A 72,089-nucleotide genomic window follows, 5' to 3' on the forward strand; every position below is an offset into this window, starting at 1 on the left:
GCTTCTACTTCTTTACACAAACGGGTCAAGAAAAGTAGAAGCTGGAAGCAGCTTCTGCTTCCACCATCCAAACAGGCCCTATATATTTCAAATTTGATTTCTTAATATTCATATAGTATTATCAGATGTAATTAATTTTTTCTAATGGACAGTTATTTGATAATGAATTGAAATTTGATTAAATTATATGAACAGTTTGATTATAAATTTATTTATAAAATATTTTGTATATTATAAATTGGTAATATAGATAATAGATTTTTTTGCCATCTATCTATAATTTTTTTCCTTTAAAAATTAGATCATTAAAAAAATTGATATTTTATTTTTGATTTTCAAATTAGATGAGCTCTTAAAAGAACAAATTGTGACGTTTTGAGAGAGAGAAAATTAAAGTTCAAAATTACTCCGGGCTTTGATCAAACACAATGCCAAACAGCCTTTCAATCAGGAATATCAGCAAGCAATTTGAAATTAACTAATTCATTGCAACCACATGAAGCGTTTATATATTTCCTACAACCTACTATGCACATTTCACTCCTTACTCATCCCCTTCACAAATACATCATCATCGCAGGTTCTACAATCTTTCCATTTCTTTGCATTTCCCTTTTTCATCCACCACTTCCACGCTGATTCATATTTTTTCCATTTCATTCTGCCGACCAGATGGCGAGTTGAGTATAATATTATGCTGCTGCACTATCACAAATATATAATTACCCTTGTATCACAATTCGCATGTAGGCCATTATCTTCGCTTCTGTTTTCCCAAGCACGACTTCCGCTGCTCTGCAGAAATATCAAATGTGAGGTACATTGAACTTTAGGTGAGTAGACCAAACAAATAATGGAAATGAATCATATGCTATTGTATGTTGTGACCAACCTTTGTTTGTGGACTTGGTTAGTATGGGGTAATCAAGATGTAAAGCAGGCATGCCACTCCTTCACGGGTTACCTAATATTAATGTAAGCACATATTTAGAGGGGAAAAATAGTGTCCTCAATCTATGCAGGCTAATATTAGATTCAAAATGCTAAGAGTAAATTCATAAAAAGAAACTCAGATATTAATTTTCAAGTGTAGACTGAAGGATTATATGTAGTAAAGGGTCACTAGATGAGAGTTTATATCACGTACCTTCTTCCTTTTGTAGGGACTGTACCATCAGCATTTATTACTGATAGGTAAGATTGCAGGATACAGTGATCACGGCTGCAGCTCCTTCAATTTGTCAAGAACCTGTTTCATCGTTGGCCTCACAGGGAGTGATTCTACTGTGCAGGCTGCGGCTAGTCTTAGCATTCCCAAAAGATTTTCATGAGGACCAGAAGCCCACAATTCCAGAGAGAACATTTCAACTGGGCGTCCTTCCTTGATCAGCAACCTGGCCCATCCAACTATGTTGAATCCATTCCCATAATTAGAAAATGATGGATCAAGGGACTTCTTCCCTGATATTAATTCTAACAACACAACACCAAAACTATACACATCTGCCTTATCAGAAACTCGACATGTGGTTGCATATTCTGGGGCCACATATCCAAAAGTGCCTGCAACATTAGTAGTAGCGTGGGTCTCAGAGACCTCGAGAAGACGAGCCAACCCAAAGTCGGAGATGTAAGCATTAAGCTCCTCGTCAAGTAAAATGTTGCTAGGCTTAATATCCCGATGAACTATTCTTGGCACACACGAATTATGAAGGAAAGCAAGAGCATCTGCAATGTGAATAGCTATCTTGTAAATCACTGGCCACTGCGCAAGACTGCCAGATTTCTCATGTATGAAGGTTTCAAGATTTCCACCAGAAAGATAGTTGTAGACAAGAAACATCTCTTCTTCGCCAACATAGTACCCAATAAGCGTTACAAGGTTTTTATGTTGAAGTCTTCCTAATGTTCGTATTTCGGCATCAAATTGCTGGATTCCTTGAAATCTACCAATTGATAGCCTCTTCACAGCTACAATAAAGCCTGGGGCCAATTCTGCTCTGTAAGTTGAGCCAAAGCCTCCAGCTCCAATCAGGTTGGAAATGCTGAAATTTCCAGTTGCTTCGACAACATTGTCATAATTCAGTTCCACTGGGGTATCAGAAAAGGTCACCAGACCTTTTATCCTTAAGCTAGTGATTCTACTAAGCTTTCTCCTGCCGTGAAGGAAGACCAGAAATACCACAGCTAGAACAAGAAGTACAAAAGATGCAGAAGAGACCATCACTATGACAAATGTCCTTAGCTTGCTTTTGTTGCTAGACTTGTGGACTGCAAGTTGGACCGGATCTGAAGCCGGTGGCATTGAGTATTGGTCCGGGCATGAATTCAATAACTTATTTCCTATAAAACTACTGCAATCAGTGAAATTTTGAAAATGAGGTATATGACCAGAAAGATTATTGAAAGAAAGATCTAGCTGAGTTAGACGGGAAAGGTTTGAAAAAAACAAAGGTATCTCTCCAGAAAATGTATTATGATCAAGCAATAATATTTCGAGATTTGATGCATTCTCTAAAGTCAAAGGAATTGATCCGGTCATGCTATTTTGAGACAGGTTTAAAATCATAAGAGAAGCCAGATGACCGAGTTGGCGGGGAATTATGCCTGAAAAATTATTCTCTCCAAGAAGAATACCTGTCAAATCCTCTAACTCGCCTAATTGATCAGGTAGAGACCCTGACAGCCTGTTTTTGCTCAAGTCTAGACGACGAAGCATCTTTAAACTGCCAACCTCGGCAGGAAGCGAACCTTCAACCAGATTGTCTGCTGCTACAAGCTCTGTTATCTTCAGACAATTAAGAAGCATCTCAGGATATATTATTCCAGATATACGGTTGGCACTCAAATTTATGAAAAAAGTACGAATGTGATTACAGCCAGGAAACAGATTACCAGGAAGAGAGCCAGTAAAGTTATTGTTATTCAAGAACAATTTATATGAAATCACACCCTTCGCCAAAAACTCATTTACAATTGAGAATGATGTCAGCGGGCCAACAAAACTATTCCAGCTGAAGTCATGCGCAATTACGTAATTATCCACTATTATCTGTTCAATCCAGATAGGCTTGCCTGAGTATGACTCCTGAATAACGTTCTCCTCATCAAGTAATTCATTATAAGAATTCAAGCTACTACGACAACTGGTATTGCTGAATCTTGGAAGCAATCCAGATAAAGAATTTCCACTGACATTGAAGTATAACATACAAGGAACAGGAAGTTGCAAAGGCAACACTCCTTGCAAGGCATTGTCACTCAAATCTAGAAATGTAATATTCTCACACCTTACCACTATGCTCTCATGCAACAGACCAGTAAATTTGTTCTGCCCCAAATTGAGCACTCTAAGTGAACATGACTGGTTCCAATAACTAGGCAATTGTCCCCCAAAATTTCCTCTTGGAGCCCACAACACATGAAGATTCGGAAGTGAAAACACCTCATACGGAATACCTCCTTCAAAAGCATTAAATTCTCCTCTAAAAATACCCATAGAACTATCACCATCTTCACTAAAATCAACTAAGTTTGTCAGCACAAGAACCGAAAGCTTCAAACAATTCCCCAACTCTTTCGGGATTTTATCAGTCAAACTATTTCTCGAAACATCAAGAACTCTAAGTTCTAACAACCCCCCAATCTCCTCCGGAATCTGACCTTGAAAAATATTACCATCTAACAAAAGTGTCCTCAAATTCAAACATTTCCCAATCTCCCCCGGAATTTGATCGACAAAGAAATTATTAGACAACTTCAAATGAATCAGAAACAAACAGTTTCCACCAATCAACAATCCCCTCGTTAACCCATTATTAGACAAATCAATCTCACTCAAACTACCAAACCCTATCAAACCATCAGGAATCTGACCCGACAACGAATTATTCGACAAATTCACAATCACAAGTGAAGACATGTACCTTATCGAATTCGGAATAACCCCAGAAAAATTATTCCGTTGAAGCTCAAGAACCCGAAGCAATCGGAGATTTCCCACTTGCACAGGAATCTCACCACTAAACACATTATCAGGAATCGACAAAACCCGGAGCTCACTCAAGTCCCCAACTGAGCCGGCGAGATAACCGGAGATATTTCCGGTGATATTGACGGCAATGACTCTCCCGGTGAGTGAATCACAGGTGATTCCATACCATTGACAATGATCAGTGTTTGATTTCCAATTTGTCAAGAGGCTAAAAGGGTCATCATAAATGTTCTTCTTCAAGCTTAAAAGGCTAGTTTTGTCTTGTGAGACTGAAGCAAGTAGAGTGGTAGAGTAGATGAAGAAAAAGAGTGTGAAGAGAAGGTGTTGAGAAAGTGCCATCGGGAAGTGAAATGAAGTTAATGTGAATTGGGGATCTTTGCGAGTATAGTAGATGGTATAGATACAGAGTTTACATCAAAGAACAAGGGGGTAAAAGACAAAGATATCGTAATTTAAGTGAATTTAATATCAGACACTTCACACAGTTCAGAACAGGGGTCAAGGTGTCACTACTTAGAAACAGGGGTCAAGGACGACACAGACAGCGGCTATGCATTTAAATATACTGCTCTTTGGATTATTTTTTATACTAGCCTTTAACCCGTGCGAAGCACGGGCGGGTTTCGCACGGGCGGGTATATAATTCGTAATTTATTATTTATAATTTAAATTTTAACATCATTTTATTAGTATTTTAGTATTAACGGATTGAATTTTAATTAAATTATATTATTCAGCTGACTATATTTTCACCCGATTATTTAAAAATGGACAAACCCTAATATATATATATATATATATATATATATATATATATATATATATATTAGGGCTGTTATACAGCCACCGTTGGATAGCAAACCACCAGATCCTGTCCGTTGGATGAGAAGGACTACCCGCAATGAAACATTGCAACCCCGCAATGTTTCATTGCGGCCGCAATGACACATTGCTGGGTTGTCAATACCCGCAATGTTTCATTGCTGGGTGTTGGCTACCCGCAATGTATCATTGCGGGGAGCTTAGTGAAAAACTCTTTCCCTCAATACCCTTCTGCCACATGCATTTATATTTTATTTAAATAATATTAACTACTTATTTATTTATTATATTGTTTATATTAATATGTGTATTTTCTTTTAAATTTTAAATAATATAAATTACTTATTTATTATATTATTTATATTAAAATAAATAGTTTCATTTAAACTTTTAATATTATAAACTATATATATAAAATAAATATTTTTAACATCTCACAATACTTTGTAACTGAAGTGAATTTATTTATTATAATATTTGTATTAAAAATATTTTTGTTTAAATTTTAAATAATTAAACTATTTATTTATTATATTATTTAAATTAAGATAAATAATTTCATTTAAACTTTAATAATATAAACTGGTTGAATGAACTAAAAGTTTTTAAAACAGCCCGCAATGAGATATTGCGGGGAGTTGTAACCGGTCTTTTTGTTTAAACCCGTTTTCTTTTTCTCTTTCAATTGTGCCGTTTCCCTCATTAAGTTTTAACTCGGTTCTCGACTCTCCTTCTCTCTCAGGCAACACAATTGCAAGCGGCGATTAGCTCGGTTCTTGGCTCTTCCTCTCTCAGGCAGCTTTCTCAACTTCCCCACGGTAATGTCTCTCTCTCTCTCCATCTCTCCCTCCCTCCCTCTCGCACTTTCGCCTTCTAACCAGTCATGTAGCTGAGACTATAATACATCTAAAGTTTGTCTCGTAAAGGGGTTTAAATTTTACGAGATTACTACGAGAGATTTCTTACAACCAATTCATTACATCAGAGATTCGCCGTAGTAGAGAATTCACTACAACAGAATAGTTTTATCTTTATCGAGCAAATTAACAAGTTTCGCCGTAGTAGAGAATTCACTACAACATCCATTGTCAAATTGGTTTCTTTACTTGTCTTGAAAACGCAAGGTACAAGGTCCGAATCTTTATTTGGTTGTTTTGGAGTAAAAAAAATAAACCCCGCAATGAATCATTGCGGGTATCTTTTAAAAAAAAAAACACCCCGCAATGAATCAATGCGGGGTCTATTTTAGAAAAAAACATACCCACAATGACTCATGGCGGGTGTCTTTTTCAACAAAAACTATCCACCTCAACCCACCACCTTGTTAATCAAATTTAACACCCCGCAATGAATCATTGCGGGGATGAAAATTATGTAAACTATCCCCACAATGAAACATTGCGGGGATGAAAATATTACTTGTTTTGTTTAAAATATTTTAAAAAGTTTAATAAATTGTAAGAATTTATACTACTTTAGCTAAAAAAATATTAATATATGTGTTCTTACTAATATTTCACTAATTTAAGTAACATTTATTAATAATTTAGATATTTTTCTTTGATTTGTTTTTGTTTGAGTATTATTGATTTGCATTTGTTCGAATATATATTCAGAACACTACTTTTACATACGAGAACTGGAAAAAGTTAATAATTTGTCAAAAAAACTCTTCTTATATGTTCTTAATAATATTCGACCAATTTAAGTGATGTTAATTCATAATTTCGATATTCATCTTTGATTTTAGTATTTTCGAGTATATTTGAAAACACTACCAGTACAAAAGAGAATTGGAAAAAATGAATAATTTGTAATAAAATAATTCAACTTTAGCTGCAAAAAGTAAATCAACCTTAAAAGAGCATGTGAACTATGTAGTTCAAACATATGTTCGATATATTTAAGAAACAAGCAGTAGTGTTCAAATAAGTAAAATTATTCGTATAGCAAAAAGACATAAAATATTTAATAAGATAAAAATATATAGAAATTAGATAGAAAATTATTCATATATTGTACTAAGAAAAATTAAAATTTTCTCATTACTTCTAATATTAACAATATTTTTAATATAATTTAAAATGTTAAATAAACTCTACAAGGCATATGATATGTGAAAGGAGGGGTAAAAGGGTCCAAGGAAAAAAAGGAGACTCCCAGCAATGAAACATTGCGGGGACTTGTATCCCAGCAATGATTCATTGCGGGGACAAGTATACCCGCAATGTTTCATTGCGGGGTTGCAATGTTTCATTGCGGGGAGTCTCTTTTTCAACCGTAGGATCACAGCAACGAGTGGTTATGATTTGGTGGCTGGAAACCGGTCTTTATCCACCGGTGGCTGTGGACCCCGCAATGAATCATTGTGGGATATCTTTTAAAAAAAACATTTCCGCAATGACTCATGGCGGGTGTCTTTTGCAACAAAAACTATCCACCTGCTTGAACCACCTATTAAATGAAGATTTAACACCCCGCAATGAATCATTGCGGGGATGAAAATTGTATAAACTATCCCTACTTTGCTTCATTGAGGGGAGGATAATATTACTTATTTTATTCAAAATATTTAAAAAAGTTCAATAAATTTTAAGAATTTATTCGACTTTAGCTAGAAAATATTAATATATGTGTTCTTACTAATATTTAACTAATTTAAGTAACATTTATTAATAATTTAGATATTTTTCTTTGATTTGAATTTGTTTGAGTATATTTGAAAACACTACTTGTACATACGAGAATTGGAAAAAGTTAATAATTTTTCAAAAATTATTAAATTTTAACAAAAAATACTAATTATATGTGATCTTACATATTCAACTAATCCAAATGATGTTTATTCATAATTTCGATATTTATCTTTGATTTGAATATGTTCGAGTATATTTGAAAATAATACTAATACATAAGAGAATTAGAAAAAGTCAATAATTTGTAATAAAATAATTCAACTTTAGCTACAAAATATTAATTAACCTTAAAAGAACATGTGAACAACATAGTTCAAACATGTGTTTGATATATTTAAGAAACAAGGAATAATATTTAAATAAGTAAAATAATCAGTATAACTAAAAGACATAAAAAAGTTAATAAGATAAAAACATAAAGAAATTAGATAGAAAATTATTTCTACATTATACTAGGAAAAATCAAAATTTTCTCAGTATTTCTAACCTTGACAATATTTTAAATTTCATTTAATAATGTTAAATGATAACAATTTAATGTAATAAATTGTATAAACCATATGATATGTGAAGGGAGGGGTAAAAGTGTCCAAAGAATCAAAAGGGACTCCCTGCAATGTTTCATTGCAGGGACTTGTATACCCGCAATGATTCATTGCGGGGTCTTTCATACCCGCAATGTTTCATTGCGGGGTTGCAATGTTTCATTGCGGGGAGACTTGTTTTTAACCGTAGGATCACAGAATGGAGGGACGTGATTTGGTGGCTGGAAACCGGTCCCTATCCATCGGTGGCTGTGGACTGGTTTCCATATATATTATATACTTATATATAATAAGCGTAAGGGAGATAATTTGGTCGCATGGTCAAATGGTCCAAAAGCTTATCATCCGTTGGATCGTATATTGGACAAATAAGCACCGTTAGATTAGAACAAAATTAACTTCTATTTCTATAAGGCAACTGATATCTACTTGCATGTTTATAATTCTTTTCTGAATCCAAAACAGATTCTGTCTTTCATGTGTTTATGATTTTTTTAATTTAAAATAAATATTTCCTATCAGTTTTATTTGTAGAATCATATAAATCGCACCATCTTTTTCAAAAAAAAAAGATATAAATTACACTGTCACAATTTTTATATAATACATTTTATAATTAATAAGCCGGATTTATGTGAGGAACGAATACAAAAACTTTTTCCTAATCCAAAACATATTCTACCTTCTTATTGCATGTTTATGATTCCTTTTCTTAATTCAAAACAAATTATGTTTGTCAATTTTAATCTAGAGCCATAATTTAGAAAAATATTTAAATCACATTATAATAATTTTAAAATAAAATACATTTATAAATATATTCTAATAGAAGTTGGCCTCACATATTCAACTCAAAATTTTATTAAAAATTGATAGAAAGAATTTAATATTTTGGCATGATACATACGAGAAAAGGAATGGCTTGATTACAATGGTTTATTTGAAGCCATTAATGATTGTGCTGGTGTATTTACAACAGTTCTAACTTACAAACAAATCATAATTTCAAGTTTTATTTTATTGAAAATTTTGATTTATTATTTATAAATTAAATTTTTTCGCACCATTTAAAATATATTTGAAAAATTTATAAGTAATTAAAAAGCTCCCGTGCCTTGCGCGGGCTATAAGCTAGTATATATGGTCTCCATAGAACTTTACTCTCTCTCTCTCTCTCTCTCTCTCTCTCTCTATATATATATATATATATATATATATATATATATATATATATATATATATATAGGCTCATGATCAAATAGAAACCACTCTTAAAATAAAAACTAGAAACCAGTTTCCCTACCACTATTTATAACTACGGGTATCACTAATTTATACTGCACTAATCACTGTTTTTATACATTATGTAAAAAGCGATTTTTATTATCAAAATTGAGAAAATCTACTTATCTAAATTATTGATAATCGATTATAAATGATTAATTTCATCTGTAGGAAGGTTCTTGGTGGTAGGAAGCCGCAAGAGAAGTAGGATGATGATAGTAAGTAGTCGTTAGTTTTGTAAGTTATGATGGAAAGTGTATGTGACTATTGGTGATGATAGACAATGGTGGCAAGTCATGGAAACGTTTGGTAATGGTGCTAAGAGGTCCATTATTACGATTTGGGTGAAGATGATGGTCATATACGTTGCATATATGTATGTATATATATTTATATTCGTGAGATATGCTATATATAAATTAGTGATATGTTATGTACAAATTAGTGATTTCTGTAGTTAAAAATAGTGATAAAAAACTGTCCGGAAACTGGTTTTTAGTTTTTAGGCTAATTTGGTTTCTATTGGAGTAGGACTCTCTCTCTCTCTCTCTATATATATATATATATATATATATATATATATATATATATATATAGTTAAGTTCTATGGAGACCACTTTTTTTGGAGACCATGGAGACCGTTTATGTTCTGCAAGTAAAATATGCATAAAAACATTGCAAAACTCATAATTTTGCAAATCATGTTGTACAAATATCATTATATCATATAAAATCTTGAATATCATGTATGTTTTGCATGCAGAATATTATAAAATATTTTATCCTGCGAAATATGTTTAGTTTGCAGAACATTTGTTCAATTTGCTGAACATAGATGTTCTTCAATAATTTTAATAAATTGGTGATATTTATAAAGCTTACTTCACAAAATAATGTATTTGATTTGCAAAATTATGTGTTTTGCAATATTTTTATGCAATATTTTACTTGCAGAACATAAGTGGTCTCCACGGTCTCCAAAAAAAGTGGTCTCCATAGAACTTTACTATATATTATATATATATATATATATATATATATATATATATATATATATATATATAAAGACACACACAAGATTTTAATACATTTAATCCGAATTTAGTAACGTAGATTTAAAAATAAAAAAAATCAGAAAATTCTAATATTTTCCAAACATAGCCGATCGTGTAATACTTTTGAAAGATTTAGTAAATCAATCGAATTTCAATATAATTTTGTAATTTTGGTTTTTTGACAACAATAACTTTTAAGATTAGAGTTGGAAAAAGTTATATAATGGTTCGTGTTTATATTGAGATAGAACACGTTAAAATTAAAAAGAGTTATATGAAGGTTCTTATTAAAAGAAGATGTTCAAAATTGTATATTTATAATTTTATTCATAACATCATTATAATTTTATTTATAACATCATTATAATTTTTTTAATGAAATATTATATAATAATGGATTGTTATGAGTGTTTTTAGGATTTGAAACTGTTTAACAATATAATACTAATAGACTCCACATTTGTAGACTTGTAGTACCAAAAGGAGAGTACCAAACCAAAAAATATAACTAAAATCTTGGACTACAAATTATACCCATGTTAGCTTATTATAGTATAGTATAGATACTCGTAGGGCTGTAAAATGATTCGGGTGATCCCGGGTACCCCTATGCTCAGGTACTGGATCATATTATTTTTAACTTGTCCAGATTTGGGTCTGGGATCGTTTTATTCGGATATAAACCGATCCCGGGTATTTGAAATTCGGATCTGAACCGGATATGATCCAGTATCGTATTTTCTATTTTTTAACCGGGTAGTTTATGATCCATCAAATATGAGCCGAATATGACCCACTAACATCAAATATCATTATTATTTCAGTTGTTCAAATAATTATCATTTAGTCCAAGTAAACATAATATCATAAAGTATAATGATTTTAAATTAAAACTTATAGTTATATGTTGGTATATATCATTTATTAAATATATATGAAGATAATAAGCATGATCACATTAAATAAATCATATTTTATGAAGATATAAACTTAAATAAGATATTACAATTTTATAAAATGATGACTATTTACTTGCAAATATGATGGTGTTAAAATATAATATGTATTAGAGTTTGACTCGAATATGAACCGTGGATCATATTCGGTTATTCGGGTAGGATCGTATTATGAAAAATTATATGAGACCGAATCTGAGCGGGTATAGGTGTGCTTGTATCCGGGATCATACATTATACGGGCTTAATTTTGTTGCCAGATTTGGATCGTTTTCAAAACAGATATGAGACATGTATCATATTTTCGAGCCGGATATGAGCCGAGACACCGGATAGTCTGTATCGATTTACAGCCCTATATACTCCTATGTATGGGTAACCAAAACTTCGGTTCGGTTTAGTTTTTGGGTATCAAAACTGAAACCGAAAGTCTTCGGTTTTAGAAATTGAAAACCATAACCGCAACTGAACCGATGCTTTCGGTTTTAAAACTTCAGTTCGATTTTAATCTGTGTGGTTCGGTTTTAAAACCGCAAAAAAATAAATTAGCATACTTCCAATTTAATAAATAAATTAGCTAACTAGATTAATGATTGAGGAGAAAATTTGAAATTTAAACCATCTCTTGAACAAATAACTATTTATGATTGGGTGCTGATTTATGCACACCCTAAATGTATTATGCACACCCTATCTCCTTTTAAGACCATTTTGTCCTTATTATGTGCATTTTAGAAATATTGTTTTTTTAATTCTGCTCACTGCTATGTCAATTGCAGAAAACATTTGAGTTAAAAGTAGAACCAGAAGTGAAACTCAAAGGGTCAGAGGGTAGAGCAATACTATGAAGTAAGAAATTTCAAGTGCTGAATATGAGATTTCCAGAAGATATTACAAGCTCCATCAATGCTTTGTGTGACTTTCAAGCTTCATTATTTAGTTTAGATTTTAATTATAATTTTTGAAGATCAAGAGAATAAAATGTTAAATGAAGTGATAGTTTTTTTTTTTTTTGAAAGCAAATGAAGTGATAGTTATTCCACTTTTTTACATTTTATGACTTTGATTTAGCCTCTGCATGTTTATGAAAAAATATCTGTGTATTTGAAACTCCCTTGTGCTGCTGGAGAAGATATATTTTCTTCAAATTTTTATTTTATTGTAGCATTTGATCTATAGTGTTTAATGCAGCAGAATGAAAACAAACATATGGCAGGATAATTGTTTAAGTATTACTTAATAGGGATATTCTGGTCCCAAAAAGAGATAGGGTGTGCATAAGTACATTTGGGGTGTGCATAAATCAGCACGCATGTTCAATTGTATACGGTGAATGATAATATAAACAAAGGCCAATCATATAAATTAACTTAATGATACCATACTTATAATAACTAAAATATTTATTTGTGCTTTATTCACTCTGACAATTATACTTATATGTTTAAACTTATAAGATTTATACCCACTGCTCCACTATTACTGTACTACTATACTATATACAATTAATATATTAGTTGATAACTCATAGTATACTATGAGATATTAATTTAGTGTATATATTTTTGTAATAAAATTGTATAAATGAATATTATTTATTATTTTATTAATATTCGGTTCGGTTTTCAGCAATTCGGTTTTCACTTAAAACCGGAACCGCATCCAATAGAATGGGTTCGGTTTTAAAAATTTTGGTTTCGGTTCGGATCGGTTTTATGCGGTTCGATTCTTTATCGGTTTTACCGGTTTCGGTTTAAATTCGGTTTTTTGCTCACCCCTACAGTCATTTGAATTATTTTTTGTACGTGTTTTGAAGTTTTAACCGTATGTTTAAAATTATTATTATTTAGAAATATTTTTAAATAAAAATATTAGTGTAGCATGCAAAACTTTTGAAAGTTTCTAAAAATCAAATGACTAATATATCCAAATAGAAAGAGCAGCTTATATAGTTCAAAATCTAGTATTTGTAATTTAAATTTTATAATATTTATATACTGTATATTGGTAGTTTAAATAATTAATATATTATTATCAATCCATAAAAGTTTTTCTAATATTAATACGTGATAATGTGTTTATCGATTAATTTTAAATTAATATTTTTCATATTTCATATATCTTTACTTGTAAGAAAAAAAATATGATTAATCGATCCATATTTGTCTTCAAATCATGATGAAATGTGCACTCTTATAAAACATATTTCACTGATATTTTTACAAGGATTTAGTAATATGACTAATTCTAATATGAGTAGTAAAACTAATGTTATTACGATAGCACGGAATGAGAAAATAACAACTGAACTCTCTTTTGAAAAACTTATTCTGAATGTAAAGCGAATGCATCCAGATAAGGCATCTTGTCCGGACAGCCATAACACAACATTTTTTCAACATTTTTAGCAGCTTTGCTGAACTCTCTTTTAAAGAATTTATTCTTAATGTGAAACAAATGCATCCAAATAAGGCATCTAGTCCGGACAGCTTTAACGCAACATTTTTGGCAACTTTTTGATTATGATGTATTTTTGTGTCTTGCAAGAGTTGGCGTGACGAATGCATGTTCCTAAGACACTAATGTAGTTCATAGCTCGAAAAAGGATATGTGGAGTCTCCAAGAGACTCCAGGCCTAGTGCACTTTGTAATATTTTGTACAAGATTCTAAGTAAAGTACTGGTCAATCGGTAGGAGAAAATTCTTTTTCATGATCATATTTGAAGAACAATTTGTGTTTGTACCAAGAAGAAATATACAAGATAATATTCTTGTTGCTTTTGAGCTAATTCATTACATGAATCGAAAGAAATAAGGTTAGGATGGAGATATTGCTTTAAAGCTCGGCATAAATAAGGCTTATGATTGTGCAAAATGGGAATATTTACAAGATCGAATGCATATGATGGGTTTCTTGGAAGTGTGGATCAAGTGGATTATACTATGTGTTACTGTTATGGCCAAATATCAACTCGGAAGATGATTGCATAAATCCCACCTTAATTCACGAAAAAGACCGATCTCCGGGATCGTCCTCGCCCATTACGTGGACCTCACCATCTATGTGGCCCAGGAAGTGAGGACCAGCAACAGATGGACCCGGGTCAGCAGAAGGGTCCTCGCCCAGTATGGACCCTCGTCCTAGGCATGTGTCGGCCTCGCGGCCCAATAACTGACGACCCATCTTCAAGGAGTCCTCGCCCTCTATGATGAGGCCTCGCCCAATGCTTACCTTCCTCGCCATCAGCATGGTCCAGGGCACAAGGCCCGGCGTTAGATAAGACCCGGTCTTCAGCCAAGTCCTCGCCCGATATGGAATCTCGCCCTTAACGTGGGTCAAGTCACGCGGCCCAGGTCTTCGATGGGGTCCTCGTCCTCAGCTATTGAGTCCTCGCCCAATACGCTTCTTCCTCGCCCAGTGCGGAATGGACCAGATACGCCTGCTTCTCAGGCCTGATTATTATTGTTTTATCTTGGGCCCAGGCCCACCATCAGCCTCGCCCTAAGAGAGGACGGAGGGCTAGCCCATACAGCTGAGTCTGAGGAGGTCCACCTGGGCTAGTGCTGGTCAGCCCACCTAGTTCCATGCTCCTCGGAGGAGGCTGGGCTCCAGAAGCCCACGTCCGTCTGATCTAAGGCGGTGGCCCATCGCTGGAACCAAGGAATGAGAAACCTATTCTGATTAGGTTACTTGTTTCCCAAGAACTACGTCTGGCTTGATCCCTATAAATAGGGTACGTAGGCACATTGTTTGGGGAGAGGTCGCAACCCTTGCAAGAGCGAATACTCCTTCGATCTTGTGAGAAAACCCTAATCCCCCAAACGATCTCAGCCAAAACCAAAATCACCACCCATACTCCGTCGTCCGCCGTCATCGTTCACCACAAGTTCCAGCAACCCTCCCCGAATCTTGTTATCACCAGATTCCTCCGTTAACAGTTACTATGGTTTCATATTCTATCTCCTTTAATGATACAACTATAGGCCTTATACGGTTGATTATTGATTAGGGGACTCTGCCAAGATGATCCCATTTCACCTTATTAGTTTTTATTATGTGTTGGATGGTTTTCAAATTCATTGAGGAAAGTAGCCAATAATGATACCATTTATGGGGGCAAAATCAATAATATAGCTCATTCGATCAACCGAAAAGTATTGGAACAGATATAAATTTATAAGACATATAAGTCTGCATTGTAAAAAAATAAAAAAACTTAGCGCTTGTTGCAAAACACATGTTGGAATTTCATAAGCAACCCAAGTTTGTTGGTTGCAAGAGTCTGCAAAAGCAAGGTACTTTCCAGACTGTTGTATAATGAAAGCAAGTAAAAATAAATGCTCGAGTTACATATGAGAAGGTATTAGGGAAGCAAAGGAGAATTTGATGAAGGATTATAAGTGAGTTTCAGGTGATATTTAGTCGATTGATATTTGCAACGACTTATAATTGAGGTAAAGATGATTATCATGTCGAAAATAAGCCTTATATAAATGTCATCTACGAGTAAATACATAATACATATATTTGATAATAACGTGTTATGTGTATCTACATAATAAATAATTGATTTATTAATACATCTTAAAAATATATAAAATAATAAAACCCACTTAACAAAGATTAACAATAAAAATAATAAAATGACTTAAATTATATTAAATTGCTTGTGTATATTTTGAAGAAGAAAATCCGGAATATGCTTATATTGAAAAATGTAGGAACTGAGTTAGGGCTCATTTGTTTTGAACTTAATGAAGCTGAATGGGTGCCAGCTTACCGATTAATGTAGGTTAAGTTTGTTTGGCTATCATTTTTAACATCCTGAATCATTCATATATTGCTGACTCGCTCATTCTAAAATTCGTGAAAGAATCATTCAGCGGCATGCATATCGCACTCTATGTTAATTTTCAACTGTGAATCTTATAAACTTTGTATATTTTATTTGTTTGCTACATTTGATATATATATGTTAAAATATTCCAATTTTTATTTGTAATCAACTGAAAATAATATAATCTTTCACAAAAAATTAAAAATAATATAATAATAATCAATAAAATTTTCAACTTTATAATTATTTTTGAATAATAATATGTGTAATATTTTTTTTATACATGTTTAAATAAGTTTCCATCTTATTAAAAATCAAGTGATATATATTTCATTCAAATTTGGATAAAAAAAATTTTATTGACAAATTATCATATTTATAATATATTATTCAGATTTTTCAAAATTTATTCACCAAACAATATTATTCATTCAGAATTCAGACGATTGATTCATTAAGATCATTCAGATATATTAATCATTCAGTTCAGATTTGCCAAATGACCCCTTAGCTTAGACATGGATTATAAATTACAATAACAAATCATCAAAGTTTGGTAAAATTGTGCGAAGAGAATAATATAGAGGTAGAGGTCGAAAGCGAGGGAATTGATTAAGAAATGTTGAAGGAATCAGAACAGAATTGGAGAAAACAAGTGAATTGCAATGTTGAGCGTCTCCATTCTCTGTTGTTTGCGTCGGAATTAGCTCTCCAGAAGCGAGATTTCAGTTGCGCTCAAACCCTGTGTCTCCGTCTCATCGGTTTTCTCGATTCCCGCGTCGCAAACGACGTGGATGAGTCGTTCGTCCTCCCTATTCGCCGCCAAGCCATGTCGAATCTCCTCGCTGCCACTACTTCCCTCGTTCCCATCTCCGATAGGTACACTCCGGTGCTCTTTCCGTCTCTTCCATTTCTTAACACTTTTTTACGATACGTAAATATTGTTATATAATTTTCATTTTTTGAATAAAAATAAAATAATTTATGAAAGTATACATGTAGGAGTATTAAAATAAGTGTCGACCTGAGATGTTAACTATGTGAAGGTACTGAGGGAGTAATTAATTATTAATCGTTTTTGTTTCCTTTGCCTTCAGCCAAGCATTTGAACAAGCTGCCACAAGTCCAGGCATTATTTTTCGCAAGCAACAACATTTCGACATTAATAAGATTATGCAGTTAAACTACTCTCAACTTGTGTCAAACCAACTGGTATCCATTTAGTTTCAAATAACATAGTTGCTTATTATGATAGTTTTTCAACGACCAAAACTTATAACCATTGCATTCTGGTTCTGGATCAGGAAAACGAAAACCAAATTGGTACTAGGGACAATAATTTAAGTGGCAACACTTCAAAACTTCTTATACAGAAGAACTTGGATGACTTTTTTGGGAACTTGTCAAGTGCCAATGCGACCTCCGCTAAAGCTTCTGTTACCCGCAATAATAACACTTCCGATGATTGCATTGTTGTGGAGAAGCCTCCTTCTCGTCATATTAACTCTAGGGATCTTGGTGCCTCTACTTCGATTAAAGCAGAGGAAGAAGAAAGGGCTCATGGTACAATTTTGGGATCCAAGAGAGCTTACGTTGAAACCAGAAGCACAAGAAATGAAACAGCTATGTCTCCATCATGCGATGGACAAGGGGATACTGATGTTTCTGGAAATGGATTTGTGACTGCTAGAGCAAAACTGGTATTGGCTTAAACAGCACTAGTTGATATCCAATAATTATGTGATACTTGCATTGTGACTTGGAATTTATTATCTGTCATTGATTTTACTATCTTGCAATTACCACACCACTCTGTAAATAATCAGCTCTGTCTTGAACCTGGCCTGAACTTTGTCGTACTCATTCCTTCTGCTTTTAAACTATTAATAAGAATCTGTCATGAGTACCATTAAAATTTGTATAGGCCAAAAATCCAGCAAATGTTTATTGTATACAGATACAAAATTTTGCTGTGAGAATCCAAAATATCAGTTGATGCATCTTTCCTCTAATTTATATCAAAGATAGTAACCGTTACGATTGGAAATGAACTATTTATGCCAGGGTTGCTGTTTACCTTTATAGACTGTACTTATTTAAAGGATAGTAATGTCATGAATTGCTTACATTAATTTTTAAATATACATAAAACCATGCTAATTGGACATTTTTTCAATTTGTTCCATAGGAAATGGATGCCAGAAAAAGACGAGGATTGGGTGGAATGCAAAGTCCAACAGTCTCCCCACTCAGCGATAACAGTGGGAACAACAGAGGGTGTGGTAATAGATCTTTCGGATACACACGTCGTGGAATTCGTGGTAGTTTTGTTCCCCCCATCAGATCCAAAGAGGGTGGTGTGGGAAATGTGACTTCACGTATTGCTCGACCTGCTGGTAAAGGCAACGATGCATTAGATGACTCAACGCAGAGATGGTTAGTGAAATAATTTCGTCTCTTTTAGAAAATTTTGTGAAGTATTTATTGTTCTTGTGTTCACATGATGACTACCACACCAGTGAAATGTTTTTTACTGGAGCCTCGTATTTTTAAACATGTTTTTTTTTTAATATTTTCTGCTATTATTGGTATCTATGTCTTTGACATCTTGTTGATATTTTGTAGTTTGGATATGCTATGTGGTCCAGATGGTGAACTTCCAGAAAAATTACGAAATCTAGAGCCTCGCCTTATAGAGCATATCAGCAATGAGATAATGGACCAGGATCCTAACGTTCGGTGGGAGGATATTGGTATTTACAGATAAAAATTCATTTTGATGTATCTACTTATATGTATCATATTTTTTTGTTCTGATCTATTTTCTTTACTTTTTATACGCTGCAGCTGGCTTGGATCATGCCAAAACATGTGTTACTGAGATGGTTATATGGCCTTTGTTACGTCCAGATATTTTTAAGGGATGTCGTTCTCCAGGGCGTGGTCTTCTTTTATTTGGCCCTCCTGTAAGTCTTTGGATAATCAACATCTGAGAGATTGGGCTTAAATTATTCATTTAATCACCTACATTACACTTACAAATAGGGAACAGGTAAAACGATGATCGGAAAAGCTATTGCAGGAGAGGCCAAGGCAACTTTTTTCTATATCTCTGCCAGTTCATTAACCAGCAAATGGGTATGAGCCAGTTCCTCTATTCTATTATGGCAGAATCCTGCTAGTACTACTGATATCATTCTAATTATCCTGTGAAAGCTTGTAGATGCATTACCAGTTTACCACGTTTAAAATAATAATCATCAGTCAGTGGTTATTCATTCATGGAGTAGAAAAGGAAATGTGTGGATGCATTACCACGTTTAAAATAATAATCGTCAGTCAGTGGTTCTGATCATTCATTCTTTTGGTAGAAAGGGAGCTATGTGGACATTGTTCTACCTCACCTATCACATGATCCTTAAGTGCAAAATTTTGATAATAAGAGTTATACGTATGTAAGTAGGTGTCCTGACAGACTTGTAACAATGATATAAGATATCTGTTAAATTTATCATCAGCCTTTAAAATATGCTTAGAATGCCCTTAACTTGTAAGTGGGTATCGGTCATTTCCTCTAGTCTGTTATGGAAGAGTCCTGCTATATCTACTGTTACTAATTACAATGCTAATTTATTTATATTTCTTATGATGCTGTTATATGTACGTCACTTATAGATGTACACCAACATTTGAAATTATAATCCAACATTTGAAATTATAATCGTTAGTCAGTGGTTTTTATCATTAATTCATGTAGTACAATTAGAACCACATGGGCATTGTTTAACATCATTGTCACATGATCCTTATGTGCAAATATAGATCAGAAAGTCCTATATAAGTAGGTGTCTTTGCATCTTACTTCCTTTACGGACTTGTAACAATGACTTAAGATATATGTTTAATTTTTTTTTTTTGCCTTTGGAATATTTACTCTAATGCTGTCATGCTGATGCCAACTAGTATATTTATTATTGCCTGATGTTTAATATGTAGTGTTCTGGTAGCTATTGAAATTTTGAAAGTAAATATATACTAGCCTTAAACCCGTGCGGGTGAGTATATAGTTCAAAATTTATTATTTGTATTTTAAATTTTAACATCGTTTTATTATTGTTTTAGTATTAATGAATTAAAGTTTGATTAATGAATTATATTTTCTCTTCAACATTTAGCTCTCAGTAGACGTAACATTTACTGATATTAATATGTGATCATGTGTTTTTCTATTAATTTTAAATTATATTTTTCATATATCTTCATTTGTTAGAAAAAAGATATTATTTATCGCATTCTTTTTGTTTTGGAGTAGAAACATTAGAGTTAATAAGGGTTATGTGATAGTTTGTGTTTGTATTGAGGATAGGTTAGATTCTTCGTAAACAAATTTAAATGTAACTGCATCTCATATGTGTGAACTGTGAAGATAAGTTAGAAAAGAACTGGTTGGATTTTGGAAACACCTGATCTCATGAATTGGTGTTTTGCTAATGCATTCAAATGCATTTTTGATAGTTACTAACTAGATATAGAGTAGTATGATAGCAATCTCGTCGTCACTTCTTTTTCTGTGTGTGTTGACGTTTATGACAGCATGCATGGCCACCATGCTGCTTGTATTCTTTTGTGCTCATAAATTTACATGTCAATGCAATTGTAGATTGGTGAGGGTGAAAAACTAGTGAGGGCACTTTTTGGGGTAGCCAGTTGTCGTCAGCCAGCTGTAATATTTGTGGATGAAATAGATTCACTTCTTTCGCAGGTAAGTCTTTTATTAGAATAATAGAATTGAACAAGAATACAAAAACCTGAAAAATGTAAAGTGTAAAATGGAAGTTTGAGTTCATGCGTATAGTACAGATAACATGTATAATGTCACACTAACATGCATATTATATCAGTTTGGCCATTAGATAATCAGCCTCATTTTCTATCTTTAAGTCATTGTTTCTGAACAGATAAATTTATTAATGGACTTTCTGTGACTAGCGCAAGTCAGAAGGTGAACACGAATCAAGTAGGCGTCTGAAGACACAATTCCTCATTGAAATGGAAGGCTTTGACAGTGGGAGTGATCAAGTGTTACTTATAGGTGATCTTTCGGACCTCTTTACTAATTTGGCATTACAGAATATTTAAGAACTTGCTTGGTTTTATATGGTTTTGGTAGTCTACTTTTAGATTATATCTTAATTATATAGTCTGAATCAGGACACCAATGTACTCTCACAGAACTTAAATAAAACAGAATCACTTTAAAGAAAATAGGATATATTTCTACAAGGCCAGCTGAATTCTGAATATATGGCATGAGACAGTACGTGATGTTTTAGTAGCTTATTAAAACATGTTCGAAGGTTTAAATATCGTTTCTTCTTTTTATATGATCAGTTTATTTCAGTTTATCTGCATACAATAATTTAATACATCACTTGCTCAAGTTATTATATAATCAGCAGGAGCAACAAATAGACCCCAAGAACTAGATGAAGCAGCTAGGAGGCGACTTACTAAGAGACTTTACATTCCCCTGCCTTCATCAGGTGCACATATTAGTGCAGTTACGTTCTCCTAGAAATTGCTTTAAATATATAACACTCGCTACATCTGTTTTTGGGGACTTAGATGCAAGAGCCTGGATTATAAGGAACCTCTTACAAAAGGATGGATTATTTAAGCTCTCAGAAGAAGACACAAACACCATATGTAAACTTACAGAAGGTGTCCTTTCCACACTACTCGTTAATTGACTTAATGACATATGACTGTTTAAATCCTATCTTCTTATATATTTTCTTCTATTCCAGGATATTCAGGATCTGACATGAAAAATCTAGTAAAGGATGCATCTATGGGTCCACTCAGAGAGGCTCTAAGACAGGGTGTTGAGATTACAAAGCTAAACAAGGAGGAAATGAGGCCAGTTACACTACAGGTAATATAGTTAGAATTATGTCAATAGATATGTCTACAGACATGTAGTATAGTATTATGTTCCAGTTCAGCTCCAGAATTTATTATTAATTTTTTTTCTTGTAGGACTTTGAGAGTGCATTGCAAGAGGTGAGGCCTTCTGTTTCTCTAAATGAGCTTGGTATCTATGAAGATTGGAACAAACAATTTGGAAGTTTGTCCCTGTGAAGACAAAATTGGTCTTAGTGTATCGCTAGTTGCTAGACTTGGTACACCTGAAATTGTAAGATTCGAGTAGCAATAGCAGATGAGACATGATTATGATGCGGGATTGCCGAACTAGTTCATCCTGGTACTTTTCACTACACATGCACTAGCAGTAAAGTAATATATTTGCCTAAAGTTAAAAAAGAGAAAGCATTAAAGAGCTATTCAAAATTTGGAAAGTGCGGTATTCATATTATCATATCTACATCAACGGCTACTTCTTTCTAATTGACTAGAAGCACTTTGAATCTTTTTGTGGCAAGTGATTATGAGAATTATTAATTAAGTAATGATTATTGTTATGATTTTTCCTAATCTGTTTGGTATAATCTCATTCTATTTCTCTATTGATTTATTATATTTAGAGCATCTCCAAGAGCCTCTTCATTTAGGCTCCTAACTTGAGATTTGAGGAGGGAGAGAAAAAATGTTGCTCCAAGAGACTCTTAAGTGGCTCTTAAATCACTTAAAGCTTCTTGTTTCTCTCTCCTCTCTCCTCAAAGTTAAGAGCTACTATATTGCTCCTAACTTATTTTTTCACAATAAAAAAATCCTTCCCTCCAATTCACCTCCATCTTTCCATCTCTTTTGTTATAGTGGAGTCCAATATATGAATAAAATATGAAATAGAGAAGAGATGTAGAGAGTATTGTTGGAGTTTACACTCTTAACTTTGTCCTAAATTCGTAAGAGCCATATTTTTTATATTATATTTAGGAGCCAGCAAGTTAATACATTACTAAGAGTTTGAACTCCAATAATGCTCTCTATACACACTCTTAAGACTATATTTTATTATTACTTGAACTCCACTATGACAAAAGTTCAAGGTCACATGGTGAGAGTGAATATTAAATTATAAAAAACAAGTTAAGAACCATGTAGTGGCTCTTAAAAGAGAGGAGAGAGAAGAGGCTCCTAGTATTTTTAGGAGCTACTAAGAGTTTATTGGAGCTCATTTTTTCTTATCCTCCTTATTTTTGGTTTTAAGAGCCAGTTTAAGAGGCTATTGGAGATGCTTTTAGAGCATCTCCACGAGACTCTTAAATTGAAATTTGAGGAGGGAAAAGAAATTGTTGATTCACGAGACTCTTAGTGGCTCTTCAATTTCAAATCATTAAGAGCCTCTTGTTTCTCTCTCCTCTCTCTTCAAAGTTAAGAGTCACTACATAACTCTTAACTTATTTTTTACAATAAACTATTCATTCCCTCCAATTGCATTCAAATTTTTGTCAATAAAATATGAACTTAAGAACAAGTATAAAGAGTATTGTTGGAGTTGAGACTCTTAAATTTGTATTGACTTACTAAGAGTTTGATATTTTATATTATATTTAAGAATTATCTATATGTGTTATTGTCGGTATATATGAATTTTCTTAAGGGTTATATATCAAATTGGCCACCCATTCCGTCAAAATATCTCATTTTACCCACTCATCTCATCGGGGACTTAAGCCACTATAAATCAAATGTATATCATTTTACCCACATCACTATTCATACCTTTTTACTTGTTCATTTATCAAAAATCAACCGTTTACTTTTTTAATACAAAACCACGTCGAGTACCTTCATAATTGTCTATAGTATTTATCAAAATAATTTGAAAATTAATAAAGCAATATAGTTAGGGTGATCACATAAATATTTATGTATAACTATTTTTTTAAAAAAAAATAACTATGTTGCTTTATTAATTTCCAAATTATTTTGATAAATACTAGAAATAATCATGAAGGTACTCGAAGTGGTTTTGTATAGTAAAAAAATAAACGGTTAATTTTTTATAAATGATTAAGTAAAAAAGTATGAATAGTGACGTGTGTAAAATGATATATATTTGGTTTATAGTGGGCCACTATTAGTGACTTAAACGAGTTCCCAATGAGATGAACGTGTAAAATGAGATATTTTGACGTAATGGGTGGGTGGTTTGATATAAAACCCATTTTCTTAACGTTTGTTAACAATCATCTTTAAACACGGGTTTAATAAAAAAGATGAGATATATGCATATGCCAAGATGAACTCTGATTAAGGTGGTAAACTGAGATTATGGTTGTGGGTGGTGGGCTTCTGTTATTCAACGAACCTGAGATATCTTTTCTTTTCCTTTCCTTTTTTCCCCATTTGAAAGTATGCAATGTAGGACAACATCTTTCCTTTATTTGTCCATTCTACTGTTCATATATAGCCATGTTTGGAAAATCTGTTATCTACCGTAACAACAACAGTTTAAAAGCTGTGATGCCGACAAATTTAATAGTTTAGCGATAAATCTAAAAGTTTAACTCAACGGTAACTTTTGACTGAAAAGCTGAAAGCATGTCTCTTCAAATAAGAAGCTACTTTCTGATTTTCACATTAAGTTGTCATACATTTTAATATCTAACACATTATTACAAAGTGGAGTGATTGACAATCTTTAATATATACCATTAAGTCGATTCTGGTATTTAGTGAAATTTTAATTCATGTTTAGCCAACGATGTAACAAACAAATCAAAATACTAATATCTGTTCCAAAGAGTTCTCTAAGAAAACAGGTGTCAAGTTAAAAAAAAAACTTAGAGTTTATTTTTTTAGAATTTTTTTAGAAAGATTTGTTCTAAAATTTGATGGACCAAAGGGAATGATGATGACTTTGGGTTGTATCAAGTCTGAAACCAAATGGACTTATTTTTTGTCCTATGGGGTTGTTTTCATCGTGAAATAAGGATGCACTATTGTATTCGAGATGAGTCTGATATGACAATTGTGGTGAATCGGAGTCTATATATGATTTAAAAAGCCCTGGAATGATGAACGCACTTTCAAGTTTATGGGTCTATTTGGGGTTAAAAAGCAATCACTTCTTTTGAGCAGAAGCTCAAAAGAGAAGCTGGGCTTCTGTTTGGCAAAAAAAACAGACCGTTTAAATTGGGTTCCAGAAGTGATAAAAGAGAAGTAAGAAGTGCATGCTTTTTTCTTTCGCTTCTCACCTTATTATCAAACACTCCATGGACTTATAAGTCAAATCATCCAAACACTAAAAGAAACTTATAAGTTTATGTAGCCAAACACTAAATTTTTACTTCTGCTTCTCACTTGTACTCCACTTACTTCTTTTAAGTAAAAAGTCACTTATTTTAAGTTTAGCCAAACAGCCCCTAAGTATAGGTCACATCTTAAAAAGACCCTCTAAGTATAGGTCACATCTTAAAAAGACCCTTATGAAATAAATTTACGAGAACTACAACTGACTCAAACTTGTATAAATAGATATAAAATAGAGAGACACATAAACGTATTATAGATGATTTCTTGAGAGCAAGAAACATTTGGAGAATACTACTAATGTTCTCTTTACAATCACAAATCCAAACTTCCTAACCTGCACAAACAACCCTACCTAATCTACTGAAAATAAGTAATTTATTTCTGCAAACAAAATATATTATACACATGTTGAATACTTGAAACTAAAATTATAGGGGTTAATTATCAAACTCATCACTCAAGTCGACAACAAATATCAACTTCATCACTAATCTCCACGGAGTCTCAAGTGGCTCATTAAACTCGCTTAATGGTATCAAACTCATCACTGCCGTTAAAAAAATAACGGAAGTTTAGACGGAATGACAAATTGGTTGTAGGTTCAACACGTGGCAGGCCACATAATTTGAAGTTTATATGGAAATAAAGTATGCAATCTTTTTATTAAATTAATTTTAGGATATATTATCTAAATAAATGCATGGAACTAAATTTTAAGATATAATTAACAAAACATCCAAGATTAACTTTTATGTTTTTTATTAGATTATAATTTGAATAATATTAAAATGTCTTCTCTTTTAATAATTTTTATTATGTGAATATTATTGTTGGCAAAAAAATATTTTTAAATTTTTTTTATATCACCAACTTTTTTAAAATTTTAAGGCAAATCTAGAGATAGAACAGAAAGAAATTCTATTCGATTTTTTACACTTCTATTTGTTTTGGATTTTCTTGTACCGAACAAAAACATGAAAATAAATATATGTAAATTTAACATATGAAGCAGCATACATTGTTCAAATCTTCAAAAATAACATATAATGTTTAAAGGTTCAAAGACAGATTGATCCAAAAACAAACATTGTTCAAACTTAATTAATTACAATGTTAACAGAATGTGCCACGTCAACCGTCAATCTGTAATTCCATCTAAACTTCCGTTGCTTTTCTAACGGCAGTGATGAGTTTGATACCATAAAGCGAGTTTAATGAGCCACTTGAGACCCCGTGGAGATTAGTGATGAATTTGATATCATTTGTCGACTTCAGTGATGAGTTTGATAATTAATCCAAAATTATAGTGAAATATTTTTATATTTATTTTCATAAAGAAATAGAAGGCAAAAATGGCATTCAATTACTCCCTCCGTCCCTCCCGTTTCTTATCGATTGGATTGGGCACGGAGGTTAAGAAATATGTATAAAGTAGTGAAAAAGAGAAGGAAAAGTGGGTGAAGTGGTGAGACCCATTGATTTTTAATGTATAAAAAGAAGATAGTGGAGTAAAAGTAGTGTGAAAAGGAAAGAAAAGTGAAGAAGTGGTGGGACCCATCGACTATTTTGGATAAGTTTTGAAATGTACTCCCTCCGTCCCAATGAATTGTATACAGTTTCCTTTTTGGGACCTCCCATCAATTGTATACATTCCAAAAGTAGTAAACTTTTATAATATAAAATCGGTTTGGCTAGTGTGTGCCCATGGGCACATGCTAAGCACTAACATTAATAAAAATGGAGGGTTTTGATTGGTGTGGTTGTTGTAACTGCAGGGGGGTCCACCATTATTAAAGAAGGTAAGCCAATAGAAACCCTCCAATTTCATAAATTTTGGTGCTTAGTGTGTGCCCAACCGATATAAAATATCATTACACCAACTACTTTCCTCCACTATCTCAATTCTATAATAATATAAACACTATTACACTCACTACTTTCCTCCACTATCTCAAATCTATTATTAAATATAAATGGGTCCCACCACTATACACACTTTTCATCTAACTTTACTCATTTCTTACACAATTTCTTGGTCTCCGTGTCCCAGCCATTTGTATACAAATGACTGGGACGGAGGGAGTAAAGAATTGGAAGGGACACCCAAAAAGGAAAGTGTAAAGAAATGGAGGGGACGTGGGAGTAATATATAATTGTGAGTGTACATAGAATTTGAATGGATGAGAGAAAGAGCGAGCAAACAGCTCCAGAGGGAGTGATATTGATCGATAGTCATGGCGTTAAAACTTGGGCCTTGCCACCACCAGTTGATCTCAAACCCCCACCTTTCATTCCGTACAAAAACCCCTGCTCTCACCGTCAAGGCTGCTGTTAAGAAAAGCCCTAAACGCCTCAAATATTCTTCCCCTTCCTTTACCAAGGTACTAGTATTTTCTTCACAAGTAATTTCTTCTTGTGTGTTTATATCTGAATGAATAAACAAATAATTATCGTATGATTTATGACTTAACGGGACTTATCGTAATTTATATGACTTTAAATGTCTGAATGAATAAAGAAATGATTGTGGCAGGATGTAGATGAATTGCTGTACGTTGAGGTTGATCCCTCCGGAAACGACGCTTGGAAATTGGAGCCTGTGGTTCAGCTTCTCAATAAGGGTGCTGTTGGGGTCATACCCACTGATACTGTGTTTGTGCTCCACCGCTTTTTTTTTTTTTTTTTTTTAATTTCATTAATTCTTGTCAGTATGGTCTTATTTGTTCACTGCAATTGTTTGTATTCGTAGATATGCTATTGTTTGTGATTTGAAATGCAACTCCGCTATTGACCGTCTTCGTAGGTGGGTTTCCTTTTATTATCACTAACTTTCGGAATCTGTATATCCTTTTTATTTTTCTTGTTCCGTTTTGCAGAATAAAAAATATCCAAGCTTCAAAGGCAAGCACAATGCTCTTTGTTTACCTGCATTCTTCTATTCCATTCAGAATTTAGTGTAACTGTACTGCCTACTACTTCGATGGCCTGGCATATCACTTACTTTTTCTTCAATTGCAGCCCCTCAGTACCTTGTGTCGGTCCTTCCAAGACATTGATACGTACACAACAGGGTTTCCACGAGGAGGTGGTCAAGGACTGTCAAACATTTTCCGAGCTGTGAAACAATGCTTGCCTGGCCCTGTAAGCATCAATGATAATCATGATATTTACGATACTGAAAAAAAGCTACACTCAACTTCATACTATACGTCGTACACGATGTATCATATGGAATTTTGTTCATCAAAACAAGAACCCAATATTGTTGTTTTAGACATCTCACATGACTAATTAGCTTTAGAATTTGATGTTCTTAACATTGTCATGTATAGAGATATGTAAATACCTAACACCCATTAACCCGTCTTCTATCCTGCAAACAAGATTTCTGAATCCGAGTTTCCTCTTACTCCGCTGTCAATTTCCTTCTCAAAGTGTGGATGCACTGAAGTATATGATTAAATAAATTTATGCCATGACGCCTTCCAAGTTACTGCAAGTGTCTGAAAAATAGGTCCATTTAACCCGCCTTTTGTCTTGTCTCTAAACTATTATTCTTATCACTAGACAGTAATATTGGATGAAGTTTATTTTTAAAATTATGCTACGGTGTTTGTTTCTTCAATTGCACCAAATTGGATGTCCTTAGGTTCAATACTTACCATTGCCTTGTGTAAATTTTTAATATAGTGTGGATACAATTATATTGCATCTATTTTGTGGCAAATATTTGCAGTACACATTCATCCTAACTGCAAGCAAGTCGTTACCAAAATCATGTACAAGATACGGAACTACTACTTCCAAACTCCTGTCTCGGAAAAATGTAGGTGTTCGAATCCCCGATGATGCTGTATGTCAAGCAATCCTAGAGAAGATGAGCGCCCCTTTGCTCTCTACGAGGTAGTCAAAGAATTAGCTTTAAGAATTTATTTGATACTTCTGTTGAGCAGTTTCCAGCTTTGATGTGGTTTTCGTGATTTAGTGTCAGGTCACCCAAAGAAAATGAGTGGATCATAGACCCAGTTGTGATAGCTGATGTTTATGGACCAGAAGTAATATGTTTCTCTTCTTGATGATAGTGTTTAACTCTTTGGCTATTCCTTTCAACGGGCTGTGAAATAATTCAACTTTATAATAGTCTTTAGCAAGTAGGGCGTTATACATAGTCTATGCATAGATTAAAATTATCTGAATAATAAAATTTGTATTAGAAAATGAACTCTGTTAAAACTTTTAAGTCGCAATGGGTCATATGCAAACAACCCAGTTTGTCTCTGTTTCTTTACTGCCTTTTTTCCCTCTGTACCCTGGCGAAGAACAGCAAAAATTAACATGCTGTCTAACTGTTAGTGAAGTCATTTAAACCTTTAAAAGTATTTCTTTCTGTTTGGCCAAGTGAGTATAATACATTAAATTATTACAGTTTTTTTTCCATCTGTTAATTGGACCTTGTCAATGTTTTTTGCTCTAGGCTTATGACATCACACCGAACTTTGTGTTGAATCTGTATATCTGGCAATAGGAATCGATTAACTGATCCAAAGCTCTTACATTTGTCTGTAATATATTACTAGGGTCTTGATTTTGTTGTTGATGCTGGTGTTAGAATGGCTGAACCATCTACTGTGGTTGACATGACTGCCAGTTATCCAAGAATTATAAGGCAGGGAAAGGTAATATAATTAATTACAAGTTTATATTTTAGCAGAGTATAACTTCTGATTTTATGTAGTATAATTAGATGTACTAAGAAGCAAGTACTGAGTACCTTTCTATCAGAAACTGTGTGTGACGCACGTCGCTGAGATTAGATCTTTATAATGGCCAATGGGAAGATAGTTCTATAGGTTAATGTGGATATATATTTTTTGGTTGAAAAGAAATGATGTGAATATGTTAGTTCCGATGTAGATAGGAAGTTTCTTTAGTAGCAGTCATGTTATGATCGGGGATGGTGCATGTTTAACTGCATGAAGCTTTTGGAAATCAACTGTAGTGGGAGAGTGATTTTAATGTGTAGGATCAACCATTCAACTAATGTATTTATCTCCATCACTTTTTCTTATAGCGTCAATGCTAAACTAGCCAAATATGTATTTCTTGCCATTAGGTTCTCAAGAAAAAGATGAAGATTTAGGATATATATATATATACTATGTTACCCGAACATGAGTGGAATTTTCCAACATGGATACATGTCCAAGTGTAAGACTGTGCAACATTTTGTAAATTACATATGTATGGCTTAAAATGAGTGTCCTAGTGTCCATACCCATGTTCGAGTGTCGAGTGTCCAACATGGGTAATCGACATAAAACGAAGAGCGCGGGAAACATAGTTATTATATGCAGTTGATCCCAAATTAAAAGAGGATATGCCTAAATGTTTTTGGTACAGGTCGGGCCCATGGCTCTATAATTTAACTGAGGGGTAAGTGGTAGTTGGGATTTTAAGGTTATGACAGAAATAATGTGGGCCAAATTCAAATCAAAAACATATATACTATTGACCAATTAAAAATTGTTGAGTTGCACCATTACATTGTTTGCACATATAGTATTATTTCGTTATTGGAATTTGTTAAACTGCCTGAAAGATCAAATTACTAAAAGATGTAGCTTGAGTTCATTTTAAACCTACTCTAGGAAGAATAGTAGCACTACTTGAGCCATATTTACACTTGAGTGATTCGAGTTCAAAATTTTTAATTTGCTTGATACTCAGCTTTTTGTTCAGTCCATTATTACATAACTTTAGGTGCCAAGTATAACACAACTTCAGTGCATTTGATGATAATTTCATGTTTAATGATAGTATGATTTATATCGTTCAGGGGCCTAAACAGCACTGGATGGTAGCAGATGAAGATCCTGAAGATGAGACCGAAATTGCTTAAATGTGGACCACGTCTTTCTAGAGATGTAGAACATATATATGTACTGTGGTAGATCAATCAAGGTTTACGTGCATTTCATGCAATATTTTGTTGGCTCACCCCCATGAAAGGGTGGTTTATAGCTTTTAGATCTGTGGCCAAGAAAGTTAGATGATAGTTATGGCGTTGTAGTGGGGTTCTGGTATATTTCTCCCTAATTTTATTTGTATTATGCAAATGGTTAATATATCTGGCATCTTCTCCTTGTAAGCTCAAGTGCTCAATTGTATGTTTAACATATTATTCAGTTATATAAGATGAATGGTTTGAATGGTAGACTCTCCTTGTATTGCTCATCTGCTCAAGGAGAGATATATGAAGTTTTTTCGTAGCTCTCTTTATTAACATTCTTATATGCTCAGATTTATATGGCCTTGCTTGCACAAATTATATACACTTGTGTGCTAGCTATTATTTAACGTATCAATGAATCCCATGTGATTCCGTAACCTAGACATTTAAAGTGGAGATTGGATAGGACCACATGTGTTGCCTTGTATGCTAGAAATCAATTTCAAATATTTATAGTCTGAAATCCAGCAGTACTAAACTGCAGTTATTGAGTTTTTTGAAACACTTTAAAGAGAGTTATGAGACTGACGACATCATTGATTGTGGTAGTTGGCCAGCAGATGCTCCTGATAAGCAGTCTTACTGTTGAGCAATCTTTCATCACTAATTTGAAAGCTCCATTTTCCCTTTTATCTTCACTATTATTCTTTTTGATATGTTCGTAGGGCAAATACCATGGATGATTTCTGGCTTGTTATTGTTCTACTATCATACATGTGCTTAACAGCAATGGTGGCCTCAACGAAATCTCCAGGAATTCTTGTTCACTTTAATCAAGTTCCGCCATATCATTCCAGGTTCAGTAGTGCCATTTTCAAGTACTCAGTCATTAGATTGAATAGCTCTTATCCATGTAGCATGAATGATTGTTCCTTCATCTGCGAGGTTAGCCAATGCACATCACACATTACAATACTTCCTTACTCAAACTTGTCTAATATTTCCGTTAATATGGCGTAGGTCGATGGCCATAGTTTGGTATCGTGTCCAGCTGATGTTGTTGTACTAAAGAACTTGACAGTCAATCATTGGCACCAATTTGGTCTAAATGTCACAACTGCATATGGGGAGACTACTTCATCAACTTATAAATGGTTTATTGGTACTTGCTATTAGACTTGCCTACTATCTACTATCCTCTAATGCTTTTCTGTCAATTGACATCATCCATTTGCATTACAGATACAATTCCACCTACGGCAACAATATATGGTGATCAGAAGTACACAAATGCTGAGAAAGTAGCACTAGAGCTTACATTCAGTGAGGCTTGTACCGGAAATGGTGGTTTCAAGTGTTTGAACTCGTCACACTGTGACGTTAGACCACCTCTCTCTAGTTCAATTTGTTCAGTAATAGGCTGAGTACCTTGTACTACAATTCACAATCTTATGATTACTTCTCGCTTTTGCAGGTTATTGTAAGTGGCCCAGCTCACGTGGATGCTTCTTCTCTACATATCGTCAAACACAATATAAAATACAGATTTGATGTTATTTTATCTTTAAAAGTAACTTACGAACTCATTGTTATCAAAACGGCAAATCATTTTTGTACAGACCGGGCAGGCAATAATTTCACCAGGACTGGTGGTTCCGTATTCACACTTCATCTAGGTGAGGATATGCCACATTTCCATCAGTATTAGTATTCCAAATCATTAAGTTAAGATGTTCTATTTCTTTTTTTAGATAGAAGAGCAGTGCAAGTGGATCTGTGGACATCTGCTCCGTCCTACGAGTTGGAGTTTGATGGGATTCCAAGAACAGTTACCGCAACTAACAGAATGGAAGAGTTAAAGTTTTTCCTGGACTTCAGTACTCCTATCACAAATTCAACAGAGCAGATATTAAATGCATTACATCCAAATTCAGGGGTCATTGTACCTATTCACAGTAGAGGTCATGGCAACCGCAGCTTTGCCTTTGTAGTAAGTAACTGAATAATTTTTATCAGTCCATGTTTTGTTCCATTTGTCATGTCAATCATAGCAAAATAACTAATAAGATATGATAATTAGAGTTCATAACAAGAATGAACCGCATGATGTTGTGTAGCTGAAGAATCTTTCCAGAACAGAAATAATTACCATTGAATTAGAAGATGGTTCAGTACTTGGCAGAACAGGAACTCCTGTTTCACCTGTAGCCCCATTAACATTACTTTACGGTAAATAATTTGCCACTGTGATGTTCCATCTTTATGAACAAAGCTCGCTTTTAACTTGCCATGCTCATCAGCAAATATATCTCACAGATTCCACAGAGCCCTCTGTGTGGCTAACTACAAGCTCAGAAGGAGTTACAAAAGACCCCTACATTAACTTATTAATTCACTTCACGAAACCAATTTTTGGCTTTGAGGCTTCCACGGTAGAAGCACAAGGAGGAACTGTTATCAGGCAGGTGCATAGTCGTTTGTTTTCTCTGCTTCTAATTTCATAGATTTTTTAGCAGTTCACATACATCATATTTAGCACAAAGAGACTTTATTTTCCCTGTCACACTATTAAATAAACACTTTGTTTCACAATATACCAAAATATGTTAATTTATATTATCTTTCTACTTTGAATAATGTAGATTTGAAGAAATTTCAAAAGCTCTCTACTCCTCCACAGTCCTCGCAGAATCACAGAATGTGTCTGTCATTGTTCCAGCAGGAAAGGTATCTGATATATCAGGAAATCATAATTCAGTATCCAATCAACTCAAAGTCAAGCATTGTAAGCCCATTTTCTCTCTACTTGAATTATTATTATTAGTTGCTATTACTGTTACGTATTGAGATTTCCTCGAAAAAAAATTCTAGATAGGCTTACACTGCAACTTCAAAAACATATGAAAAACTTTTCTAAAAATACAGAACCTTTGAATGTATTACTTTTTGATACTGACATTAATCAAGCTTACACAGACTCGGCTCATTCAACACCAGTTTTACTTCACTCGTTCATGTCTGTGGGTATAGTAGTAACATCAGTAGCAGCTGCTTTTATCTCGTTTTCATCTACTAACCTAGCAGCAGTGGGTGCACTAGCTTCTGGGAGAAAAAGTATGGAGTTTTACGAGCCATGCACAAATCTACATGTAAATTTCTAGTTTTTTTTCTTCTTTTTTTACCTTTTTTTCAAATGCCAGAGTCATGCATATCAGATTATATGTTTATCCTCACATGTTATGTTTTGTAAGTTTTCCATCAATCTCATGCTTCAGCATATGTCTTTTATGGTTCTTACTCATATTCTGAACAAGTTCCTGGATATACAACACTAATATTTCTTAATTATCTGTACAGGGAATTGTAGGACACTTACAGGTGTTTGCTCTCTCAGACTGCCTTTCACTTACCTTGCCAGTAGAATACTCTGCCACAACTAAAGGTCTTAGGTGGCTCATTCCTCGCCAAAAGCTTCCTTGGACTAAGGATCATTCAGAACACGGGTATAGTCATTCTTATCAAGCTGTAGCAAGACATACTAGGAAATCTGGTGACAGCACCATTAAATTACATGCTGGTGAAGAAATGGAGCATTCTCTGGACTTGCATCCTACCAACTTCTCTAAGTCTCTGCATCAGGGGCTGCCACTCCCAGTAAATATTTACCCGAAGAGTAATCGACCTGTTACACATCAAAATGTCACCATAAAAAATACTCCTTATGGACTGACACTAAGTTCTGATGAATATTACACTTATTTCCTGGTGAGTGTAGCATATATCTGTGCTAGTAGAATTTTTATTTTTATTTTTAAAACTGAACTAATATATAGTTTGCTTGCAGCGAGAAGAACCCATGTCTGCGAATACTGTTCTCAAAAGATTGGAGAGATACACAGGGTAGGTTTACTGCATGCATGGCCACTTTATAGCTCTGGAGTCTGGATTAAATCCAAAATTTATAAAAATGAAGGACTAAAATCTGTTACTTCATAATATATCAGGACAAGTTACCGACTAGGCCTTTTTTAGTAAGTTATATCAGTGATATCTATTCTTGAATGGTTTTTTGTATAGGTGGCAAGACTTAGAGATGAACTTATTCTGGCTTGGTGTGGGAGGAGGTGGTCTAATTACAATCCACTGCTTAGTATTATTACTCGTAAGATGGAGGTTTCAAACTTCAGTTAATGAAATACTTTCAGTTCTCAGGTTCGAGTTCATCTTTATAATTCTCTCGATTCCTTGTGTCTCTCAATCTTCGGCATTTGTCATCAAAGGTATGAAATCAATTTTACTATATGTACTCTGACGTGATTGTTATTGTCATCTAAAAATAGAAAGACATATAGGTGGTACAGCAGGAGGCATACTCACTGGAGCAATGCTGCTAGTCATCCCTGGAGGTCTCATCCTATTAGCGAGCTTCTTCATTGTGATAGTAATCTTTCCTGGTAATTTCGTCCAATATAAAGAAGTCAGGTACACTGACAGAAATAGAAATCGGATGACAAACCTGTGGCAACTCTTCACAGGGAAGGCCAGCACTGGAAAATGGTTTTACAGAGAAAGGCTACCGTCATCTATCATCCAAAGATTTGGAATTATCTTCGAGAATACAAAGGGACCACCTATCTATATTGTCATCGACCAGAATGATCCAAATCAAATGCCTAGATGGACTGAAAGTGGCCAGAATGGGATTGGAAGAATGAGAGCATTAAGTTCAGATGACGGTATAGAAGAAACTATTGCATCTGTATCCACGAGGCTCTTGGGATGTTTGAGATCCTCCTATGTAATTCTTGATCTCACAAGGAGAGTCGCTCTAGGGATACTATCTGGAGTTCACTCGTCAAGAGGGACAAACCAAAATCTTTATGCACTTATAATTACTCTGGTGCAAGTCCTGTTTCTTTTTACTTTAAAACCACATATTAGAAGGGTAGTACATGTGGTAGAGACCATATCCCTACTATGTGAGGCAGGAGTTTTCGGACTAGCTATCATTACTAGCAGAACAGATGCAGGGGACAAGAGCACTGTAGGGTACATAATGTTGGCATTCTTCTGTATTGCCTTCATCTCTCAGATTATAAATCAGTGGTACACCATCATAAAATCTCTTTTAAAATTCTCACAGCCTCAGCAGGACTCGTTCAGAGCAGGCCTGAAACTTGCCATTAAAGGTCTACTCCTACCTCTCCTCCCAAGGAAATGCTGGTCAAGATTTTTACCTGGATCAAAAGCAGACCACGAATTAAGAGATACCAGACCACATAATGTCAATCCATTAGGCGCCATGACAGCAATGGTGGCACCTGTACTCAGTCCTGGCCCCCCTGGTCTAAGTCTTGATCCAGTGATGAATTTTGGAGATTCAGAAAATTTGAACACTAATGGTGATCAAAATCGCCTAAAAGGTATACTACATTTTGAGCGAAAGAATGAAATGAAAAGACTGAGGGAGTTGGCTAAAGCTAGTTTCTCAGGGGGATCAAAATTTGAAGATGGTACTAGCTATGGCTTTAGATCATGACTGGAAATCTTCCAAGTAGGCTAGTATTTGTATCATGTTACTTGTTACAGTTTAACCTGGTAGAACGTTGAGTTCATCTCCACCCATTATACAGTTTTCTGTTTAGGAACATATCGTTTATATATATATACTTTGATGGTGCTATGAATACAACTCGTAAATTTCAACTATCACAAGCTCTTGCTTTCTAACACTTGATCTCTATCATGCTAAATGTTTGTGAGTGTTGTAGTGTGCAATTCTAATCAATGGTTATTTGCCGTCTTATTCCCGAGCTGTTTATCTATGTGTATAATAGACATGGCACCACCTTACTTAGTTTTTCGATACATTTTTTCACATGCCGTCTTGAATCATCCAGTCCTTTCAGGAAATATAGCTCTTGCGCTAGATTGAGCCCTCAGTGCAGCCTTCATTACCTTCACTATACATGTACCTGCCACCAAAAGGAGCATCACAGAGTAGTTATAAATCAGTAATCATGTATTCAGTTATATCAGAACTTGTTATGTATTGTCTGTTGTATAGCACCGTCTCGTTTAAGGTAAATTTACACGTATCTTGAAAAATTGTTCCTCATGTATGCGCATAAACCACTCGATCAAAATTAGTCATCTGTCTACTACGTTATATACATTAAATATATAAATATATATTGAATATTGAATGAATAATGAGCATTGATTTGTAAGACATTAACTTGAACCGCCAAGATCAAAAAGGAGCCGTGGATGGACTAAAGATGGCCTTTTTGGACTTTGCAGCTGCCTTCCCCAGTGAAATTTGATTATTCTTCATATAGTAAGATGATCATGGAAATTTAAATTGCGTGGCTGAATATCGTTACATTAACAGCTGTAAAGGATAACACACAATTAGCAAGGCATATAGAGAACTTCATCGTATTTATATACATGAGATTATAATAAGCATTTACGCAGAATTTTTCAAGAAAAAAATTCTGTTTATATGCATGAGAAGAGAAATATGAGTTCATGGAGAGGGTTGTGTTTCTTGGTTTGGATCATGCTTATAGGCCAGTGCCAAGCACAGTTAAAGGAGAATTTCTACAGTTCAACTTGTCCAAATGTTGAGTCAATAGTGAATCAAGCTGTCTCGAAGAAATTAAGGCAGACGTTCACCACGATTCCAGCCACTCTTCGTCTGTTTCTCCATGACTGCTTTGTTGAGGTTGCGACAAACAGTTTCAGTGTCTTACTTTACTTTTTCTGTTGGAAACTGTCTTGTACAAATCCTAAATTAGACCAGTGAATAGTTCTATGTTGGGCAAGTATTGCCAGAAGTCTGAATAGGATTCTTTTCGATGAGTTTGAGTTCAGGATAATGCATACGACAAGAACATGATAGAAGTTCAATTCTTAGTACAATAAACACACTGAATTTGCAGTAGTAGGCGCCTTAGAAGTAGATAAATTATTTTTAATCGTGGGGTGGGTTATTCATAGTCTCAGAAAAACAGTATGTTTATCTGTGATCTAAAAACGGTTTAAAATTAGAATCTTCATAATTCTTATGGATCATTATACTGAGGCAGAGTGGCATGTTACTTATCTAAAGATACTGCTGCAGGGCTGTGATGCCTCAATTCTGATCACGTCGTCAGACAGGGATGCAGAAAGGGACGCTGAAGAAAATCTTTCACTTCCTGGCGATGGATTTGACACGGTGATCAAGGCAAAGGAAGCCGTGGAGGCTAAATGCCCCGGGGTAGTCTCATGTGCAGACATCTTGGCTATTGCTGCAAGGGATGTCGTAAGAATGGTAATATATACAATCAATATAAAGAAACACTTTAGTATCTACCAAACCTTCAATCCTTTCATCTTTGATGTTCCTCTTAACACTTTAAAATTTTAGATAGATTGGTTCTCAACATGGTACCAGAACTCTGGTTTAGCGGAGTTCTCAAGTTCGAGTCTCCTTCACCCCCCAATACTCTCACAATTTAATATAGCATAAGATCCACTTTAAGCTTTTAGATGGACTGGTTCTCAACAGTAATGAATAAACCTTATTTCTCAGGCAGGAGGACCATCATTCAACGTAGAGCTGGGACGTCGTGATGGACTGATATCCAAGGCATCCAGAGTTGCTGAAAAAATACCAAAACCATCCTTCAACCTCAAACAGCTATACTCCATCTTCAGCCAGCTGAATCTCACTCAACTTGACATGATTGCACTCTCGGGAGGTCACACGCTTGGTGTTTCTCACTGTGATCAATTCTCAAACCGCCTCCACTCATTTTCTTCCTCTGCTCAGACTGACCCTTCCTTGGATCCGGACTATGCTCGTCAGTTGACTGCAGCTTGCTCGGATTCAGACGAAAGCACAGTCATTATCCTGGACCCTGAAACCCCACAAATTTTTGATAACATGTATTTCAAGAATCTGGTTGCAGGAAAGGGCCTTTTAAGTTCGGACCAGGTGCTCTTCAGCGACCCTGCCTCCCAACCTATTGTTCGTGATTTTGCTAACAGTCCTGGTGAGTTCAATGTAGCTTTTGTTGCTGGTATGAGGAAGCTTGGAAGGTCTGGTGTAAAAACCGGTCGCCAAGGAGAGTTGAGAAAAGATTGCACAGCCTTTAACTCATGAAGTGCAACTCTTAAGTCCTAAAGTGTGTTCTTGCTAGATGCAATAGGTTAAGCATACTTCACACTTTGTTCAAAAGAAAGAATATAGCGTCGTAGAAAGGAAACAGTATATTTTGTCATAAATTTCATATTTTCCATGCCCAACATTAAGAATTGTGAAACTAAATTTTACAATAATCAAGGGAAGTGAACCTTTCCTATAATGTAGGAGTAAGTCCTTCTCGTTACCTATTAATAATATAAAATAGTGAGTCCTAGTGAGTTATAGTGATTTACGGAATCTACTTTTAGTGTTAACTTCGATAACAATATCTATTTTTTAATTCCCTATTATTATTTTAATAATAAATTTGAGGGAAAGAAGGGGGAAAAGGAGGGAAAAGATAAATCTAGTTCTGTGATCCGTTTGCATGTTTTTTTAGTTCAGTGACCCCACTGCAAGTTGGTCATGAATTTAGTGATCTTTTTACCTATTAAACCTTAGAATTACTGCTTAAACAACATAAGAACTGAGGGACATTAAAGAAAATAGCGTGGAAAAAAATATATAACATGTCAACCGAAGTAATTAAGGATAAGTAGGTTGGTAAAACCAGGCCATTGAGAATTCAAAAACGACTATTATAATGAAATTCAAAGTTGGTCATAAAAGTTTGATATAGTGGAATGGAGGGAGTAGTTGTGTTTTATGACACTCTTCATTCTGTCACTAATCAGTTTGCATCGAGAGTGTTGCTCGAAAGCACCTGATCTAACATCCAGTTTTTTTTAGCATTTTCAAGTTGGTAGATTAAAACATTTGATGAAAGTATGCTGATTACTTTGACTGCATATGAGCTGGCTATTACGAGGTTTTTGCATTTTTAAGTTTGTTTTCACTGACAGATGACACTACCTATTTCCTATATTCCTAACATTATTATACTCTGACAATTTCTTGTGAATTATGATTTCATCATTGATTATGGACTGATATTCATTTAGGCTCTCATTTATGTCTGGTGTCCACAACGAATCTGCAAAGACGGTGAAGAGCAATGGCTTGACCCGAAGTTCCGTTATGAATTCAGAAACAGACGATGTAACCTGAAAGAAATCCGTGATGTTTAATCAATCACAAGTACAGTGATCACTCAACTTCCCAATGGCTTAATCTTAGTTCTCCCTTGGTACACAGCTTCCAAATAATAACACCGGGATCGGGTTTCTATAAAAAAGCAGAGGTCATAAAGATTATGCTAATTATTACTCTCTCAGTCCAATTCAATTTTTTCCGATTTTTTCACTGCTCGACACGTATTTTAAAGTGCTTGTTGCGTCGGTGTCTTTTGGTATATGCAACTAGTGGACGGAGGGACTAAAAGTCAAGGGAGGCGGAGTGCCTGTTTGGGCACGACCACTTCTGATTTTTTCTGATAAAAGTCAAAGGTACTTATAAGAAGCTGAAAATGCTAAATTATGTATTGTTTTTCAAACAAATTTAATCATTTTTAAATTTAAGTTACTTATCACTTTAAGTTCACTTCATTACATTAAACAAAAAAACATTTTATTTAAGTTTACTCAAACGGTCCCTGAATCCTATGTCCACTGACGTAGTGGTTAATTTTAAAGTATTGCAAGGACCTATGTTTTAAGTTCATTTATTTAAACTGCACCTTGTTGTAAAAAGTTGTTAGGGATAAAAATACGAAATTCAACTTCTAATACAAAGCACACGCACACAACAATATATTTGATGCGGAAAACCCACGTCTCAGCTTGTATTATTAATCAAATTCGTTATCAATAATACAACCAAACCAACTTGGATACTCAAGCCTACTACTCAAGCATCCGCCCGCAAATGATACCTAAGTCTACATCTTGAGCACACCTATCAAACATAATATGACTATGTATATATAGCCATCTCAAAATTAGTCAAATCAGAATCTAACTCTAACCCTAAAATATCTAACTGCAATTGGAATCCAATTCTGAAATCTTCAACTCAAATTAGAATCAAATTCCAACTAGTTTAATACCCAACAATCCTCTTCTAACTTTGTGACCAAAACACATCCTATATAATAATTGTCTAAATATACAATTATTATCCTTATATATTTTGGATGATCACCAAAGTCCATGCTACCATTGTAATGGGTTGATACCTAACAAAAGTTTGATGATTATGGGTCAGGTAACGCACGAGATATATCATATATGGTTTATTTCGGGGACACCAATCATTTTTATTTTTTACCGTACAAGTTTGAAAGAATAGACGAAACTGACAAAACTACCACTGTTTCGAAAATATCTACTGTGAGTGATAATACCGGACTCAAAACTGAAGTAAAAGTTTCTATAAGAAGTTGCAGAGCCTTTAGAGTTCGTATGTTTGTAATTATTCTTCATGTAGTAAGATGAGCATGGGAAGTAAAATAATGTGGCTGAGATGATCTACAAAACAGCTGTAAAGCTTACACACACAACTAAGGCCTAGGTAGACCAAGGTTAATCAGGAAAATTCATCTCATATAAAACTTGTAAACATCTCTAATTGTGACTTAAGTTGAGAGACAATCAAGTATTGAAATGGGAGAGAAAATGAGTGTCTGGGGAGGCTTTTGCTTCTTGTTTTTCTTCATTCTGATACATGAATGCCAAGGACAGTTAAAAGAGAATTTCTACTTTTCAACTTGTCCAGATGTTGAATCTATAGTCAATCAAGCTGTTTCGTTAAAAATAAGCCAGGAGAGCACCGCGATTCAAGCAACTCTTCGTCTCTTTTTCCATGACTGCTTTGTCGAGGTTCAAGTTGCAACTATTAGTTAACGATGTATCTCGAAACTCCGCAGACTTTTGACAATAGGTATTTCAAGAATCTGGTTGCTGGAAAAGGTCTGTTGAGTTCAGACCAGGTGCTCTTTAGTGACCCTGCATCCCGGACCAGTGTTCGTGATTTTGCTAGCAGTCCAGGTGACTTCAACGCAGCTTTTACGACTGCTATGAAGAAACTTGGTAGATCTGGTGTAAAAACTGGTGATCGAGGACAGGTCAGGAAAGATTGCACAGCCTTCAATTCATGAAGCCAAATCTACATCTTTAACTAATAGTTGCAACTTGAACCTCGACAAAGCAGTCATGGAAAAAGAGACGAAGAGTTGCTTGAATCGCGGTGCTCTCCTGGCTTATTTTTAACGAAACAGCTTGATTGACTATAGATTCAACATCTGGACAAGTTGAAAAGTAGAAATTCTCTTTTAACTGTCCTTGGCATTCATGTATCAGAATGAAGAAAAACAAGAAGCAAAAGCCTCCCCAGACACTCATTTTCTCTCCCATTTCAATACTTGATTGTCTCTCAACTTAAGTCACAATTCGAGATGTTTACAAGCATGGACGAAACTACATAGGGGCCATGGCCCCCTAGGGTTTCCGTAATATTATAATGTGTATTATATAATTTTGAAAAAAATTGTATTTTATCTGTATATTTATATAAATATAAAAATTTGGCCTCCCCTAAAAAAATATTTGTTCGGTCTTAAGAGATAATTAACATTGTAAGATGAAGTGTTAATTTTTAGATTTCTCTAATTTATGTATTAGACCAAATTTATAGACAAAAATAAACAAAAATATGGATATATATATAGAATTATACTATTTAAGTAAAAGATCGTTAAATGTGATATGTGATAAAGGTAAACGTCAATATAATTCTTTTACAAAAATAAGAATTTTTGGTGGAGGTCTTTCTTATCCGAGAAACTTATACCTCACTTCTTCATTTTCGTAGAATAGTTAAACTATAGTTTCTCATCTTCTAAATAAGTGTAATATTTTTTTTTGTAAGGTTAATAAGCATAATATTTAGTTTTTGTGATATTGTAAAAATTTTGCTTACTCTTGTTTAAAATACAATATCATTTTTTTTGAAATATAATTTCATTTAATGTGTCTTACTTGCTAATTAAATATTATCGTATAATTTAGAGTTATTATGATGAGTTTCCTGATATTTTATACTCTTATATATCTAAAGAGAAATAACTAAATATTTTGATTGACACAACTATATACTTGATTTCCTGTTTTAAAAGAACGCAAGGTTCTACTATAATTTTTTTACTAGTAATTTTGTATTTATTTTATATTGAATATTTTACTGTGTTGACGAAAAATTTCACTGTGTCAAAGAAAACTTTTTGGCCTCCCTTATAAATGTTTGCTGGCTTCGTCCCTGTTTACAAGTTTTATATGAGATGAATTTTCCTGATTAACCTTGGTCTACCTAGGCCTTAGTTGTGTGTGTAAGCTTTACAGCTGTTTTGTAGATCATCTCAGCCACATTATTTTACTTCCCATGCTCATCTTACTACATGAAGAATAATTACAAACATACGAACTCTAAAGGCTCTGCAACTTCTTATAGAAACTTTTACTTCAGTTTCGAGTCCGGTATTATCACTCACAGAAGATATTTTCGAAACAGGGGTAGTTTTGTCAGTTCCGTCTATTCTTTCAAACATGCACTGTAAAAAAAAATGATTGCTGTCCCCGAAATAAACCATATATGATATATCTCGTGCGTTACGTTAATTTCCCTGACCCATAATCATCAAACTTTTGTTAGGTATCAACCCATTACGGTGGTAGCATGGACTTTGGTGATCCAAAATATATAAGGATAATAATTGTATATTTAGACAATTATTATATAGTATGTGTTTTGGTCACAAAGTTAGAAGAGGATTGTTGGGTATTAAACTAGTTGGAATTTGATTCTAATTTGAGTTGAAGATTTCAGAATTGGATTCCAATTGCAGTTAGGTATTTTAGGGTTAGGGTTAGAGTTAAATTCTGATTTGACTAATTTTGAGATGGCAATATATACATAGTCATATTATGTTTGATAGGTGTGCTCAAGATGTAGACTTAGGTATCGTTTGCGGGCGGATGCTTGAGTAGTAGGCTTGAGTATCCAAGTTGGTTTATTATTTATAACAATTTTGATTAATAATACAAGTTGGGACGTGGGTTTTCCGCATCAAATATATTGTTGTGTGCGTGTGCTTTGTATTAGAAGTTGAATCTCGTATTTTTGTCCCTAACAACTTTTTACAACAAGGTGCAGTTTAAATAAATGAACTTAAAACATAGGTCCTTGCAATACTTTAAAATTAGCCACTACATCAGTGAACATAGGATTCAGGGACCGTTTGGGTAAACTTAAATAAAATGTTTTTTTGTTTAATGTAATGAAGTGAACTTAAAGTGACAAGTAACTTAAATTTAAAAATGATTAAATTTGTTTGAAAAACAATACATAATTTAGCATTTTCAGCTTCTTATAAGTACCTTTGACTTTTATCAGAAAAAATCAGAAGTGGCCGTGCCCAAACAGGCACTCCGCCTCCCTTGACTTTTAGTCCCTCTGTCCACTAGTTGCATATACCAAAAGACACCGACGCAACAAGCACTTTAAAATACGTGTCGAGCAGTGAAAAAATCGGAAAAAATTGAATTGGACTGAGAGAGTAATAATTAGCATAATCTTTATGACCTCTACTTTTTTATAGAAATCCGATCCCGGTGTTATTATTTGGAAGCTGTGTACCAAGGGAGAACTAAGATTAAGCCATTGGGAAGTTGAGTGATCACTGTACTTGTGATTGATTAAACATCACGGATCTCTTTCAGGTTACATCGTCTGTTTCTGAATTCATAACGGAACTTCGGATCAAGCCTGTGCTCTTCACCGTCTTTGCAGATTCGCTGTGGACACCAGACATAAATGAGAGCCTAAATGAATATCAGTCCATAATAAATGATGAAATCATAATTCACAAGAAATTGTCGGAATATATGAAATAGGTAGTGTTGTGATCTGTCAGTGAAAACAAACTTAAAAATGCAAAAACCTCGTAATAGCCAGCCCATATGCAGTCAAAGTAATCAGCATACCTTCATCAAATGTTTTAATCTACCAACTTGAAAATGCTAAAAAACTGGATGTTAAATCAGGTGCTTTCGAGCAACACTCTCGATGCAAACTGATGCAAACTGATTAGTGACGGAATGAAGAGTGTCATACAAAAACAAATACTCCCTCCATTCCACTATATTAAACTTTTCTCATCAACTTTGAATTCCATTATAATAGTCGTTTTTGGATATCCGATTTTGCTCACCTCTATCATTAGATAGATAAACATCATTCCAACAGGCTGGACGTAAAGACCCAAGGCCGATTTTGAGCAAGTGTTGGAAGGGCGACTGCGCAGGGCCCCAAAAAATTTCGGGGCCTCAAATTTTTAGAATCCGAATTATTTTTTTTTGAAGCAAGAATCCGAATTTTTATTAATTAAAAAAAGAAAGTTAAAATCTAAAATATAAGTTCATTCTAACTCTTATTTTTTGTTATATTTCGATTCTCACTCACTCGAAATTTATCTAAAACCAGATATTACCTATTAGATTATAATTCATATTTTTAATAAAAATAAAAATTATTTTTCATGTTATTTTTAATTTTATATTTAAAAATTATATTGTTAAAACAATTGAACAATAATAATATATTTTTATATAAATATTCAGGGTCTTATTATTAATTTTTTTTATATAAGACCCCACAATTTGTTGCGACGCAGTGCACAGACCAACAAGGCATATGGAACAATTTCTATAAGAAAGAGATGATGGATTTAGGATCTAGCTTCCTCTGTTTAATTGCCGCCGAGAAGTAACGGTAGTACACTGCTGAAAAGTACTCAACTACCCTTCAGTTTGTAGTCTTATTACAACTTTAACTAACGGTGTTAACGCAAAACTACGGGAATATGCTTTTTGCTAGAATCTTCAAACTCCAGGTACACAATGTGCTAGATAGTATAATCCAGGTACACAAAGTGCAAGAAAGTGATAGTTCAGGTACACAACCTGCAATTCACTCAATGTTTTAATCTACCAACTTGAAAATGCTAAAAAAAACTGGATGTTAGTGCAGGTGCTTTCGAGCAACACTCTCGATGCAAACTGATTAGTGACAGAATGAAGAGTGTCATAAAACACAACTACTCCCTCCATTCCACTATATCAAACTTTTATGACCAACTTTGAATGCCATTATAATAGTCGTTTTTGAATTCTCAATGCCCTGGTTTTACTCACCTACTTATCCTTAATTACTTCGGTTGACATGTTATATATTTTTTTTCACGCTATTTTCTTTAATGTCACCTACATGAACTCTTTCATCTCCTTCTAATAAACTCAGAATATATATACAGTGGAATATACAATTTTTTTTTCACGTTCATATGTATACTTGTTAAGCATTACAAATTTAAAAATTGATTTGAATCATGACGCCAAAATAGATGTTGATTTGAATGAATTTCGTGAAGAACAAGGAGGAGATTCCACCCACCAGGTTGTTCTCATGATGTGGAAAATTTATTTCTCTCAGTTCGGATGTTGTTTTAAGCAGTAATTCTAAGGTTTAATAGGCAAAACGATCACTATACTCGTGACCAAACTTGCAAACAGATCACAGAACTAGATTTATCTTTTCCTTTCATTTCCCCCTTCTTTCCCTCAAATTTATTATTATTAAAATTAAAATAAAACTGAGAACAAAAAATAGGAATTGTTATTGGAGTTGACGCTAAAAGTAGATTCCAATCTATAGGATCCACTAGGACTCATTTTTTATATAATTAATAGGTAATGAGATAAGTAACCTATTAGACTTGCTCTTACATTTGAGGAAAGGTTCAATTCCATTGATTACTGTAAAATTTAGTTTCACAATTCTTAATGTTGGACATGGAAAATATAAAATTTATGACAAAATATACTGTTTTTCTACGACACTATATTCTTTCTTTTGAACAAAGTGTGAAGTATGCTTAGCCTTTTGCATCTAGCAAGAACACACTTTAGGACTTAGGAGTTGCACTTCATGAGTTGAAGGCTGTGCAATCTTTTCCCAACTCTCCTTGGCGACCAGTTTTTACACCAGACCTTCCAAGCTTCCTCATACCACTAACAAAAGCTACATTGAACTCATCAGGACTGTTAGCAAAGTCACGAACAGTAGGTTGGGATGCAGGGTCGCTGAAGAGCACCTGGTCCGAACTTAAAAGGCCCTTTCCTGCAACCAGATTCTTGAAATACATATTATCAAATGTTTGCGGGGTTTCAGGGTCCAGGATAATGACTGTGCTTTCGTCTGAATTCGAGCAAGCTGCAGTCAGCTGACGAGCATAGTCCGGATCCAAGGAAGGGTCAGTCTGAGCAGAGGATGAAAATGAGTGGAGGCGGTTTGAAAATTGATCACAGTGAGAAACACCAAGCGTGTGGCCTCCCGAGAGTGCAATCATGTCAAGTTGAGTAAGATTCAGCTGGCTGAAGAGGGAGTTTAGCTGTTTGAGGTTGAAGGATGGTTTTGGAATTTTTTCAGGAACTCTGGATGCCTTGGATATCAGTCCATCACGACGTCCCAGCTCTACGTTGAATGATGGTCCTCCTGCCTGAGAAATAAGGTTATTCATTACATCAAAGGTAAAAGGATTCGGGTGTTGGCTGAAGTGTTACTATTTAGAAGCAAAAAGTCTCTGTTATCATATTCTGAAAAATTGACCCCACCTGTACTTTTAAATGCAACTTCAAGTCGTGTTTTCTGCTGAAAACGCAACTTCAAGTCGTGTTTTAAGCTGAAAACTCAAAACGCAACTTCAAATCGTGTTTTGAAGTGACAGTTGGGGCCATTTTTCCGGAAAATGACATTGAGGCCCATTTGGCTTAAAATAGTGACTTTTAGGACCTTTTCTCATAGGATTCAAGGCTTGGTAGGTACTACAGTGTTTCTTTATATTGAATGTATACATTACCATTCTTACTACATCCCTTGCAGCAACAGCCAAGATGTCTGCACATGAGACTACCCCGGGGCATTTAGTCTCCACGGCTTCCTTTGCCTTGATCACCGTGTCAAATCCATCGCCAGGAAGTGAAAGATTTTCTTCAGCGTCCCTTTCTGCATCCCTGTCTGACGACGTGATCAGAATTGAGGCATCACAGCCCTGCAGCAGTGTCTTTAGATAAGTAACATGCCATTCTACCTCTGTATAATGATCCATAAGAATTATGAAGATTCTAATTTTAAACCGTTATTTGATTATCCGACTCTATGAATAACCCACCCCATAATTAAATTGAAGGTTTAAATAATGTACTTACTTCTAACGTGCCTACTACTGCAAATTCAGTGTGTTTATTGTACTAAGAATTGAACTTCTATCATGTTCTTGTTGCATGCATTATCCTGAACTTAAACTCATCGAAAAAAAGCCTATTCAGACTTCTGGAATTACTTGCACAACTTAGAACTATTCAGTGGTCTAATTTAGGATGTGTATAAGACACTGAAACTGTTTGTTGCAACCTCAAAAAAGCAGTCATGGAGAAACAGACGAAGAGTGGCTGGAATCGTGGTGAACGTCTGCCTTAATTTCTTCGAGACAGCTTGATTCACTATTGACTCAACATTTGGACAAGTTGAACTGTAGAAATTCTCCTTTAAATGTGCTTGGCACTGGCCTATTAGCATGATCCAAAACAAGAAACACAACCCTCTCCATGAACTCATTTTTCTCTGCTCATGCATATAAACAGAATTTTTTTCTTGAAAAATTCTGCGTAAATGCTTATTATAATCTCATGTATATAAATACGATGAAGTTCTCTGTGCAAGTCTGGTCTATCAATGACTTGTAATGATTAATCAACATATTAGGAAATTTTCTTTATGCCTTGCTAATTGTGTTTTATCCTTTACAGCTGTTTATGTAACGATATTCAGCCACGCAATTTAAATTTCCATGATCATCTTACTATATGAAGAATAATCAAATTTCACTGGGGAAGGCAGCGTCCAAAAAGGCCTTCTTTAGTCCATCCACGACTCCTTTCAGATCTTGATGGTTCAAGTTAATGTATTACAAATCAACACTCATTATTCATTCAATATTTAATATATATTTATATATTTAATGATTGCTAGTATTTATAATTATTGTATGGAAAAGAGTATGATAATATGTCACCCAAAGTGTTTTCTGAATGACAGTATGAGCTTATTCTACATGAGTGATGAGTCAGTATTATTTTATAGGCTGGCTGCGGCGGACAGTTGTTATGCTAAACAAAAAAACTATATCATGGGTGGAGATGAACTCAACGTTCTACCAGGTTAAACTGTAACATTATACAGATATTAGCCTACTTGGAAGATTTCCTGTCATGCTCTAAAACCATAGCTAGTACTTTTTTCAAACTTTGATCCCCCTGGGAAACTAGCTTTAGCCAACTCCCTCAGTCTTTTCATTTCGTTCTTCCGCTCAAAATGTAGTATACCTTTTAGGCGATTTTGATCACCATTAGTGTACAAAATTTCTGAATCTCCAGAATTTATCACTGGGATCAAGACTTAGACCAGGGGGGCCAGGACTGAGAACAGGTACCACCATGGTGCCTAATGGATTAACATTATGTGGTCTGGTATCTCTTAATTCGTGGTCTGCTTTTGATCCAGGTAAAAATCTTGACCAGCATTTCCTTGGGAGGAGAGGTAGGAGTAGACCTTTGATGGCAAGTTTCAGGCCTGCTCTAAATGAGTCCTGCTGAGGCTGTGAGAATTTCAAAAGAGATTTTATGATGGTACCACTGATTTATAATCTGAGAGACGAAGGCAATACAGAATAATAGTGCCAACATTATGTACCCTACAGTGTTCTTGTCTGCTGCATCTGTTCTGCTAGTAATGATAGCTAGTCTGAAAACTCCTGCCTCACATAGTAGGGATATGGTCTCTACCACATGCACCGCCCTTCTAATATGTGGTTTTAAAGTAAAAAGATACAGGACTTGCACCAGAGTAATTATAAGTGCATAAAGATTTTGGTTTGTCCCTCTTGACGAGTGAACTCCAGATAGTATCCCTAGAGCGACTCTCCTTGTGAGATCAAGAATTACATAGGAGGATCTCAAACATCCCAAGTGCCTCGTGGATACAGATGCAATAGTTTCTTCTATACCGTCATCTGAACTTAATGCTCTCATGCTTCCAATCCCATTCTGGCCACTTTCAGTCCATCTAGGCATTTGATTTGGATCATTCTGGTCGATGACAATATAGATAGGTGGTCCCTTTGTATTCTCGAAGATAATTCCAAATCTTTGGATGATAGATGACGGTAGCCTTTCTCCGTAAAACCATTTTCCAGTGCTGGCCTTCCCTGTGAAGAGTTGCCACAGGTTTGTCATCCGATTTCTATTTCTGTCAGTGTACCTGACTTCTTTATATTGGACGAAATTACCAGGAAAGATTACTATCACAATGAAGAAGCTCGTTAATAGGATGAGACCTCCAGGGATGACCAGCAGCATTGCTCCAGTGAGTATGCCTCCTGTTGTACCACCTATATGTCTTTGCATTTTTAGATGACAATAACAATCACGTCAGAGTACATATAGTAGAACTGCTTTCATACCTTTGATGACAAATGCCGAAGATTGAGAGACACAAGGAATCGAGAGAATTATAAAGATGAACTCGAACCTGAGAACTGAAAGTATTTCATTAACTGAAGTTTGAAACCTCCATCTTACGAGTAAGCTCATCTCTAAGTCTTGCCACCTATACAAAAAACCATTCAAGAATAGATATCACTGATATAACTTACTGAAAAAGGCCTAGTCGGTAACTTGTCCTGATATATTATGAAGTAACAGATTTTAGTCCTTCATTTTTATAAATTTTGGATTTAATCCCGACTCCAGAGCTATGAAATGGCTATGCATGCAGTAAACCTACCCTGTGTATCTCTCTCATGAAATTATTTAGTTTAATTAGTCCATAAAAACTCATGAAATTTATAAAAACATGAAATATTTAGTTTAATTAGTCGTGTAGTTACTTTTTTAGCTATGTGCAAACTCACATTTTTAAATATTTTGATACTCGTATTTCTTAGGGGTGAGTAATGTAGCATATCATGTTCAAATGTTAAAGATCAAATCATGTCTTCGATATTCTAGATTATGGAAAACATTTGAACTAATATCTGATTAAACGGGACTAGAACAAGAATGTTTTTCCAGAATATCCAAAGTTGGTCTTATATAAAACATTGAGTGAATTGCAGGTTGTGTACTTGAACTATCCCTTTCTTGCACTTTGTGTACCTGGATTATACTATCTAGCACATTGTGTACCTGGAGTTTGAAGATTCTAGCAAAAAGCATATTCCCGTAGTTTTGTGTTAACACCGTTAGTTAAAGTTGTAATAAGACTACAAACTAAAGGGTAGTTGAGTACTTTTCAGCAGTGTACTACCGTTACAGAGGAAGCTAGATCCTAAATCCATCATCTCTTTCTTATAGAAATTGTTCCATATGCCTTGTTGGTATGTGCACTGCGTCGCAACAAATTGTGGGGTCTTATATAAAAAAATTAATAATAAGACCCTGAATATTTATATAAAAATATATTATTATTGTTCAATTGTTTTAACAATATAATTTTTAAATATAAAATTAAAATAACATGAAAAATAATTTTTATTTTTATTAAAAATATGAATTATAATCTAATAGGTAATATCTGGTTTTAGATAAATTTCGAGTGAGTGAGAATCGAAATATAACAAAAAATAAGAGTTAGAATGAACTTATATTTTAGATTTTAACTTTCTTTTTTTAATTAATAAAAATTCGGATTCTTGCTTCAAAAAAAAAAATTCGGATTCTAAAAATTTATTTCTCAAACAATTTAATCACTAGTCTTAATTTAGTTTACAATTCTAGTTCACTTCATTACATTAAATAAAAAATAGTTTATTTAAGTTTATCCAAACGACCCTCAAATCCCATGTCCACAGACGATGTGGTAAAATTTAAAGTATTGCAAGGACCTATGCTTTTAGTTCATTTATTTAAACTGCACCTTGTTGTAAAAAGTTTGATGATTATGGGTCAGGGAGATTAACGTAACGCACGAGATATATGGTCTGTTGAGTTCAGACCAGGTGCTCTTTAGTGACCCTGCATCCCGGACCAGTGTTCGTGATTTTGCTAGCAGTCCAGGTGATTTCAACGCAGCTTTTACGACTGCTATGAAGAAACTTGGTAGATCTGGTGTAAAAACTGGTGACCGAGGGCAGGTCAGGAAAGATTGCACAGCCTTCAATTCATGAAGCCAACTTAATAATACCCTGCGCCCTGCAGGCTGCACCTTTAAAACAACACTGCAAAACTATGTGCTTGATGAACATATTCAATGCAATTCGAGTTTAAATTATTAAATGATCAATAAAGAAAATATCCACAATAGTGATGCTACAAGCTACTAGTGAAAATAACGAAACAATGACCCTTTTTAGATTCTATGCCCCATTCTCTAACCTTTGATTTTTAAAATTTTGATAAGATTCGATATATTAAACCTAATTAATATTAGATATGGTGATTTATTCTTAACAAGTAATACTATACTATAATATAATAAGGCAACATAGGTTTAATTTGTAGTCGTACAAAATTTTGGTTCGGTCACTTTTTTATAACTACAAGTGGGTGACATGTAGACTTCTCTTACTCTTACAATATTAAAGAGTTTTATACCGTTCAAATTACTAACACTTGTGATGTTATACAAGATAAAAAAAACTCCACCATTATTCTTTTAAATATAATGTATATATTATCAATCATCAATATATATATATAAAGGAGAATGCGGGCGTCTCTAGAATGCTTGATTCAGTCTTCTGATTTTTCTTAAATTTCGGATAGAAAATATAATTATAATTCAAAAATTCATGTTTAAGAATTCTAAAAGTAATATAATTTTTTTTTATTGGGTTGTAAAAGTAATACAATTCTTCTTCTTACTTAAAAATCATAAGAGTAATACAATTCTTATTGAGGAGTGACACTTAAACAAATTTTTATATTAATTGAGGGTAATTTTTATATTAAAAATATAAATTGTATTTTATCACATAAAATTTACCTTGGCATATTTTAAATAAAAAAGCATTCGAATATATAACTAAGAATAATGTTCTAACATATTCGATGTAATGTTCTAAAATATTCGATGTAGAAAAGGATATCAATATATAGAAAGGGTTTTTAGACTCGAACTAATATGTATATATATTGATATTTTGTTATATGTGCATGAGAAGAGAGTGGCTCAAACTAATTTTCTATATTATTATATTAAATTTTATCATAATTATAATATTTATTGATTAATATTGTCTTTGATGGGAGGGCGGGTCAAACAATTTACTTTATTAGTATTGTGTTTGACACGAGGGCCACTTAAACAAATTTTTATATTAATTATAATATTTTTTTATTAATGATATGTTTAACATGAACATGACTCAAAATAAATTTTATGCAATTATAATATTAATTCGTATCAAAATTTCTAAAAAGGATTCTTGATTAGTATCGTGTTTGAAGGGAGGGCGGCCCAAATTAATTTTTATCTAAATAATAATAAATTTTTTATTAGTATTATGCAGGGCGTCTCTAGAATTGTTCGATTCAGTCTTCTGATTTTTCTTAAATTTCGGATAAAAAAATATCATTATAATTCAAAAAATCATGTTTAAGAATTCTAAAAGTAATAGAATTCTTTTCTTATTGGGTTCTAGAAGTAATACAATTCTTTTTCTTATTTAGAAATCATAAGGATAATACAATTCTAAACAATATAAGCTACAATCTATGAAATTCTAAGTAGTTAAGAAATAGGAATCTTAAAATAAAAGAGAGATAATTCTAAAAAATTAAGAAATAGGAATCTTAAAGAAAAAATAATAGTTAAAATCTATGAAATTGGATATATTTATCAAATTATAATTATAATTTTATCATAATGCAAATGATTCTTCATTAGTATTGTGTTTGAGGGGAGGGCGGCCCAAATTAATTTTTATCTACACAATAATAAATTTTCTATTAGTATTATGTTTGACGGGAAAGCGGCTAAAATAATTTTTTATCTATGTTATAATATATTTTTTTTGTCAAAACAGGTAGACGGTTCAAAATAATTTTTATCCAATTATAATCTTTAATTTTATTATAATTAAAATAATTTCTATTAGTATTGTGTTTGACAGTAATGCGACTCAAACTAATATCCAAATTATAATGTTTTGTAATTAGTATTGTGTTTCACAAGAGAGCGGCTCAAACTAATTTTGATCTAAATTATAATATTTAATTTTATCATAAAAATAATAATTATGGATTAATATTGTCTTTGACGGGATGCGGTTCGAACTAATTTTATTATTAGTATTGTGTTTGACTGGATAACCACTTAAACAAATTTTTATACTAATTATAATATTTTTTATTAGTGATATGTTTAACGGGAAGATGACTCAAAATAATATTTATGCTATTATAATATTAATTCATATCAAAATTTATACAAAAATTATAATTAACGCCGCCGCGAAGCGCGGCTTTATTCACTAGTCAATATATATATATAAAGGAAGATGCGAGCGTCTCTAGAATTGTTCGATTCAGTCTTCTGATTTTTCTTAAATTTCGGATAGAAAATATAGTTATAATTCAAAAATCAGGTTTAAGAATTCTAAAAGTAATACAACTCTTTTCTTATCGAATTCTAAAGATGATACAATTCTTTTCTTATTTAGTATTTCTTATTGAATTCTAAAGATGAGACCATTCTTTTCTTATTTAGTAATCCTAATAGAAATAGGATTATATTTATCGGATAGAAAATATAGTTATAATTCAAAAAATCAGGTTTAAGAATTCTAAAAGTAATACAACTCTTTTCTTATCGAATTCTAAAGATGATACCATTCTTTTCTTATTTAGTATTTCTTATTGAATTCTAAAGATGAGACAATTCTTTTCTTATTTAGTAATTCTAATAGAAATAGGATTATATTTATTAAAACTAACAAAATCATAGATAAAATACAATTTATATTTAAGATTTGTAAGGTAATACGCACAATTTTTATTATAGATTTAGTCTTATAATTTTCTTAAATTTCGAATAGGAAAAAAAAATGATTGTAAAGATAATAATCATTAAAAAAACTGATAGCAACAAAAATTAGAACCATAAAAGAATAATAACTCTTAACTAATAAATAGGCATCAAAAAATAAAAAAAATTAACAAATAAAATAATATATAAAAAATAGGAATCATATATTAATTTTGTGATAATGTAAATGGGTCTTGATTAGTATTGTGTTTGACGGGCACGGGAGGCGGCCCAAACTAATTTTTATCTAAATAATAATAAATTTTCTATTAGTATTATGTTTGACGGGAAAGTCGCTAAAATAATTTTTATAAAAGAATAATAATTTTTAACTAATAAATTGGAATCAAAAAATAAAAATAATTAACAAATAAAATAATATATAAAAAATAGGTATCATATATTGATTTTATGATAATGTAAATGGTTCTTGATTAGTATATCGTTTGACGGGCACGGGAGGCGGCCCAAACTAATTTTGGTCCAAATAATAATAAATTTTCTATTAGTATTATGTTTGACGGTAAAGTCACTAAAATAATTTTTTATCTTATAATATATTTTTTTGTTACACAATTCAAAATAATCTCTAATTTTGTCATAATTAGAATACTTTTTATTAGTATTGTGTTTGACACTAAAACGACTCAAACTAATATCTAAATTATAATGTTTTGTTATAAGTATTGTGTTTGACAAGAGAGCGGCTCAAACTAATTTTGATCTAAATTATAATATTTAATTTATCATAAAAATAATAATTATGGATTAATATTGTCTTTGACAAGAGAGGGGTTCGAACTAATTATATTATTAGTATTGTGTTTGACAGGATGTTCACTTAAACAAATTTTTATATCAATTATAATATTTTTTATTTGTGATATGTTTAATGGGAAGATGAGTCAATATATTTTTTTATCCTATTATAACTCTGATTCATATCAAAATTTATCACGCCGCCGCGAATTCTTAAATTTCGGGTAGAAAATATAGTTATAATTCAAAAAATCAGGTTTAAGAATTCTTTTAGTAATACAACTCTTTTCTTATTGAATTCTAAAGTTGATATGATTATTTTCTTATTTAGTATTTCTTATTAAATTCTAAAGATGATACAATTCTTTTCTTATTTAGTAATCCTAAAAGAAATATGATTATATCTATTCAAACTAACAATAATTGATAAAATACAATTTATATTTAAGATTTGTAATTTAACATGTACAATTCTTATTTTTTTGATAAGATATACCATAGAAGATGTAGTTGAATTTTATATTATAAAATTTTATTTTCAATACGATATATAGAAGAACAATCTAATACTAGGTCCGTAATTACAACTATGTTTAAGAGTCTAAATAATAGATACAAATAATAAATTAGAGAACACGATATGTTCGAATCATAAAATTTGTTCGATTCAGTCTTCTAATTTTTCTTAAGTTTTGGAGAAAGAAATATAATTATAATTCAAAAAATCAGATTTAATACAATTCTAAAGATAATAGAATTCTTTTCTTATTGGATTCTAAAAGTAATACTCTAAAATTTAGAAAAAAAATATCCTTAAAATAATACAATTCTTTTTCTCATTGAAGAATCATAAAGGTATTACAATCCCCTGTCTTAGAATTTTGATACCGTCGAGCCTGCATATATCGGAAATTTTGCGTCATCACGAATGAATTTTGATTAATCAAGAGAACACATTGGCCAATTATGATCAGACATTCTCGGTCCCTCCCAACAAGTTATTTACGTTTATAATTTGCACGTATGTCGAGACTCCTACAAAGTACAGTCCTGCAATGTTTAAAAAAAATGAAAAAAATTATTAAACTATATTTTATAATAGCTTTAAAATATGTGTGTCAAAGGAATTTAGTGAAAAAAATTTCTAAAGATATTATTAAATTATATTTTATAATAGCATTAAAATGCGTGTCGAACGATTGAATTTTATTTTAATAAACACATCACAGTGGCCAATTATAATCGGACATTCTTCATTCGTCCCAACAAACAAGTTATTTACGTTTCCTACTTGCACACGTGTTGAGACTCCTACAAAAGTAGAAATCTATAGTATTTTTGTAATTATTTTTTAAAATCTATGAAATTGGATATATTTATCCAATTATAATTATAATTTTATCATAATGTAAATGATTCTTGAGAGGATACGCGGGAGGTTATGTGGAGTCTCCCGGAAACTTTCCGTTTATTTTTTCTAATTTATGGAGAGAAAATAGGTAAGTAGCTAAAAAATGATAATCGTAAAAGAGATATAATTCTAAGTAGTTAATAAATAGGAATTTTAACAAAAATATAATAGCTAAAATCTATGAAATTCTAAGTAGTTACGGAATAGAAATCTTAAAAGCAAAAAGAAATAATTCTAAACAATTAAGAAATAGGAATTTTAAAGAAAAATATAATAACTAAAATATATGAAATTGGATATATTTTTCCAATTATAATTATAATTCTACCATAATGTAAATGATTCTTGATTAGTATTGTGTTTGAGGGGAGGGCGGCCCAAATTAATTTCTATCTAAATAATAATAAATTTTCTATTAGTATCATGTTTGACGGGAAAGCGGCTAAAATAATTTTTTATCCAAGTTATAATATTTTTTTTATTAAAACAGGACCACAACTTAAAATAATATTTATCCAATTATAATCTTTAACTTTATCATAACTATAGTAATTTTTATTAGTATTGTATTTGACGGTAGGGCGACTCAAACTAATATATATATTATAATGTTTTGTTATTAGTATTGTGTTTGACAAGAGAGCGGCTCAAACTAATTTTTATCTATATTATTATATTTAATTTTATCATAATTATAATAATTATTGATTAATATTGTTTTTGATGGGAGGGAGGATCAAATAATTTTTTTTATTAGTATTGTGCTTGACAGCAGGGCCACTTAAAAAAATTATATTAATTATAGTTATTTTTTATTAATGATATGTTTAACAGGAACATTACTCAAAATAAATTTGATGCAATTATAATATTAATTCGTATCAAAATTTATAAAAAAAATTCTTGATTAGTATTGTGTTTGAGAGGAAAGCGGCACAAATTAATTTTTATCTAAATAATAATAAATTTTCTATTAGTATTATGTTTGACGGGAAAACGGCTAAAACATTTTTTATCTAAGTCATAATGTATTTTTTTTATAGTATTGTGTTTGACGGTAGGACGACTCAAACTAATATGTATATTATAATTTTTTGTTATTAGTATTGTGTTTGACAAGAGAGCGGCTCAAACTAATTTTTATCTATATTATTATATTTAATTATATCATAATTATAATAATTATTGATTAATATTATCTTTGATGGGCGGCTCAAACTAATTTTTATCTATATTATTATATTTAATTATATCATAATTATAATAATTATTGATTAATATTATCTTTGATGGGAGGGCGGTTCAATCAATTTTTTTTATTAGTATTGTGTTTGACATGAGGGCCACTTAAAGAAATTTTTATATTAATTATAATATTATTTTTAATTTTTTTATTAATGATATGTTTAACGGGAGCATGACCCAAAATAATTTTTATGCAATTATAATATTAATTCGTATCAAAATTTATAAAAAATTTCATAACGCCGCCGCGAAGCGCGGCTTTATACACTAGTTTATATACTATATTATAATAAACCGATATTGGTATAATTCATAGTCGTCCAAAAAATGTAATCAGTTGGTAAATATAATCTGGTTAAAATCTAATTCATTAATACTAAAATACTAATAAAAATGATGTAAAATTTAAATAATAATTAACAAATTACGAATTCTATAATCGCCCGTGCTTCGCACGGGTTAAAGGCTAGTGTTTTATAAAAAGTGAAGCGTTATACAGAAAAATTATATGGATTCCATGGTTAAGGCGAAATTTTGGAGTTCGTTCTTTAAAATCGGGTAAAATATAATTTATTTCGGTTCTAATTTTTTTCCTACAATATTATTAAACATCTGACAATCTCAAGATTATGTTATAAAGCATAAACAATGAGTACAACAATTAATTTTATAATTGCAGGATATTATGTTCTACATTATATTCAATATATAATATAACTATTAGCTGTTAAAAAAAATATAACTATTAAGTTGAGAAATGATTTTCATGATGCTTAGAATTGAAGAACATTAATGATTAATCAATAATATTGTTATTGATGCTAAATTATGTATAAACTAGTTGAGAAGCCGCGCGTTGCGGCGGTCTTATAAAAATTATATTAATGATTAAATATTTAATATTTGTAGAATGCAATAATTTTGTGGCTGTCTATAAAAAGTATAGTAATGATTAAAAATTAACATTTGTAGGATAAAATAAATTTTATATTATAAATATCTTGATTTAATACCAATGCTAATATATAAAATTGTAGAATTGGACTATAATTCAGGTTGAAAATATGAAAATAAATTTCTACTCGTAATTAACAATTTAAAGCACGACGAATCTTAATTTTATTTGTGTTTTTTTTTTTGAAAAGTAATCATGTTCTTACATTGTCACCTTCCTCCAAAAATTTTTGGATTAATTGTGCACAAAAACATCTAACTTAAATCCGTGAAATAGCGGTCTATAACTACCCTTGCTTGCAACAACCTTTATTTTTTAATACTGTATGAACAGCTTCACTTAAAAGCTTAAAAGGAGCAAACAGATAATGCATGAATCATTTTTTTCCTGTGTACAAAGTAAATCATATAAAAATTAACAACAACAAATATGTCCGATTAACAAAACAAATATTATAAAAGAATAATCAACAAACATACATCACTAATAGTTAATTTATTGATATCATCCATCAATATCATGTCAAGACGATATTCTCTCCCGTGTTTGGATTTGTCGACTCCCACATAACGGTCTATAACTACCTTTGCTTGCAACAACCCTTAGTTTTTTTAATACCGTATAAACAGCCTTCACTTATCGCTGCAGAAGAACGACACCGCCGAGTTAGAAACCGAGCAAGTGAACTATCACCACAGAGAGAGAGAGGTGGGTTGTGGTATTGAGAGAGTAGGTTGTGTTTAGATGATCCAAAACTCTACAATCTACGGGGCATTTATAGGTGCGGAGAGACTTGTGTGCTACTTTTTTCCCCTTGATCTCGAAACTCCGCGGACTTTTGACAATAGGTATTTCAAGAATCTGGTTGCTGGAAAAGGTCTGTTGAGTTCAGACCAGGTGCTCTTTAGTGACCCTGCATCCCGGACTAGTGTTCGTGATCTTGCTAGCAGTCCAGGCGAGTTCAACGCAGCTTTTACGACTGCTATGAAGAAACTTGGCAGGTCTGGTGTAAAAACTGGTGACCGAGGGCAGGTCAGGAAAGATTGCACAGCCTTCAATTCATGAAGCCAACTTAATAATACCCTGCAAAACTATGTGCTTCATGAACAAATTCAATGCAATTCGAGTTTAAATTATTAAATGATCCATAAAGAAAATATCCACAAATAGTAATGCTACATGCAACTAGTAAAAACAAAGAAACAATAACCCTGTTGAGAGGAAATCTGCTTCTGGTGGAATCCAAGCTTCCAGAGGTGCCAATCAACAGGAAATCTCTTCTTCTAACCATTAATCATTATGATCCCACTATTTATATTTCTGAATACAAATGTCTATGTAACCTTGGTTGGGATTTTTCTTAAAATTTAGAATGCAAAACATTTTCCGATCATCCTTTTCCGGGTTACACATATAATCCTATAATTATAAGAGTGTGGTTTATTTCGTATACCTACATTTTATGTAAAAATAATTATATTTTTGTGTACTTGTGTCAATATTAAGTAATGACTTATTGAACAAGACATGTATGCATCTATACTATACTATTAAAGCCGAAACATTAAAAGTTTGGTCGGTCGGTACGCGGGCTTTTATACGGATTTTTATAATTAGCGGGCTTCAAACAAAATTAGTGGGCTTCAAACAAAATATAAACAAATCAAAACATAAAACAAATCTACGATCAAAACATAAAACAAATATAAAACCTATTTGGCTATACCAAAACCAAAGTCAAACCTTAAAAAATACTACACTACACTATTAAAGCCGAAACATTAAAAATTTGATCAGTCGGTACGTGGGCTTTTATACGGACTTTTATAATTAGCGGGCTTCTAACAAAATACAAACAAATCAAAACATAAAACAAATATAAGATCAAAACATAAAACAAATAAGACCTATTTGACTATATCAAAAACTAAAGTCAAACCTTAAAAAATACATAGGCATCTATACTATCTATACTATACTATTAAAGCCGAAACATTGAGAGTTTGGTCAGTCGGTAATTGGGCCAAAATACGGGCCTATCTATATACCAATTATTCTTTTTAACTAAAATATGTTATCTTTTTTTTATATTTTCTAACTAAAAAAACTCCATTATCTAAAATATCATCGAAAAACATAGTAATTACCTTTTTAACTAAAACACATCATCTTTTTTATATATTCTAACAAAAAAACAGATCTTCTACAATTAACACGGGCTACATATATCATGATTTTGTTCTCACAATAATATTAGATTACTATTAAAACCGGAACATTAAAAGTTTGGTCGGTCGGTACTTGGGCCAAATTATGGGCCTACTTATATAATCAATTATCTTTTTAACAAAAAAATCTATTATCTTTTTTATATGTTCTAACTAAAAAAACTCAATTTTATAAAAATAATATTGGACAACATAGCAACTACTCTTTTTAACTAAAACACATTATCTTTTTCAGAATCCTAACTAAAAATCGATTTTCTAAAAATAACACATGCAACATTCATATAAAAAAGATATTATATATCTATATTATACTATTAAAGCCGAAAGCCTAAACATTGAAAGTTTGGTCAGTCGATACTTGAGTCAAAATACGGGCTTATCTATGTACCAATTATTCTTTTTAATTAAAATATGTTATCTTTTTTTATATTTTCTAACTGAAAAAACTCCATCATTTAAAATAATATCGAGAAACATAATAATTACTTTTTTAACTAAAACACATTATCTTTTTTAAATTTTCTAACTAAAAAACGGATCTTCTACAATTAACAAGAGCTACATATATAAAAATATATTATTCTATATAATTTAATAAATAACCTGTGATATTTTTCAACCAAAATACATTAACATTATTTTTAAATACACTAATGGACTCACTTTAAAAGTAATATTATGAATCTATAATATACTATTATACTGTTAAATCCGAAACATGAAAAGTTCAGTTAGTCGGTAGGTCAGTCGAGTTCGGTGAGCCGGTTGGTATTCGACCCACGAACCTCCTTAATTTATAACATGTTATAATATATTTTTTATTATCTATTAAATCAAAACATTTAGGTTAGTATGATGAGTCGGTATTTGGTTTTACGCGTCTTTTCAACTTAATATATAACATACTATATTATTAATTATCAATAACGAAATATTAAAAGATTGATTGATTGATTTATATCTAATTTTATAGATCTCCTTAAATTACAACATGAAAAAAAAAACGTATTTTAACATTCTGAGTAAAATATATATGTTCGACCTAATTTTTTATTAGTCATTTGACGAAATTAACTATTAAGAATTTATTATCTGTTAAATAAAAATTTTTATTTAATCATATTATTCTATCATAATTTTATTCTCACAATAATATTATTTTGAATTAAAATATATACGATAAAATAGCAAATATTATAACCGCCCGTGCATTGCACGGGTTATAAGCTAGTTCTTTGTTAATAGTTGTATACTTAAATATTATGTAATAGAATGCGTGTTTAAATATAAGTGCATTACTCAAAATATTTTTCTTTTTATACGAAATCAACTGTAATAAAGATACTTACATGCGATTATGTATATATCTACGTACGTAAATATGTATAAGATTTTAGATTCCATGCACGATTCTTTAACATTTGATTTTTAAAATTTTGATAAGATTCGATATATTAAACTTGATTAATATTAGATATGGTGATTTATTCTTAACGAGTAATGTTTTATGAAATTGTTAAGGCGAAATTTTGGAGTTCGTTCTTTAAAATCGGATAAAATATAATTTATTTCAGTTTTAATTTTTTGAAAAATTCTCAATGATACACTTCTAGTTTTGACTTTTCCAAATGGTACGCAAAATGTTTTTGACTTCTGAATAGTACACTACGTACACTATTCTAATGTTCCGTGACATACCCCTCCCGTCAACAACAGTTAATTAAATGTTAACTTCTTCTCAATTAAACCTTAAATAAAATCAAAAACAAACTTAAAAACAGAAGAAATTACAGCCTACATGGGTTAAAAGTCGAGTTAGGTAAAAAAGAGGGGTTATGTAAAAATTGTGCATAACGGTCGAGTATAACAACACGAAAGGTTTGTACGAGAGAGAGCATTTCGTATCAATTAGGAGTGCACATTCGATTCTCCGTCTTCTCAATCTTCCATTCATCTTCAACTGAGGTATATTTCATTTTTCCCGTCTTCTGCTTCACTTGCATTTCGTTGTTCGTATGTTTGTTAGGTTATTGTGTGTATATATGTGTTGTGTGCATGCATAATCCACTGTATGTATACATTGGTGTTCCTATATTGCTGTTTGTATTGCTAATTCTTAAAATAATGTACTGTTATGTGTAGTCCTATATGTATGTTTTTGTCAAATGTTTGGTTTTGTTTTGTATTGTAGAATGGGTGATCATAAGATTCTGATGACGTTTAATTAAAGGGATTAGGGGTGTCAATGGATCGGATATCCGGTCCGACCCGATCCGATACAGGAGTTAACGGAGCGGATATGGATCACCTAAATATTCGATCCGAAAAAAATCTGATCCGGATAAAATCCGATCCAATATGTATAGGATATGGATCTAATACGATCCGATCCGAAAAAAATCCAATCCGACTTATATGTATATGTGTGTGTGTGTGTACTCTATTAAAATATTACATATACTAGCCTTTAACCCGTGCGAAGCACGAGCGGTTATATAATTCGTAATTTATTTTTTATAATTTAAATTTTAACATCATTTTATTAGTATTGTAATATTAATGAATTGAACTTTAATTAAATTATATTAACTAATGAATTGAACTTATTAAACATTTGGTTTGAGAGTTTTGAGCTGCATCAATACAACCTATTTAAATTTTAAGTTTCTCATATTTCATATTTTATATTTTATTAGAAGATTTGTAATATTTATAAGTTAACGTAGTGTTTCTAAATCCTAAACTTCCGAAATTTATTAAAGACTTGTAATATTTGAACAAGTGTGTTTTGGTATTTTAAAACACTACATTTTGATTTTATAAATTAGAATTATAAGTGATTTCAATAAATTTTTATAGCTGAAGACTTTTTTTTGTTTAAATATAAACGGAGTGGAGCTCCGATCTGAAAATCCGTGATCCTACAGATTAGGATATGGATCGTGTTCTAATAAATCCGGTTGAAATCCGATCCGAATCCGTTAAAATTAAACGGATCAGGATATGGATCATGCCTGATCCGATCCATTGACACCCCTAGGAGGGATAGCATGTTAACATTCATCTTTTAATTAGTGTGGATGAATCTTTTGGATCATTTTTACTGTTTTTTTAACTGGTTTCTACATTTCTTATCATGTTTATGCTGTTTTCATGGAGAAATTTACGTTTGTTTAATAGATGTTAACGGGAGGGGTATGGGACAAAACGTTAGAATGGTATAAGTGTACCATTCATAAGCCAAAAACATTTTTTCTACTATTTGAAAAGGCCAAAACTAGAAGTGTATCACGAAGAATTTCCCTAATTTTTTCCCACAATATTATTAAACATCGTTATAAAACATAAACAATGAAGACAACAATTAATTTTATAATTACAGATATTATGTTATACATTATATTCAATAATATAACTATTACTTGTTAAAAAAATATATATAACTATTAAGCTGAAAAATGATTTTCACAATAGTTAAAATTGAAGAATATTAATGATTAATTGATAATGTTGTTATTGATGCTAAATTATATATAAACTTTGATATTCAAAAATATTATTTATGATAAATAAAAATTTTGACTAATACTCCACCACTCGACTTTAAATATGGAATCCATGAATACTATCTCTATAATGATATTTATTATTATTATTATGTATGTAAGGTATAAATTGTGGCATGCACACACTAGGCACACACAATATTTTTTTTAACGAAATGAGAAATCAAATATAAAAAATTATATAAGTGAAAATAAATAAGTGATCGCAGTATAAAAACTAGTTATATAATCTTATTAGTACAAATTTCTTTTTGTGATTTTTTAAACTTAATTTAATATTCATACCCTTGATTAATCTAATCCATATTAATTAACCCGAATTATGATGACGAATAATATATTGATGTCCTTATCTTAATTTCTGAAAATATGATATTTGTTTATGGAAAAATTATGTAAACATGTAACTTTTATTTTGAGTAAGATTGAATATTTTTTAAAAAATATCCACCACTTTTCCCAATAATGCGTCCAAATTACTAAGATAGCCCGCAAAGGAAGAATTACTAGGGAGAGTGTGAGGGTCGCATGAATTGATCGGGAGACATAGTTTTGCAGCATAGGCAATCACAAATCAGATATTTTAATAAAGTAAAAGATAAAAAAATGGCGATTGGAGCGATTGGAGCGATTGGAGCAGCTGGAGCGATTGGAACAGGTACGAAGATTAAGGTCAGCAAGGCAATTGGTTGGAATAGGGCAAATGGATCAGCAGGAAAAGGCACTAAAAATTCACCAGATACTACAAACAGAACCAGTCTGGCAGAAGAACATCCTAGGGTTCAAGGAAGTATAAACAAGAACAAAACTCAAGATGATGAACACCACCTTCAAGGATTCAGTACTCTACCACAAGGTCATTTTTCTGCAGAGAACCCAAAGGAAGCGGCAACTGAGGCTTGTAAGTTCTGGTTTCTTCTTGACTATGATATAGTGGAGGCTTTTAAGAAGGGCAATTATCGTTTAGCCCCAATGGCTTGGGCTCGAATTAACTATCTGACCAAGGTAATTGATCCAAAATTACTCCAAGAGGGGTTAAAGGGAGATGAGGAATCCTTATGGGAGATTCACAGAAAATTACTAAATGAGGGATGGTGGGATAGAGCGCAAAATTTGAAAGTAAGGGGTGTGGATTCGGAGCATCAGGATAGCCACGACAATGCCCTTAGGAGCTTCCTACTGGCCAATGAATCTCTTATACACACCAATACCAGGAAACTGGCGCTAAATGGAGACCAGGAGGGAATTAGGATGGCGCTTAACCAAATCCATTACAATTCGATACGGGCTTCTAGACAAAATTCAGAAACCCAGTTTCAGAGTGAGGTGCACAATCGATCCCCAAAAGCTGAACAATGGAACATTATCCGCTCGTTTATGGAAAGCCTTGCTCATTTCATTGAGCCATCGGTATTGCAGGACGCTTTATCTGGTGATGAGAAGGCCTTATCTTTGGCCTTGGGGCAAATACATTACCATTCCTTAGAGGAAACTGCACACCCTGATGAAGTTTCTCATCCATTTAAGGATGCTCTACTCAAGAATCCAGTGCAACACAGCACAACTACACACCTAACCGGTGCACAACGTCATGCCATTCCGCTAAAGAATAAGTTGATTGGGAAAAGCCATCCCCGCAAGAAAGCTGAGCATTCAGTGTTCTTTTCCGGAATACAAGATGATGCGCACCCAAAAGATTTATGGCAATTCTTTAAGAGAGCAGGCAAGATTAAGGACATCATACTACCTTCAAAAAAGGATAAATATGGGAATAGATTTGGCTTTCTAATCATGGAAAATGAGGGTGAAGTGCAAGCTCTGATCTCTAAGCTGATGGGAAAGAATTTTGGTGCGAAAAAATTGTATCTGGCAAGGGCCAAGGGGAAAGTTGTTAAGGCTGCTTCGCCAAGTGGGCACTTGGGAAGAAGTGGCGGAAGGCCTGGAAAACACAAATCCAACCCACCTCACTGTTACTCTCCTCCATCTACTACGGGCTTCAAAGAGCAACCCCAAAAGAATACTCCAACTGAGAAAGACCACAGTAGTCTTAAAGAGCCATCTACTAAATCCTTCATAATCGAAGAGACAAATGACTGCACTCAGCAAGATACTAACTTTCAAGAAGGAAAGGAGGTAAGCATCCCACCAAGTGAGGAGATGCTTAAGGTTGCTCAGACAAGTGTTTTTCTACGCACAGCAAAGAATGAAACAGTACAATCGGTGACAATGATTGCAGAGGGTCTTGGGGCTAGAAACCTACAAATAAAAGGAATAACTGGAACTACTTTCATCGCCTATTTCGCAAACAAGGAGGATCTCGAGTGCTTAGATAGAGATTTTCTTGAAATAGGCTTCATGGAAGTCAGGAATATCACTGTGGAAGATATGCTCCCCGCGAGGAAGACATGGGTGGAAGTTAGGGGCCTGCCCCTTACGGGATGGACGGAGACCAATTTCAAAACTATTCTAGAAGATCTTGGAAGCATACTACACTACAGCAAGATTTATGATGAAGAAGGCTTTTATCAACACCCAAAATTTTTTCTGGAAACAAGTCACATGGAGGAACTCAAGATTCATAAGAATATACTGCTAATGGGGAAAAAGTGGCGAGTTAGAATCTTAGAAGTGCAAGGAGACAACATTCAAGTTAATGATATTCTTTCACCAGCCTCTTCTGATTTTGTCCCCTCACAAAAATTCCAAAACAGAAAGCAATTCAACAACTCTCCAATCACTCTAGTCACAATAGGAAATGACCAGCCCGAGACTACTTTGGACGCTAATGCAATTGAAGAGCAGGAAGTTAATAGTCAGCCTCATGCTGTGGCCAAACAAGATAATGGGTCTAACCATTTCAATGGAGAAACAGTAGCAGAGCCTGGAAAGGTTGTTATTGTGATTGAACAAAGTGGGGAGGATGAAACCTTGGCTGCGAAGGGTAGCTCACCAACAAATCTGGAGGCCTCAACACAATCATCTGTAAACCCAACGACACCAAGAACAACACAAGACCTGGACCAGTCAAGGAAAGAATATATGATTGACTCACAGTCTTGCCACAAGGAGCCTGACGTTTTTATCCACTCCTCCATCAGTAATTGGAAGCCTAGGGACGATCAACATTCTTCCTCAAACCTGTGCAGCATCCAGGAAAATGACATTATCCATGAAGCCACAGAGTCATCGGAAGAAGATGATCACTCACAGGATGAGCTTAGTCAAGACTGCATCAGAGAAATGGAAAACCTCAGGGTAAAATCCAAAAGGGGAAGACCAAGAAAATTCAATCTGAAGCTTGTTAATAAGCACTTCAAAGTGCCTAGAAGAAAGAAAACGAGAGGTGAAGGCTTGCAACAGATAACGCACTTTTTCCTTAATGATTCGCATGATGAGGCTGATGCTATATATGAAACTGGAATGCTAATGGGCCTACTACCAGCCTTGACAAAGGAAGAGTCGTTAGCTTCAATCAGATCTCATCTGGAAGGATAAGGAGACCCTAATGTAGTTGCAAGTCTTTCACAGTTCAGTTGATTTAGTAATTTATGGATTTACAATCTATCTTATCTTGGAATATTAGAGGAGCCGCAAACCTGATCAGCAGACAACATGTAGCAAGCCTAAATACATCGATTAGACCTGCCATCTGCTGTCTTCAAGAGACAAAATGCCTCAGCTGGGACAGGGTCATGATCTCTCAGCTTGGCATGGGCAACAACACAGGTTGGTTGGAGTCTCCAGCTCGAGGGCTCTCAGGAGGGCTTTTGATAATATGGTCTGAGGACATTATCTCAGTATTGAATCACAGGACCACTCGTCATTGGATCATGGTAGAAGGCATAAACAAAATCAACGGGGCCTCTTTTGCTTGCTTTAACATTTATGCTCCACAAAAAGCAATACAAAAACAGATGTTGTGGGTGGAATTGCAAGCAGTCTTATGCTCTTTAGAGAGTACCCCAGTTTGTCTCCTAGGTGATTTCAATGCTGTGCGGTCTCTCTCTGATAAGCATGGGTGCTTGCTAAATAAGGCAGTCACTAAAGCTTTCAATGACTTCATCTCCCACAACGGGCTGATTGATATCACTCTCATCAACTCGTCGTTCACATGGTTTGGACCAGGTATAAAGAAATGTAGATTAGACTGGGCTTTGGTATCTCCTCGGTGGTATGGACAAGGGGGTTGGGTGCTTCAATCCTACCACAGGAAACTCTCGGATCACAAGCCCCTAGTACTAAAATGTGAGAACCATGAATGGGGCCCACGCCCGTTCAAATTTTTTAATTGTTGGCTAGAAAGCAAGGAATTGATAGAACAACTTAAAGCTGCATGGTCTCAATCCTCTTCTCCCAATCCTCAACACAAATTCAAGGCTTTGAGGCAGGTGGCTCAAACTTGGAATTTAACCAAATATGGGGACATAGATTCAAAAATCCAACAAGCAGAGAAACTACAAGAAAAATGGGATCTAGCAAAAGCTCCGCTGTCAGGACGGATGCTACAGCAGAATGACCTACAAAACCTATACAAGATAAAGTCCAGCATGCTGTGGCAGAAATCAAAAACCAGGTGGCAGCTGCAGGGTGAGAAAAACACAAGATTTTTTCATGCAGTTATGGTAAAGCGAAGGGCTTTCAATACAATCAGAAAACTCAAGATAGGTGAGTCTATTTTAACAAACCCTTCGCAAATCAAAGCCAATTTCCAGTGTCATTTTCAGTCTCAGCTCCAGGATCCACTAATAAAGCCGGTTTTCAATCTGGGAACTCTCATATCATCAAAGTTAAACTCAGATCAGCGAGTGTCTCTAGAGGGGGAATTCACCATACACGAAATAGAGTGGGCATTAAAAAATACAGAAAAAACAAAGGCCCCGGGCCCAGATGGAATTAACGCAGGAGTTCTACTTTCCCTGTGGCCTGTGATTAAAAAAGATGTTCTCTCTTTCTTTAAAGATCTCCATCAATCGAGTGTTCTTCCTGCGGGCTGCAATTCGTCATTCATTGCACTAATTCCAAAAGTTGTCAATGCTTCTCACCCTTCAGATTTTAGGCCGATCAGCCTCATGAACGCTCTTATGAAATTGCTCACTAAGGTGATGGCAACTAGATTGAAAAATTATATGTCGGAGTTAGTGGCTCAGCAACAGACGACCTTCATTCAAGGGAGACAAATTTCGGACGGCATTCTCATAACAAGTGAGATTGTTTCAATGTTACAGAAAAACAAAATTAAGGGTCTCGTCTTCAAAATAGACTTTGAAAAAGCTTTTGATCGAGTTTCTTGGACCTTTGTGTATGAGGTACTGGAGGCAATGAATTTTGGTCCCAAATGGATTGCATGGATTAGGCAAATTTTTGTGACATCAAAAATCTCAGTGTTAGTCAATGGATCTCCCACTGCTGAATTTTGCCCATCCCGTGGACTGCGTCAAGGGGATCCATTGTCCCCCCTATTATTTGACTTGGTGGCGGAAGGTCTATCTTGCATGCTTAATGCAGGAGCTGCAAATAACCTATTCAGAGGTATTACCCTCAATAATGGCCTTAGCAAGATCACACATTTGCAGTTTGCGGACGATGTAATATTGTTCATTAATGACGACTACAGCTCTATACTAGGGATCAAACGCATCCTACAATGCTTTCAAGTTGTCTCGGGTTTGAAGGTGAACTTTGCTAAGAGTCAGGTATACGGTTTTCATATTAGTTCAGAACTGATGCATAAATGGTCATCCAAACTTCAGTGCCAACTAGGCAAAATTCCTTTCAAGTATCTAGGAGCCACCATTGGCTCATCTCCCCTTTCCACCAAATTCTGGGAGCCACTCATAGATCGTTTCAAACAGAAAATAAACTCCTATGAGGCCTCAAAAATTTCACTAGCTGGCAGAGCTATCTTACTGCAGGCGGCCATAGATAGCACTCCGTCATACTGGCTGAGCCTTTATAAAATTCCAGCCACGGTTTTACAGATTATTGAGCGCTTAAGGAGAAATTTTTTGTGGGGAGAAGAAGCACATTGTAAGCGAAAACTCCATCTGATTAATTGGGATAAAATTTGCAGTCAGAAGTTGGAGGGTGGCTTGGGTCTAACGTCAATCAAAAACAGGAACATCTCGTTGCTTGCAAAATGGTGGTGGAGAGCGTACAGTGAACGGGGGACCTTCTGGAACAATCTCTTCAGTTCTTGCTATGGTCCGGAATGGAACTTTAACCTAAGCAACCTGCCTACCAACAGATGCTCTCCAATAGTCCGTTCTTTTCTATCTATCAAATCGGTGTC

General features: G+C 33.4%; 6 protein-coding genes across 12 annotated transcripts; 4 read left to right on the top strand and 2 right to left on the bottom strand.

Moving 5' to 3' along the window:
- Positions 1 to 380: 380 nt before the first annotated feature.
- Positions 381 to 4,505, bottom strand: LOC108205264 (LRR receptor-like serine/threonine-protein kinase RPK2). 3 transcript variants are annotated; one of them, XM_017375151.2, is made up of 3 exons: positions 1,148 to 4,505; positions 893 to 964; positions 381 to 790 (listed from the first exon to the last, which is right to left on the bottom strand). In XM_017375151.2, exon 1 carries the CDS (start codon positions 4,331 to 4,333, stop codon positions 1,217 to 1,219), a length of 3,117 nt encoding a protein of 1,038 aa, XP_017230640.1. In that variant the 5' UTR covers positions 4,334 to 4,505; the 3' UTR covers positions 381 to 790; positions 893 to 964; positions 1,148 to 1,216. The 3 variants fall into 3 exon arrangements, with proteins under 3 accessions (XP_017230640.1, XP_017230639.1, XP_063947804.1); XM_017375150.2 differs by having other exon boundaries at positions 381 to 795; XM_064091734.1 differs by having other exon boundaries at positions 381 to 795; positions 893 to 962; positions 1,145 to 4,505.
- A 12,206-nt stretch (positions 4,506 to 16,711) lies between these two features.
- On the top strand, positions 16,712 to 22,566 carry LOC108201257 (ATPase family AAA domain-containing protein FIGL1). Of its 2 annotated transcripts, none has more exons than XM_017369618.2 (13): positions 16,712 to 17,069; positions 17,288 to 17,402; positions 17,495 to 17,890; positions 18,379 to 18,626; positions 18,816 to 18,943; positions 19,038 to 19,156; positions 19,236 to 19,328; positions 20,851 to 20,952; positions 21,180 to 21,282; positions 21,650 to 21,733; positions 21,816 to 21,911; positions 21,998 to 22,125; positions 22,230 to 22,566. In XM_017369618.2, exons 1-13 carry the CDS (start codon positions 16,810 to 16,812, stop codon positions 22,329 to 22,331), a joined length of 1,974 nt encoding a protein of 657 aa, XP_017225107.1. In that variant the 5' UTR covers positions 16,712 to 16,809; the 3' UTR covers positions 22,332 to 22,566. The 2 variants fall into 2 exon arrangements, with proteins under 2 accessions (XP_017225107.1, XP_017225061.1); XM_017369572.2 differs by having other exon boundaries at positions 16,717 to 17,069; positions 21,647 to 21,733.
- Positions 22,567 to 27,575: 5,009 nt separating this feature from the next.
- LOC108217334 (uncharacterized) lies at positions 27,576 to 31,626 on the top strand. Of its 2 annotated transcripts, XM_064091746.1 has the most exons (9): positions 27,576 to 27,793; positions 27,946 to 28,064; positions 28,162 to 28,215; positions 28,289 to 28,313; positions 28,431 to 28,553; positions 29,149 to 29,315; positions 29,398 to 29,467; positions 29,990 to 30,088; positions 31,249 to 31,626. In XM_064091746.1, the coding sequence occupies exons 1-9, from the start codon at positions 27,647 to 27,649 to the stop codon at positions 31,309 to 31,311; spliced, it is 867 nt and encodes a 288-aa protein (XP_063947816.1). In that variant the 5' UTR covers positions 27,576 to 27,646; the 3' UTR covers positions 31,312 to 31,626. The 2 variants fall into 2 exon arrangements, with proteins under 2 accessions (XP_063947816.1, XP_063947819.1); XM_064091749.1 differs by lacking the exon at positions 29,398 to 29,467.
- Positions 31,627 to 31,766: 140 nt separating this feature from the next.
- On the top strand, positions 31,767 to 37,043 carry LOC108205273 (uncharacterized). 3 transcript variants are annotated; one of them, XM_017375164.2, is made up of 13 exons: positions 31,767 to 32,307; positions 32,383 to 32,524; positions 32,605 to 32,741; positions 32,837 to 33,038; positions 33,114 to 33,352; positions 33,480 to 33,591; positions 33,679 to 33,823; positions 34,005 to 34,147; positions 34,330 to 34,511; positions 34,720 to 35,127; positions 35,207 to 35,262; positions 35,440 to 35,642; positions 35,715 to 37,043. In XM_017375164.2, exons 1-13 carry the CDS (start codon positions 32,098 to 32,100, stop codon positions 36,899 to 36,901), a joined length of 3,366 nt encoding a protein of 1,121 aa, XP_017230653.1. In that variant the 5' UTR covers positions 31,767 to 32,097; the 3' UTR covers positions 36,902 to 37,043. The 3 variants fall into 3 exon arrangements, with proteins under 3 accessions (XP_017230653.1, XP_017230654.1, XP_017230655.1); XM_017375165.2 differs by having other exon boundaries at positions 34,339 to 34,511; XM_017375166.2 differs by having other exon boundaries at positions 35,440 to 35,574; positions 35,703 to 35,960.
- An 827-nt stretch (positions 37,044 to 37,870) lies between these two features.
- On the top strand, positions 37,871 to 39,762 carry LOC108205274 (peroxidase 55). The gene is made up of 3 exons (XM_017375167.2): positions 37,871 to 38,092; positions 38,492 to 38,683; positions 38,945 to 39,762. The coding sequence occupies exons 1-3, from the start codon at positions 37,871 to 37,873 to the stop codon at positions 39,515 to 39,517; spliced, it is 987 nt and encodes a 328-aa protein (XP_017230656.2). The 3' UTR covers positions 39,518 to 39,762.
- A 7,521-nt stretch (positions 39,763 to 47,283) lies between these two features.
- Positions 47,284 to 49,232, bottom strand: LOC108193620 (peroxidase 55). Its single transcript, XM_017360356.2, has 3 exons — positions 48,962 to 49,232; positions 48,408 to 48,599; positions 47,284 to 48,047 (listed from the first exon to the last, which is right to left on the bottom strand). The coding sequence occupies exons 1-3, from the start codon at positions 49,181 to 49,183 to the stop codon at positions 47,475 to 47,477; spliced, it is 987 nt and encodes a 328-aa protein (XP_017215845.2). The 5' UTR covers positions 49,184 to 49,232; the 3' UTR covers positions 47,284 to 47,474.
- Between the last annotated feature and the right edge of the window lie 22,857 nt (positions 49,233 to 72,089).

Source organism: Daucus carota, chromosome 1 (genome assembly GCF_001625215.2).
Source record: "Daucus carota subsp. sativus chromosome 1, DH1 v3.0, whole genome shotgun sequence".
NCBI lineage: Eukaryota > Viridiplantae > Streptophyta > Magnoliopsida > Apiales > Apiaceae > Daucus > Daucus carota.

Bases quoted from the DNA above. Each gene is read 5' to 3' on its own strand.
- LOC108205273 (XM_017375164.2), top strand. From the start codon at position 32,098: ATGGATGATTTCTGGCTTGTTATTGTTCTACTATCATACATGTGCTTA. The intron at 33,039-33,113 runs GTGAGGATATGC...TTCTTTTTTTAG, and splicing joins CGTATTCACACTTCATCTAG to ATAGAAGAGCAGTGCAAGTG. The intron at 34,148-34,329 runs GTAAGCCCATTT...ACATTAATCAAG, and splicing joins TCAACTCAAAGTCAAGCATT to CTTACACAGACTCGGCTCAT.
- LOC108205264 (XM_017375151.2), bottom strand. From the start codon at position 4,333: ATGGCACTTTCTCAACACCTTCTCTTCACACTCTTTTTCTTCATCTAC.
- LOC108217334 (XM_064091746.1), top strand. From the start codon at position 27,647: ATGGCGTTAAAACTTGGGCCTTGCCACCACCAGTTGATCTCAAACCCC. The intron at 27,794-27,945 runs GTACTAGTATTT...TGATTGTGGCAG, and splicing joins CTTCCCCTTCCTTTACCAAG to GATGTAGATGAATTGCTGTA. The intron at 28,314-28,430 runs GCAAGCACAATG...CTTCAATTGCAG, and splicing joins AAAATATCCAAGCTTCAAAG to CCCCTCAGTACCTTGTGTCG.
- LOC108201257 (XM_017369572.2), top strand. From the start codon at position 16,810: ATGTTGAAGGAATCAGAACAGAATTGGAGAAAACAAGTGAATTGCAAT. The intron at 17,403-17,494 runs GTATCCATTTAG...GTTCTGGATCAG, and splicing joins AACTTGTGTCAAACCAACTG to GAAAACGAAAACCAAATTGG. The intron at 20,953-21,179 runs GTAAGTCTTTTA...TTCTGTGACTAG, and splicing joins TAGATTCACTTCTTTCGCAG to CGCAAGTCAGAAGGTGAACA.
- LOC108193620 (XM_017360356.2), bottom strand. From the start codon at position 49,183: ATGCATGAGCAGAGAAAAATGAGTTCATGGAGAGGGTTGTGTTTCTTG. The intron at 48,600-48,961 runs GTTGCAACAAAC...ACACTGCTGCAG, and splicing joins TCCATGACTGCTTTTTTGAG to GGCTGTGATGCCTCAATTCT. The intron at 48,048-48,407 runs GTAATGTATACA...CTTATTTCTCAG, and splicing joins CAAGGGATGTAGTAAGAATG to GCAGGAGGACCATCATTCAA.
- LOC108205274 (XM_017375167.2), top strand. From the start codon at position 37,871: ATGCATGAGAAGAGAAATATGAGTTCATGGAGAGGGTTGTGTTTCTTG. The intron at 38,093-38,491 runs GTTGCGACAAAC...ATACTGCTGCAG, and splicing joins TCCATGACTGCTTTGTTGAG to GGCTGTGATGCCTCAATTCT. The intron at 38,684-38,944 runs GTAATATATACA...CTTATTTCTCAG, and splicing joins CAAGGGATGTCGTAAGAATG to GCAGGAGGACCATCATTCAA.